Source organism: Pleurodeles waltl, chromosome 1_2 (assembly GCF_031143425.1).
Source record: "Pleurodeles waltl isolate 20211129_DDA chromosome 1_2, aPleWal1.hap1.20221129, whole genome shotgun sequence".
NCBI lineage: Eukaryota > Metazoa > Chordata > Amphibia > Caudata > Salamandridae > Pleurodeles > Pleurodeles waltl.
The window spans coordinates 536066069-536138157 of NC_090437.1; positions in this window are offsets into that span (position 1 = coordinate 536066069).

Genomic DNA, 72089 nt, shown 5'->3' on the forward strand with positions numbered 1-72089 from the left:
TTATCCCATTAACTTTAAAGCACATCAGGATTTTTCACAGTTTGTGCAGCAATCTTGGTAACTATGGTCTTAGATCTTTCTCATTGAATCTTCCAGTTCAATGTCCCTTTAGTCACTACAGTAATATAGACTTTTGCTCTACTATAACTGTAGGCTCGAGTAACAGTAAAAAGAGGGGTATATGCAAGAATTCATATGGTCCCATATGGTTTATAAAAAATGCAAAGAACATCAATAGATTTCACAAATAAAATGATTATAATTTCCATGAGAGATCAATGCTTCTAGGGCAATCTCATAAAGCTTTCTAGTTTCAAGCCTTCTATTTACAAGTATATGTGTTCACTTTCTGTACATCTTCTGTGCTCAAGGGGCATACATTTTAGAACACATCAATAAGGTTCAAAGTGTAAGAAGGAAAAATGGTCTAGACGACTACGATCTAAAGAAAGCATTCTCATAAATCCTTCCAATTCCACAACCCTCCATAACTTGCAAGTATAGGAATTCACACTCTTCCATACACCTAGGCTCAAAGCTTTTTGGATTTTAAGGTGCTATAGTATGATGAGTTTTATTTGTGCCCATACATATTTAAAACATACCAGTAGATTACGAAAGTGTGTGGAGTAATCTAGGTAGCTATGCCACTAGAACTTGCAGGATTCACTTTTACGAGGAACAGGATGAAATATCCATTTTTAATCTGAGTTTTCATGCCTGACCCAAGAATCTGGAAACTGCAAATGTAATTAATTCACATGTTTCAGTTTTCATGAGCCTAATAATCTCCCAACAGTGTCTTACAACCGTAGCTTTACATGTGGGCAGTATCCATTTTTTGTGGCGCCGCTTGTACAGTATGCACAAGAAGAACATTTTTGTTTAAGCAATAGGAGCACTGGGCAGACAAGCTTGTAGCCTTATCCCACTTTGCAGTACAGGATCTCAGTGGCAGCACCCACCTCTGAATAGAACTTAGAGCCGCTTTGCCTGGGCCGGAAATATTCTGTCCAGGTAAGGTTCAAAGTGTAGTCTAAATTTGTGCAGTAGGAAAAGAGCTGATGTACTCCCTTCCTTTTGGTTGCAACAAGACCTTATAGTTATGTATTGCCAATATTCTTCTTTCAATGTCTGGCTGGCACTTCTTCTAATTGAACCTGGGTCTTCCAACAGTTTGCCAATATTAAGAAGTTTACTAAAGTTTCTAATGTGCTTTAGCTAAGGTGTTCGCGTTTGAGAGTAAAGAGCTACTAGTTCAGCAAGCGAAGCCCTGTATGGAGAGATTTCCCCTGATGACCAAACCCTAATCCAGTATAGGAGGGGTTTCAAAGAAATTATTTGATGAATGCTATTGATACCTAGTTCATACCTCAGGGGAAGAAGTGGTGCATTTTGTGGGAGGTTAAAGAGGGCCCTAAAAAACTTGTTTTCCATTTGCTGTAAAACATTAGTGTTTAAATATCCCCATATTTCTGCCCCGTAGGTAGAGGCGGACGCAGCTATGGCTTTATATACCTTTAATGCTGGAAATACCGGGCCCCCCTTTAATGCCTTATATTTTCTAGCTATGGTGATTCATCTACAGTAGAGTGTGGTCCTACATTTCTCCAGTTGATGCTTCCATCCCATTTTTTCAGACAGCCTTACTCTTAAATATTCAAAGTTTCCAACTTGTTCCAACCTGTCCTTGCCTAATTTCATATGCCTTTAAAAGATCGATGTGGATTTATAGCCATAAACATTGATTTTGACAGATTGAGCTCTAGGCCTCTTTCTATACAGAAATCAGTAAAGGAGTCCAGCACTTGCTGGAGACCCATTGGTGTTATTGATATTAAGAGAGTATCATCTGCAAACATGAGAATTGGGATAGGTACTCCCGCAAGTTTAGGTGCATCATGCCTGCATTTTGTTAACCCCTTCACTGCTCCTTTTATATAGAGACTAAACAAGGGTGGGGTAAGGACACATCCTTGTCTAACTCTCCCATTAATGGGGATTTTAGGTGTAAGGTCATCCGCCGTTCCATCTAATTCTGGCACAGGTATCCTTATGTAATGTTCTCAATAGCCATAGTCTTTTGGTGTCCATATGATTCAAGAACCTCCTAAAGTTTCTCCCTTGGAACCAAGTCAGAGGCCGCTCCGAGATCTAGAAAGGCTATGTATAGATGATCGTGCTTCAATGTGATGTACTTCCAACATAATTTCATAAAATGGAAGATCTGGTCCACTGTACTGAAACCTGTCCTGAAGCCTGCCTGGGCATCTTTGAGGATTGCATTATTATGGAGCCTCATTAATACCTGCCTACAGAATATTTTCTGGCTTGTGTCTATGAGGCCTGTAGGTCTGTGATTAGATGGTTTGTCTCTGTTACCCTTTTTATATATGGGGATTGTGACTGCTCCTTTCCAAGATAGCAAAATCCCCTCCCCCTTCAATGTAGCGTTGCTCAAAGCATTGAGGTACGGAGCCCAGAAGTCAGATTGAGAAATATAAAGGTCACCTGGGATGTCATCTAAACCATGAACCCTTTCACTTTTAACCTGTAAGATAGCATTATGTATTTCAGCTAGAGTAAAGATCACTACGTCTCTTCCCATACCCTCCAATGTATTTCCACCTAGGGCTATGTTGTCACTGTTGTCAACGTATCACAGCAGTTTCCATTGTTCCCTTCTTCTTAGCTGTGTATGAACTCTCAACATGGGCAACCCATTTCTCAGGTGGAACAGTCAATTCCATGTGGTTGTCAATAGTGCGAGTTCCCTGCGAAACCAGCTTTCAAAAGGCTTTCTCATCCCCTTGGTATTGTGCATCTGCTATTTCTGCCCATTTCTCAATTGCCCAAGCTTTTCTAGCCTTTGGAGAACAATTTTGTAGTTTTTCCTATTATTTCTTATTTGCTCCTGCCCTTCCTCCTTAAGGATACTTAGCAAGTCTGCATTCTTTTGTATACCAGGCAGGTAGATATTTTCTCTTGCTATTGGCTATTTGGTATTGTGTATGAAGATTGGGGAAAATTCCCACATTTGCCCCCCCAGAGGTTGCCTCAGTTAGAGTATTCTCAAAAACGTTATAAATACCTGTTAACACCTTTTTATCCTTTGCTATCCCTGGGCATTTTATGTTCCTCAAGTTGTTAGAGGCCTGAAGCATATCCACTCTTATTACAAGGCTTAGGTCTGGGTTGTCAAAGGGGGTCAAACTCAACCTAAGCCTTAGAGCATGAAGATCACTGTCCATTCTTGACACAATTTCCATGTCTATTAGGAAGGGCCAAAGGAGCTGATCTAAAAAGAAGTAATCTATGTTGCTTGTTACTAGACCCCTTTGAAATGTTGAATGTTGGGGGAAGTCAGATTTGGTATTACCGTTTACTATACTCAAGACTTGAGTGGAAATCAGTTCAACCATTTGTAAATCTACATATGATGGCTTTTTCCCCTAAACCTTGGGGAGGCTAGATCTTGCAGATATATACAATGGATAATCACTCTTTGGGTATAATCAAGGAATATGGAAATGGGTTTCCCCTGATGTAATGGAGTCTCCCTTACCTGAATGCCCTGCAAGACAGCATTACAGTCACAAAATTGAACAGGTGGACAATGATAGCACATGGGGAGGCCCCCCTGACTTTGACTGAGGAGCCAGCGCACTGTGGGCTGTTTCGAGCGTAAAGAATTTGGAAAGTTACTTTGGTATAAGAACTGTAGTGAGCCACACCTCCATTAACTGTTCAGTAGACTGCCCCTCTGCTCTTTCTGGATCGCCATGAAGCGGAGGTTGTTTCTTCAGGACTAACTTTCGGATCCTTGATGCGTTCATCCAAACATGCTGGCAATTTTTGCAATCCTGGGACCTTGGTTCGCAGACAGCAGACCTCTTGTTGGAGTTTGTCTATATTCTGTTCCGCTGTGGCCAGACAGTCCGATACCTTGCGCATGACAGCTTAGAGCAAATTGACATCAACTGGAACTGCCTCAATCTTGTTGATCACTTTAGCTTTAAATCCCTGGATTGCCACCATGAGACCCGCCAGGGGCGGGGAAAAATTCTCAATTTCTGTGACATGGCTTCAATCTTGGCCTGAGCAGGGGGTTGTAGCGGGTGGGCATAGTTGATGATTTTGTTTGCCTTCACTGATTTAGAGCCTTTGTCCTTTACCATTGTAAAAGCAAAAAGAACAGATGATGGATGGAATGCTGAACAATGCAAACAATCACCCCCAGTCACAAAGATGGGCATTTGATTCATTATTTTTTTGCTCACCATGCCACCCCAGCTTGGACCCAGCCCATGGGAACAGTACAGCCTAAACTGCCAAGCCAGGTCCTCCCTGGACCGGAAACACATATCCTGGGACCAGTTTCAGGATATCACCCTTCATCAGCCAGGCAATCTTGAATCCAGGGGCGCAGTGAGCATGGCACCTATGTCTGGGCATACCCTCCTCACGTAGGGTGACAAAAGTAAAAAGAACAGACGATGGATGGAATGCTGAACAATGCAAACATTCACCCCGGTCACAAAGATCTTGGTTTAATCCAACATTTCTTTGCTCACCATGCCACCCGAGTTTGGACCTAGTCATGGTGGAAAAATTAGTGGGCGTCAGAGCACCATGGCAATGCCCGACCAGGTTTAGCAGCACTCCTGGGCATCCACACTAGTATTTTCAGTGTCTTTGGACAGTGGTGTCCACAGGTGGGTCCTCAGTGCTCAGAATGCAGGATCGTGTTGACAAAGGATGATGGATCACTTGCTCCCTGGTAGCCCAGTAGGTGTGACATCCCAGTTAAAGTTAGTGGATACACAGGGAGAAGTCCTCCAACATGCTGATAGCATCTGCAGAAGGAGAAAAAGGCTCAATAATATCTTCGCCTCCCAGCAGGCTGATGAGCAGGCTACAACATGGCTACAACCCGGCATCGCATACTTGAGCATAAGGGTCCACCCTCCACCACTGGGAAGCATCTTTCTGCCAGTGGTCCCACTTGGGTAATTGGACAGCTTTAAATAGTGTCTGATTTCCTACTTGAAGTCCCAGGTTGCAGACAGGTATATGGTGGCTGCCAGTGGGTCCCCTGCACCACACCAGACATGAGGGGCTTCATTGTGGGAGCAGCTACAGGCACGGGAGCAGGTCTCTCAGGATATATTCCATTCCTCATCTCCTAGGATCATCCAGCTTCCAGACACCTTGTCAGGCAAAGACCCCAGCCAGAAGGCCACACTGTTAGAGAAATCAGAGGTCAGGTTCCCCAGCACTGGCCCAACACCATCAGGGGCAAACAAATGTAGGGAGTAGGGCCTCTCGCCAATTCCACTCAATCATGGGGTCACTTGGGCAAGACAAGATACAGCCCCATGCAGGTCCACGGGCCTGATGCTGCAAGACCAGAGGAATAGCCTATTGCCACAATTACAATGGACACAATGTCCCAAATCCCAGGTAAGCTATTCATAGAGGGTGCATCCCAGGGGTTACACAGGGATCTCAAGGTTCCAACTCCCGGAGTTAATGCCGGTCTCGGTGTGCAGGAGGCACCCATGGACCCAGGTGCATTGATTATGTCAGGCTACATGACAAGGCTGCACCATGTGAAGCTCACCACTCATCAGTGCAAGGCAGTAATATGTGGGCCAGAGGCAGCATCCACTGTAGTCCTCACTGCAATCTTCTGGGCCCTGGGGAGTACCTTCTTGGAGGGGCACAACCAACCCTAGTACTCACACTTTGTTGCGTTGGCTCTCATTATTCTAATGAGACTACTGGATTTTGAGCAGCAAAATTGTCCACGGTGTGGGAGACTGAGTCTGACCCACTGTGGGTGACACCTGTAGCTCTAAATACGGGTTTTGGTGCGGCTAACTAGCAGTGCCTCATCTCTACCAAGAGATAGAGATGATTGGGCAGCTGAGCGCATGACATATCATACTTCTCAGGGAAGTCGTGGTCACTCAGCTCGCATCCTGTTCTCTCATTCACATTTCGGTCTCATATATAAATGACAATAAGAAGCAGTATGAGTTTTAAAGACTGATTTAATAAAACAACTGCGTTTTAGATAGCAAAGCGTGAGCTGCAATAACCAGGACGACACAACATGACGATATTAAAATAGTGATGAGGAGAGTGAAGCATAAGAATAACGCTATATTGTCACTAGAATTTATGGACTATTTCCTATCTAAGTCATAATCTGAGCACAGCATGTTAAACTCTAATTCTGCCTTTCAGACTCCCACGGGAGGACATCAACCCTCATACCTGAGCAAAGGCCTATAGTCTGCGTTAGCATCTGCAGCAAAGCATTCAGCAATCAGCATACAGTCGTGGTTCCCTGGCTGGAATCTCCCTCTTACCGCATAATGGGACGCAAAAGTGTTTTTTAATAACGCAGCTGATGTTCTAAGAAAATGTCCCTACGTAAGGATGTGTATTTTCTACGAATGTTGGAGACTAAACTTCTACCACCTTCACCGGAAATGTACCAAACTGTTTCCTTGACTAAAGCACTAAGTGATTAAGAATGTCTTGTTTGAGAACACAGTGCTGGGCTAAGCAAAAAGAGTTAGGTAGATGAAAATAAAACAAGACCGTAAAACTGGTTATTGTAAAAATAACAATGCGAAGCCGAATAAAATATAGCTAAGTCAAAGTGCAGAGCGGCCTAGTGTATTAAACTAACGTACATGGAGCTATAACTAAAATGGCTACACAACACCCTCCCCTTGTCGGTTAAAGTGGTTCAAAGCCAAAACTAAAATGTCATTGCTAAAAGCTCAACCTAAGATATATATAAAACCCAGGTCAGTTTTGACAAGTTAAAAGGACACACATGCATACTACGTGGCAATTTAAAACATGAGCATGTGACTTCTAACCAAATTCAAAGGACATGTCAATTTAGAAGAGTTCCAAATTAAGTACGAGCCATGGAGAACAGGAGATCTTCCACTTCGGCAGGTGTTAGAACTGGAAAGTCCGTGCCAAAAATAATCAAGGAGCAAGTGTGTTCCATGGCCCCAGAGCCAACCAAGGCAGCATCCTGTGGAGTACCCATTGAGTTGTTGGCAACTTCCCCCAGGAAGGGTAACTCATACTTAGCTTCACGTAGCAAACGCAATCTCAGTGCGCATGTCTGGTAATGAACCCTCAGCGAGAACATCAACAGATCAGCATCTATTGCTGGGGGGACTGCTGTGAAAGACAAACTTCCAGTGCATGTTCAAAAGAGCACCAGAGGCACCGAAACACAGGCTGCATGCAATACAGAACCGGTCTGAATGACAAAGACCAGTCACACTCCAATTGCTCCAGGAGTGTTGATCCAAAACGCGGCATCATACGCTCATGACACAGCTGCGCTGATGGGAGCGCCGTCATTTTTCCTCGTTGCGACGGGACAGCCATTGCGCATAAACAACAGCAACAGCAGGATACCAGCTAATAAAGCCAAAGTTATCGGAAATCCCCAAAAAATACTACAGAAAATTGAGTGGATAGCTGAAGGTATCAAACTGAATATGGAGGAGAAGGTGTGAACGAAACCAGAACCAACAACTTTGAAAAAATGTGCTATTCTAGTCATGCTGGATGCATTAAATATTCATCCCACGAGTTCACCAAAGTGTCTCGGAAAGTTAGTATTTAACAGGGACTGTATTTCTGCTGATGACCTTGCCACTTGAAGTACATAGGTCTCGCGCGCAGATATAAGGGACACATGCTTTTGAAACAGTAAAGCCTTGAGTCTACTCAACTTGTCAAAATTCACGTTTGAAGTAGCAATGGAAGGCCAAATATCAGCTACCTCCTTAAATTTAGTTGGGGGAAACAGTACGTTCCCGCAGCATGTAACGACCTTAGAGACCGAAACAAAGTAAACTATTCCTGTCTGCATGCCAAAACAGCTTTTACTATTGAGAAGGACATAGCTGCCATTTGAAAGCACCTGGAACATAGGTCTAATCAAAGGGACTGGGACTCCCTTAAAATAACAAGCCAAGTTTGCAGCTGAGGCGTTACACGCCCCATGCAAGGACAGCTGTTTACAAATCATCAAATGGCTGACTGAATTCACTGCTGCTAAGAAAGAGCTCTTTCATGCCATTGAAGCATTTGTACGAGAAGGGAAGCTCCCACACCTTATGGATGTAACTATCTCCCAGCTTTTCATATCTGCCTACCGGAATGTGTTTTGAGCAGGAAGTGAATAGTAGTGTAGAAATAGGCAGATTAATAACCCCATGTATTAACCACTCAGCCGATTGTATTTCGGTCACGGTAAAAGGCAACTTTTCTAATTTCTCGATGTTAAGCATGACATACGTCCCTTCCTTCTTAGCCATTAGTTGTTAATTTCGCATTAGATTAAAAGAAGACAATATCTCCCTTGCACTGACGTGCTGCCATGGAACGCGACCCGCCTTCAATGTTTGAAGCGTCCAACCCAACTGCATAATGGACCTGATCTGACTCTGTCCATGATTTAGGGAAGATATATCAGATTGTATAATGCCTATAGCAGAAGAGACAATGTTATTAATTGTATATATCCGGTCGGACAAGGTGTTAATCCCATTATCCACAACAGCTAATGCCTTTTATAGATTTTCCTTATCTATTTGCCTTAATCGGGCAGCAGCATCTTGTTGGGAAAGTTTCCAAACTTCATTGCATACTGCATTTAAAAAACGCTTCTTACGTGGTGTTCTAGGGCCTGACAAGAAATCTTGTAAGTCAGGAGATTGAGGTGTTCTCTAACCGCTTTCAGTGAAGAGGATTTTAACCACTGTTGGCATAATTTTCCCAAACTATGGCCCTCATTACAACCTTGGCTGGCAGCAGAGGCCACCCGCCAAGGTTGGACTGCCGAGCAGCCGCCTATGTGGCCGCAATCCCACCAGCCACATTACAACATCCCGCTGGGCCGTAACATTGGTGCCGGCTCCTAATGGAGCCGGCGGTGTTGCGGCTGTGCGGCAGGTGCAGCTGCACCCGTCGCACTTTTCACTGTCTACTCTGCAGACAGTGAAAAGCAGGGTGGGGCTGTGCCTGGGGTCCCCTGCACTGCCCATGCCAAGTGCATGGGCAGTGCAGGGGCCCCCTGGGGTCCTGCAACTCCCCTTCCCACCAGAGACCGCCATGGACGGGCTGGCAGGAAGGGAAGTCATAATCCCCAACCGCCGGGACAACGATGGCGGGAAACCGCCGGTCCAGGTGGTGCGACCACGGCACTACTTCCGCGGTCATAATATGGCAAGTTGTACCACCAGACTGTTGGCGGTACAATCACCAAAACAACCCTGGCGGTCTTTGACCGCCAGGGTTGTAATGAGGCCCTATTTGTTGTAATTATATCTGCATGCTCTGGTGATATACGGTGAGGGTCTGGCCTACTCGTCCTAAACCCCCCCCGAGGAGTTAATAAAATGTTGATGACACCCATTGGTATCTATTGGCCACAATAACCACCCGTCTGGACGTGTCAGTGAAGCATTAAACGTACCATTCTGGACCCACTCATCAAGCTCATCTTCAGTTGCATTCGCATATTTTTGCCATTTGTAAAACTTTGCAGGGGCAGGTATACTGGGCATGTTTAATTCCCTGATTGTTGCTAAGCCTAAACAACTCGTTTGTTGCACTGTTGCATTTAAAAAGATCATTTGAACAGGAATAAGACATGCCCTAAACAATGTTTCTTTTCCCTTAATTTGCCAATTTGTTGTTCCCCAGACACTTTTCAGATCAATTGATTTGGACCAATATTCATAGCCTTCTATCGATAACCGGGAAACAAAGGATTCTGAATATATAAATTTCGTATTGTTCAAGAACATGTGTATATCCTTAGTAGATGGTACTTTAAAATAATATGACTCAGCATTCTTTTGATTGTGCCCAAACAAATATGCAAACTTTTCAGAATATATTTTGGAACTCCCTTGTGGCGGAATCGGGCAATGTTCCCATTGCGTGTAATTAAAAACAGTTTTTGGACTGCTCGCTCTATGTATTAAATGGTGCCCATAGTAATTATCGCAAAACATATCACCATCATTTTCTTTTAATTGATAATCATCTTCGTTTTCAAAGACAGTGTTATATTGCAATTCAGTCATCATAGAATCAACAGTTTTCACATCCCAATCATCAGAAACAATGCCTGGTATCACTATATCATTCATTGATAATTTGAACACATACAGTATTTGAACAACTTCTGTGGGACCATATATATCAAACATTGCTTTGTCCCAAACAATCCCATCAGGAATTGGCACTGCGGAAATGTTCACTAAGGATAAATTTCTTCGGACTTTATGTGATGAAAAATGTGGTTTCAAAACTTCCTCCACCAGTTCAACTGTTGAATTCTCAGGAAGAAAATGACCATGTATTAATAAGAAATAGGTAATGACAAAAACCAATCCAAAGTAGAAAGGCTAGGCCATTCAAAGAGAGCCATAGATAGTTCCATGGAAAGATAAAATAAGTTTCTTTAAGCCAGTTTGTTAGCTTACGTGTTCTTGACAAATCAGCTGTCGAAGAGGCGAATGAGTCTGAGAAATCATCGTTGAAGTCGGCGAAATAACTAGAGGCAGTTCGTGCAAATGGCGGAGCCGTTGTCAGTGGTGGAGTTCGTGTTTTCTGCGGTGGTGGCACACTATAGACGGCACCATCCTTTTGGCTTGAAGTCGAATTGACTTTGTCAAATGTTTCTAAAATAGTTGACGTTAATGGAACTAATCCAAGATCACCTTACACCCTCCCCATGCTCGGAGAGGTGTCGGTGTTGTTATAAACAATTTGTAGAGGAACTTCTTCGCCAGTAGTGAGAGGGATTCGGGAACTACTGGATGTTCCTCTTGGACGGCTGTGCAGGCTCGACCACATGGTATAGTTTGACATTGTCAATAGAGACAAAACGATTTTCTTTGGCACCCGCCAACGGTGGTAGAATGACACTTCTAGTACTATGTATCCCTAGTACAGGGACTGGTGCTCGATAAGAAGGGCCAAATTCTTTTTTCACTGTAACTTCTTCAAATACAAGATCCCCAACCCCAGGAATCTAGCCGGTAGATGTTACAGGTACATCCTTAATTCCTGTGTAGGTGGCACTTTTGGAAGAATTATCATCACAGAACTGTTGCAATTCCTGTAAGACAGTGACAAGTTAATTTATGTCAAAAGGTGTTTCTGCTGCCTCCACGCCAGGACCATCAAGATCTGGAACATACATTAGAGTTCCGAACAGGCACTCATATGAAGTACGACCCCCCATGGACCTTCTAGGCAGATTATTTAGTGCTCTCTAGACACCCCACATCAAAGCCTTCATCCGCGGTCGGCCTCCATTACAGTCTTCAAACAGTCTCACACTTCTTAGTTCTCAGGGCTGCCGGCCCAGGTGAGTCACAAATCACTCTCCAGAACCTCTCTCAATTGACAGACTGGCAGGGAGTATAAGGGGAGAGAGGATGGCCAAAGAAAAGGAATGATTTCAGCAAGATTCGTTGGAAATAGACGGAAGTTTACAGAGGAACGTTTATTCATTAATCTTGCTTGGTCACACCCCCTGTTTGTTGTGAGTATAATGCCAGCTTCAAACTGGATTTTTCTGTCAGATGTTGGAAGATATTAGGATTAAACTCTTTACACACTCCCAGCACTCATAGCCCACGTTTAGTGTGGAGGAAGACTTTCACTGTCTTGAAAAGGCATGGCCTTTCAGGCCTGCTGCTTGTAAAGCAAACAGGAACTACTGCCAAGGAACATTTACTCAACTGATCATAGAGGAACTAGGAGTATCTTAGAGTGCCCCATGTTGAAGTAAGCCTCAGCAAGGCCTACTAGTGCAAGGGGTTCACCCTTCTCTGCACAAAGTCCTCAGACCATATAGGAAGAAGTTGGCACAGAAACTGAAATAAAATACAAAGTTTATTAAACCTCATGAGGTGGTACTACAGTTCAAACAGCACTCTTCGGTAATGTTTGAAGTAGCACACTGAACTGAGAGAGCATGGTCTTTTTATACCCACGCAGGGGCTAAAAGGAGGTAGTACAATTATAGAAGCAAGACTTCTATACATATAAGGTCATGTGGAAATGCACAGTTGACAGGTAGGAGGGGCTAACAGTTTTCAAGGACTAACAGCTGCAGATCTCAAAGAGCATGTGCGAAAGTGGGAGATGCTAAAAATAACTTGTCACTAGACAGATTTTCAAGAGTAGTTAACAGGAAGGTAGGACAGAGCACATGGCGAGCACATGGCAGCATGTAGCAGATAAAATGGCTACCATGAATACAGAATGAATTCCGCGAAATGTTCACAATAGTTGCTAAATACAAGATGTCTTCTGCTAATGCTTAATCTAATCGTTACTAAACTTCAACACCCCTTACCCACAGTCTGCTGATCCCGACAAACCTGGATCCTTCATGAAAATTAACCTAACACATCTGAAATTGCAAATGAATATCAGGTGGACTGAGCCTGATGCACTTGGAATCTGTGACCTGTGAGAAGGACATGAAGATTTTGGGCACACTACTAGTTGAAATGAAAGGACAGAAAGGTCTTCAATGATCATATGGCTGATTCCCTTGGTGGCTCCAGGAACATAAAAACTGAATTGGGCTTTCATTTAAAGAATCCAAGTTGACCAGTGGCAAATGGTAGGGGACTGAACTTTGTTATTGCCCTCTACTGACCCCTTGAGAGTCTCTAAGTGCTCCCCATAAAGTTCTGGGGGTCTTGATGGGTACTGCTGAGGTCGTGTGGGCACTGAAGGAAGTTGGGAGAATTTCAAAAATTTTGCTCCAGAGTTTCGAGGGGACTGACCCTAAAAAACATCCATGTCATCATATACATTTTCAGGTTTGTCCTGGGCAAAATGTTAAGATTGTACCTTATTTTTTTTTATTCTTTTATTCAAGTCACTAGTGGGCCAAACTTGTGTCTAAGTCCTTGTCTACTGCGAACATTGACTACCATTTGTGTGTTGTGCTTTTGGTGCTATTGTCACTTAAGTCCTTAATAATTTGTATCTTCTGTGTCCCTTTTTGGATTTAAGTCATTGCTGTGTCATTTTGCTTAATACTGTTCACTTTACATTCAGAAACGTGAGTTGGGGATTATTATATTGTGTTTTTGACCTGTTAACTGTTTAGGTACTTCTAAATGCTTTACATAGTTACACATGTTCATTAGGTTAAGCCTGTTAACTTTGTGCCTAAGTTCCTATAGGCTAAGTTCAGGTTTAAATTATTGAAACCTTGACTGGACCTAACAAGATAGTGACTTTATTACTTCTGGTGAACACCAATCAACCCCAACTAATTACTATGGGTGGGCATAGCTCTTGGAATTTGGCTCTGCGGAAATCCACAGAGTTACATAAAAAGTTTTCGAGATTCCGTGTAGTCATTTCAATGGGCATAAATAGACATGTCACACTGCTTGCCTGCTGATTTAGTACTGATAATGCAATATGTGCTGAAAAATCAGTGCAAACAGCACCAAGTGGTGTGCCAGAGAGGGCACAGCTACTCAAACTGACTTGCTGCTGCTCGAGTAGATTTTCTACTTAAGCCACAATCTTCTGACCACAAACGGTTGTGACCACCCCTGTTAGAAAAATCTTGCTGGATGTCCTCCTAGTGACCAGAAATCACACTAAGGGACACCAAATCTTGCTTGCACTCATCTACTAAACAATCTGGAGCTGCACACAAGAAAATATTTTACTATGCAACAATTGGCAGATTTTAGCCAGAATTTCATGTTATAATGATACCACAAAGTCACCAAATTCTGCCAATTCCATGGGCCCACTTTATAACAGAGATCATATTATGATAGTAGATGCATTGTGACATCAAGTACAAATAAGCAACAAAGCAGACAGGAATTATTAAATTGGCCAGATGCTCATGCAATGTTACCACCTATTTTTAATTGTCCTCTTACAGCTATGCTCTGCCTGAAGGCCAGTTCACATTTTCTAGAGCAGGAGTACACTTAATGTCACCAGTATCTTGGGGGGGCATTAAGAAACAGGACGAAGGGCTGATGAATGAGATGATGTTGATGATAAAAGCATGCTTGCAACATTCTGCTCTGTGGCTCAGGAACGGAGAGATCTTCTACATGTTCCATTTGGTGGGACTATTCTGTTTGTTGGGATGAGGCCATAGCTGCCATGACTGCAACACTAAGGGCCATATTTATACTTTTTGACGCAAAACTGCGCTAACGCAGTTTTGCGGCAAAAAAATTAGCGCCGGCTAACGCCATTCTGAAGCACCATGCGGGCACCGTATTTATTGAATGGCGTTAGCCGGCGTTAGCCGGCGTTAGCCGACCGGCGCTGCCTGGTGTGCGTGAAAAAAAAACACGTACACCAGGCAGCGCCGGCGTAGGGAAAAATGGCGTTTGGGCATCCAAAAATGGGGCAAGTCAGGCTGAGGCAAAAAAATCGTCTTAACCCGATTTGCGTCATTTTTTTTGGGCGCCCAGACGCCATTAACATGACTCCTGTCTTAGCAAAGACAGGAGTCATGCCCCCTTGCCCAATGGCCATGCCCAGGGGACTTCTGTCCCCTGGGCATGGTCATTGGGCATAGTGGCATGTAGGGGGGCACAAATCAGGCCCCCATATGCCACAAAAAAAAAAGTAAAAAAAATACTTACCACAACTTACCTTTTCTTCCCTGGGATGGGTCCCTCCATCCTTGGGTGTTCTCCTGGGGTGGGCAAGGGTGGCAGGGGGTGTCCCTGGGGGCAGGGGAGGGCACCTCTGGGCTCATTCTGAGCCCACAGGTCCCTTAACGCCTGCCCTGACCCAGGCGTTAAAAAGAGGCGCAAATGCGGGGTTTTTTGCCCCGCCCACTCCCGGGCGTCATTTTTGCCCGGGAGTATAAATACCACGCTCATGCCTGGGAGTCATTTTTTAAGACGGGAACGCCTACCTTGCATATCATTAACGCAAGGAAGGTGTTCACGCCAAAAAATGACGCTAACTCCATGAACTTTGGCGCTAGACGCGTCTAACGCCAAAGTATAAATATGGAGTTAGTTTTGCGTCGAATTTGCGTCGAATAAAACGACGCAAATTCGGCACAAACGGAGTATAAATATGCCCCTAAGAGTGATAGACTTTAAGCATGTGACATGTCTCATGATACTGTGTGAGCAAAACCATGCTCCAAATTTTGATACCCCTATATTTACCTCACTTGGTTAACCCATAGTTTAGTGGATTAGAGGCAGGGGCAAAACTCTTGAGGCTATATGTCCATGCACCTCCCCAAACATAAATTGTCAGAGTAAAAACAGTTAATTAAGTAACAGGTTCCACTCAATAATTGAGTTATAAATCCATGAAAAGTTAAGGGTTTTATTACGAAAATTCGAAATAAGCAGTACAGAGTCAATGCCGTAAAGACTCTCTGATGTAAAGTTATACAGAGTATGTACAAATCTGAAAATATCCTAAGTCTCAATGGGCAGCAAAATGGGCAACAGTCCGTGCAATATAGGAAAGCTCTGGCTCACTCTCTAAATTCTAGGTATTAAGATACATATTTCTTGCATAGTAAATTAGAGAAACTGCAAAACCATCATAGTGTGAGCAGAAGTATAATTTGTTTTTCAGAACACATTGTTACCTTACCACATCATTACCTTAACACTTAAGCAGCATCCCATTGATAAGAAAAACATATTCAACACCGTCTATGCTAAAGACATTTAGAAATGTTTGAATCGATATGACACATTAAGTAACAATTATTTTCAGTGAATGAATAGACTAGTGATCTCGGCGGAAGGCAGGATAAAAGACATAATGAATAGTGGAAAGTTCATTAAAAACAATCCCCTGGTCTGCAAAGCTTATGAGGTGAAGATGTGGGGGAAACAAGAGTGAGGGACAGAAAAGGCATTTATCTTGCCCAAAATGGAGATTTATACAGACCTGTGGCCTAACTAAAACACATTAACAGCTTCAATTTTATACATCATATGAAATTCATGTCAACTGTGACTATATCAATTAGTCCTCATATGTAAGAATATGTGTACAATAGCATATTATTTAAAAATGACCTCACAATATTCCACAATAATTCCCTCTGGGTATTTTATAATTGCTAAACAATTGATAACTTTATGAATCAGGAATTTATTCAGTCTGCATCATGTTCTGCATCTCTCTGTAACTCTCCTCTATCAACTTTAATTTGTTATAGACACAATCCTTGATATTCTCCATTTCATAATTTTCAGACCACTTCATCTTTAACTGTTTCTCTTTTTTCTTGTACCCCCAATTTTTAATCAAACACTCAGAGTTTTTAAGGGAAAGAAACAAAACAATTGCACTCATCATAATTATTATAGGAGTTAATATAATGTATATGGTTCACTCACTGAAATTATCAATCCATTCTCCATTCTCACTAAAAACCCTTCTATATCTCACTAAACAAGAACATATAACTTTCCAAAAGCCGTGGTCTTCCACAGGCTGAATTTCATGATAAATATTAGTCATTTTTATGCCGTAAGATTTAATGATAAGACTGCTATCTGGGCTGATAGTGCAGCACTTCTTAACTTCTACGACCTTGCAAACACTGCCTTCCTTTGTAATGAACGATCTCTAACACTAAGCATTTCTTCATCACTATAGGTCTAATTGCAATAAGTTCTGAGTTTATTTGAGTTAATGTCCAATTTGTACTTAGGCAAGTCGATCTACTAATGTGGGTAAATGTCTGATTTTCTCATTGCTTATAGCCTCAACTATAGGAGGAATAATATCCCCTAATAAATCAAATCTAGGACTGCCTGTCCAAATCCTCACTTCACCATCCTCAAACAAACTGTGTTATGCATTTTATTCATGTGATAAATTCTAGGAAACAACAAAGCAAGATAACAAGATCTAACCCAGTTAAACATTATATTAAAACTGGCAGTCTTACCGAACACATAATAAATTCCTGTCATGGTCAAACAATGACTGTAATCACTACTTAAAACATAGCTCTTTTCACACTCTTTCTCTTCCACATATCAAGTCTTGCCACTTTTAAGAAGTTCAGAGTGTACCAAACACATTTTGCTTCTTCTTTATTTCTCCAGTCTCAAACCAGGATGAAGATTTGACAGTGTGAGTTATTCCTCTTCTTTAAGTTTTAATCTTATGGCATTTTCATCTTTCCTTCCATTGTACTTCTTAATATGGTTACGCTCTTCTTCACTGAAACCATACACATACTCCTATTCAATAGTTTTAGTTTACTGTATTTTTTTAGAATTATTTTCAGAAATGTTCCATTCTTAACTCCATAATTACTAATAATTAGTATACAGGCTATCTTGAAATCTACAAACTAGACTTGCCCTCTGTTTTCATGTATTTTGTTTCACTTCATTCAACTGATGTGGAGACATTTCCCCCTGTGGATACTAAGCGAATTAATAAGCTAACTAAATGGAATACCACTGCTAATAAAATTATTAAACTGATAGGTTTACAGCATTTTCTGTACTCTAACTTCCACGAGACAACAATGGGACTGTGAGGCTTAAAATTTGAAAATTAGCACAATATTTCTTTAAAACAATAAAATATTACTTATTTTCTTCTTGTTTTCATCAAAGCAATAATAAAAAAATAAAAATAGTATACATATTTTCAAAAGTCGAGCAGTTTATTCTCTCTTTCTTTCATTTGATTCACTTGAACAAATTCATTCTTTATAGTCTTTAAAGATATTCAAGGTGTTCCCTCTTTTTCTGATTCCCTTTTGATCTCACATTTAAAACTGTATTAGCAATGGTTTATTAGACTGTTGGTCTCTGGCTGTGATTACTCAACCTCTGACGTAGAAATACCCATCAAGGTGATACATACTTTTTATTTGATTTTCTCTTTCTCATTGGTCTTTTAGCAACAGGTGACACTTTCACTATTTTCTAAATCCAGTTCAATCAATTTTTCAGAATTTTCAATGATTGGCTTTAATCTTTCTTCCCTTTCTGGTTCACAATGGTTTCCTTTATTTCCATGTGTTCTATCTTTTCCACTTGTTTTTTCATTCACTGACAGACTTAAACTTTGACCAATTTCAATTGGATGATTCACTGTGAACTAATTTCTTCTTCGGGGGGGGGGTTGTGACTTGAATATTCAACTACAGTTTTCCATAGTTTGGATGAGACTACTAGTTCTTGCTGTTACTCATTCATGCCTTTCAATTTGACATTGAAACACCTCTTCACTCCGATTCTCACTTTGGGCACCAGCACAACTGGTAGAGGTACCAGGTGCTTCACCATAACATTCACTGTTTGGACTTTTCTGACTTCACTGTCTTCACCAGTTTCAATAGTTCACCCCCTCGATGTCCATGCCATGAATTTCAGTTTGACTGTGAATCAGTGGTTGATTTCACCACTTCTTAGTCTACCACCTTCCCTCTTTTTGAGTGAGTGGAGTGGATCCATTGCTGGATTCCAGCACACTTCACTGCAGTGATTGTCATTAAGATCACCTGGTAGGATATCCACCAGCTCTCCTCTAGGGAATTCTTCCTCAAATGTTTTGGACCTCTATCCAGTCTCCATGGTTCAGTCTGTGGCAAAGTACACCCTGTGTTGCTTCTGCTGCCATATTCATCTGAGACACATTTCACCATATCAGCCAGACCTTTTGAGCCACCTAATGTAATGTCAACAGATATTGAAACTAATGCAACTACAGAAATATAATTCAGTCTCACTGCTCTGCCGCTGATCATCTCATGAGGTGAGGAACCAGTCTTTTTGTTTTGAGTACATTTGATAGTAATCAAAACATGGAAACCAGATTCTAGCCATTTTAAACCAGAAGAAGAGGAGTAAAATTTAGCCTGCTCTTGCTCTTGAGAGTTCTATTAATCCACTCGACTGAGAATATTAACTATAATGGAGCCGCTCATTTACTTGAAAAGGGGTACACATTATGTGCAAAACCTCATAATTGAAATGCAAGCCACTGCCTGCCTCAACAAAAGCTGGCAACACAAAGAATGGTATTAACTCCCTGAATAAAGGTTAAGCAACTATATGCTTATCTAATCTTAGAGTGGGATAGGCCTTGACCAATTTGGAAAACAAGAAGATAATCAATCTTGGTGGATTGAGGATATTTCTCCTCTTAATTGAAATATTTTGTTCTGCAAGAATGACTTTCTTATACAGTCTTACACAACGGTTTGTCGTATGCTGAGTACTGTTCCTTTGCTTTCCAATCTCAGGACCAATCTTTTTTTACCCTCTTTTCCAACCAGTGAGGCTACACAATGCCGCACTGATTGGTTGCCCGCGCAACACTCTTGCTGATTTTTTACTTGTTCGTTCACTGGAGTGCAGGTGCTGTGTTTGAGGTATTAGAGATATGAGGCAAAATCTAGGGAGCCTATAAACAAGCAAAGTGCCTGCTGAGAGAGTGCCTGCACAGAGTTGGAATCTTTGGGGATCCTGGAGCCACAGCACATGCATAACACATACTAATTTTTCCCCCACTGTGAAGACACCTGTGGAAGCAGGTAAGTTTAACAGATCAACAAGTTGACGGCAGTCAGTATAATCTTTGTCAGCTCCAGCCTACTAAGAGCTGTATTTGGTCACTAAAACACATCTCATAAGATTTGCAAGGTTTTTTGTGACCAAGCAGAGAAAAGGATTAAAGTGACCTTACAGTGGCCCTTCTGTGTTCTCCTTGTGTCCCACAATAACTAGTGCATTTTCAGCATATCTGAGCATTGTCAGTACTAATTAAGGCCAGAAAAGTAGCACAAAACGTATTTTATAATAACTGATTTAATGTGTGATAGAGGCTGCAGCTGATGTGAGATGAGAAGAAGTGTGTAGAGGAAACCTTTTCTCTACATCCTCTTGATTAAGCTATATCTTGGCTGACTTTTTGAACAAAAAGTGGCTCAGAACTTTAGGAAGAGTAAGGAGGATAAAAAGCCACTCTGACTAAGGAGAAAATTCAAACATTGAGCAACTTTTCAAAAGGCGAGGCCTGGGAGGTCCAACAACAGCTTAAGGAAGGGAAAAACGGAGGCAAGGGAGAGTGAAACATAAGGGCAAAATAAGAAAGCTACTGGTGATAAAGTTAAGCAGAACTCCTTTCTTGTCACTGACACTCCATCAAAGGAGTGTGCTTCCTCCCCAAATAATTATCTGGTTGTTCTTTTAACATTTTCTTAAAGGATTGTGTAGGAAAACATTTTAAAAGAAAAAGAAATCACAATCCCTTGATGTCTTCAATGCTGAAGAACTATAATGATCTATCCCCTTTGAAATAATCCCAATTAATGTAAATGAGCTCTCTTAACATGAGCAAGATCCTTTGGAGCTTCCAGAATCACTCTCTTCCTAATTCATTTGCATATCTCAGCTTCCACAGCTGAGTTTTGGTTCACTGGATAGGAGAGAACATGAGGAATGAGAAGCAAAGACAAGGGGGCGCTTACTTGGAGGAATCCTAATTTTAGGCATATTGGCAATTAATGTTTGAGGACACGTAAACATCAATTGTGTTCCACAATATGCATCTGCTCTCAAACTTGGGGAACCATACCTCTGTGTCCTCTCCAATGGTAGGTGTTCTCTTCATAATGCAAAGAACAATGCAGGGAGGTTTTCAAGCTGCTGTACTATCATATGACAATATGAAAATCAGATCAGGTTCACTTGAGGATGCTGCCCAGGAACTTAAACAAATGTATTCTTGTATGCCCTCAATAGTCAGGTCTATAGCAGACCCTGAGAGAGAGGATAGCAATGGGGTAGGACAAGAGGAGAAGGAAAGTCAGAAAGTACAACAAAATCAAAATGATGCACTGATGAAGAGAAGAAATTAACCAGTTCTATATAGAAGACATCGGTCACATTGTAGATGAAGGATGAGGATTATTAAAATATCAACTAAATGGATGCCTCACATTGTTGATAGGGAGAAAAGTCAGAAGGTTGTGCGCATTTGATCCAGAAGGACAGGGAAAAGGGCAAGTAAAAAGGCATTGTTAACTCAAGTTGTGGCCGTGAGGTCCTCGAGATGGGAGGAACCTAGAATGCAACATGGGAAGGCAGCAAGAAATTACTTATGGAAGAAAATCAGGCCATGAAATCTCTCCTATAAAAGAAAAGGATAGCTATCATGTATGTAGGGCTGAGGGCAATAATCTTTGTTTATATTTGATATATTAAGGGGAAGGAATAGAGAAAAAATTGAATTCTATGACTAGATCATATATGTTGCATGCTTTCCAGAATTGCCCGGCATTACACAATGTTTCCTCTATGGATATGAAGCAGGTGGACTTCTGCAGTAATAAGAATGGTGGAGGCAGGGTTTTATTCCCAGCTAGCTATCAAATTAATTGAAAGACTTAAGCAGGATTGGTAGAGGGATAGCCCATAGGGTGAACTTAGAGCAATCCCATGAAAATACTCTCTTAAATAATCTTGTAGGTCTGATAGATAAACTACTAAGCTCCATATTGGAAGATGATCAATGGGTTGTACAAAAAAGGTCCGTGGATTTTCATAGAGGGATTTCAAAAATAATAGTTCCTACTACAATTGTTCAATTTGAGAGACTGTAATGAACTGTTTACTAATAATTGTTTTGCTTACCTAAGCTCCTTACAAGAGGATGAGTTGTCCAACAATAACTAATGTTGATTATGGAATATGGTCTCCAGGTTACCTGGGAGCGTTTTCCTGGAACGTACATGGACTAAAAATACTATTCAATGCAGTTGATGTCATAAGAGTGTTGGCTGAGAATATGATAATCCACTTCAAGGAAACCTGGTTATCTGGCAATAAAATCGATGATTACTATTCAAATGGCTCTATTTCATTGTGTACACCAGTATCTTCTGTAGCTTCATCCTCAAGAAGATTATATAACCACCTTCCATGATATGCTTGGTAGGGGTACTTTTACATTGAATATCCCAGTAGAAGCCCCTCCGGCCGCAGCTTCTATCGAAATTAAGGCACTAAAAGCAAGGGCTTCATGAAGATTTTTCCTGTCTCTAGCTCGAAGCCTTTTGTCGCCCCAAGTGGGAAGCGTATGCCCAGACGTGGGTCCCATGCTCACTGCGCCACTGAATTCAAGCTAGCCTAGCTGATGAAGGGTGATACCCTAAAAGTGGTCCTAGGATGCCTGTTTCCGGTCCAGGGAGGACCTGGCTTGGCAGTTCGGGCTGGAGTGTTCCCATGAGGAACAGGGTCAAGACTGATTTGCATATAGCTGGTTCCAACCTGGGGTGGTGTGGTGAGCAAAAAAAAGATGGATTAAACCCAGACCTTTGTGACTGGGGGTGAATGTTTGATTTGCTCTGCATTCTGTCCATCATCTGATCTTTTTGCATCTAGCTCAAGGCCTACCAGAGATTGCAGAAGAAAATGTCCTCTTTTAAGCAGCTTCTCACATTTAAAACAAAAATGTGTAAATGAAACAGAATTCAGAGTCTTTAAGATTGGACCCAAAGCTGTGTAATAATTATTTCAGTTATCCAATGACATGCCTTTGTCACAGTGATGACTGCTCCACTGGAAAGCCTGAGCAAGTAAGTAGATGGTATGGAGAAAACAATGTGCAGTGCAGTGACCATAGCTCGGAAGAATTCCAGTACAAAACTCTACTCTGAGGATATGACAGAGAACTCTGGGAGGGGATGAAGTAATCTGTGGATGACCACCCTCACCACAGGCAGCAAGACTCTGAAGACATGGTAAAAGAAGGTTCCTTGGTTGACAACTAGTGCTGCAGTGCACTCTGCTGAGTATGAGCAAACTGACAACTGCCATAGAGTATCCTCTTGGAGATCATCATGGTTTTTACTGACTACCCACAAACTAAGTTCTCAGTTAATGATCTTACACTTATCCTTCTCAGTGCCACTTCAGCTTATGCAGTGTACAGACCCTGTACCAAAGCGAGGATACAGCCTACGTTTAAAAGAGTTGCCTTAAGCTAGGCACACAGTAGGCTTGAGCTCTATATGTTTACATTTTCTGTACACTTAGGGCCTCATTATGAGTTTGGCAGTCTCAGGACTGGCATGTTGGCGGTGGCGCTTGTACTGCCAACAGGCTGGTGGAGAAGACCTCCAAATTATGATCATGGTAGTGTTCACAACATAATATAGCCAAAGCACCGCAACAGCGGTCTGGCCACCACGGATGAAGGTAGCTACCTGCAGGCCAGCGGAGACCATGCTTATGCCGGAGAGATTACAAGATTGCACACTGCCAAGGTTTCCGCAACAGTCGCACCACCAAGAAAACCCAGGCAGAAAAGAACTGCATCAAAGGAGACACTCATCGTCAGGAAGCCATACTCATCCGAAACAACCATGAAACCAGAACTACACATCATCCCGCTGCTCCTACTCACCCAGAGACTCTGGAATCGATGCCAAAGACAACAACAGCAACAGCAAGTACACACACTTACCTGTAAGTGTTGTATATTGCCAAAGTCCGCACCATCACACAACATACCATCGGGATGGAGGCCGAGGGCGACACACACATGTAACCTGACACTGACAAACACAATCACAGACAGCCACATACACACCCACAAGTACAGAGTACACACACTATGGCCTTCGCACACGTCAAAAACACACACCAACTCCTGGAAACACAGCACAGGCCCAGTTGCACACAATTGCAGCCAACACCACAACATGTCACGACAACTTCACAACTGCATGGACAAGCACCTACAATAAACACTACCCAGTGACAGATCCTGCATACAATACAACAGACCACCAACAGTGAAGAACACACACACACAACCCTACAATGCTGCAATTGACAAATATAAAAAAACATACAGCACATTGTATCTGACATACCATGCCCCAAACACGCACACACACGCACATAGTCAAAGCACACAAAGCCACACAACACTGCAACAAACACGTCAACACAAACACCAACCAATACCATGACAACAAGATGCCCCCATCGTACACATGTCCATCATACAACACACACCCATCACTGGTGGACAAAAGCACTGTACACAACCTAACATGCTTCCCAGACAACACGGGTAGCACAAGCACCACTTACACAGATACACTCACACACCAACAATCGCAGCCATAACAAAACCTGCACTAAGAAAATAAATGCAGGACAAATATGTAACATCGAAACCAACAACTGGTTTGTCCAAATATGTGGTAACAATATAAATATTATAAAACTGTACAAGAGCACAGGACAGTCCAAAGTGAAATGTGCAACATGCTCAAAATGCACATCTGTATGCCCCTAACATCATCAAGGGGACAGGCGGGCACCGCAGGGATTACTGGGGGGGCGGAGGAGGGTGTTTGGGCATAGGCTTTGGAGGGGGTCCTCTGGGATTGGGCTCAGGAGAGGGGTTTAGGTCAACGCTTAGGGGAGGGTTTGGTTCTCTTGGGACAGGTAGACTTCTTGGCGGTGGGAGGGGCATGGGTACATTCACTGAGGGACGGGGAGGCTTAAGAGGTAGAAGGGATGGGCCTGGGGAGGGAAACAGAGCATTGAGGGGTCTCACGGGGGAGACAAGTAGGGAAAAGGTCAAAACATGAAATGGAGACATTTTTGACACACTGCGACATCATCAGAAGGGGGTTTGGGAGTGGAGGGTGAAGGAGTGGTTGTATGATGTTGATATGTGTCTGTTGTGGGTGTGTGTTGGTGGGAAGTATGCTTGTGGGTGTCTGTTGGGTGGATGAGTGAGGGTGTTTATGTATACAGGACTGAGGTGGGGTGGAGGTGCTGGGGGATGTCATAGTGGGTGGGTGAGACTGTCTGCTGTGGTGGGTTTGGGAAGAGTACGGTGGAGGGGTAATGGTAGACAATGGGTGAATGGCTGCCATCAGTGTAGAGGCCAGAGTCTGAAAGGATCTCTGTAGGCCAGCCAGTGTACCGTTAATGCTGTCCAGGAACACATTACTCTGTTGGACTTGAGTTGCTAGTCCCTGGATGCCATTCATGATGGTCAACTGACCTACAGAGATCGACCTCAGGAGGTCAATAGCCCCTTATCTTAGAGCAGCAAGGCTGACAGGGGCAGAAGTGCCTGGGGCAAAGGAGATGCCCAACCTCTTGGGTGAGTGGGCAAAGCCAACTAGTTGGGGAGCTGTAGGGATGGTGGTGGTAGTAAGGGTGTGGCAGACATAGATGGTGGTGGGGTGGTCCCAGATGGGTCCGCCACCGCCAGGGTGTGTCCACTGGAGGAGCATTCTGAAGATAAAAAACTGGATCCTGTCTCCCCCGTGGCATTCCCCTTGCCCTCTGGGCCACTGGGTCCATCCGTGTCAGTGGTATCATGACTTTAGGCCCCGTGGCCAGCAGCTTCCCTACTCGGCTGTACCCTGTCCCCTTCGCCTGTTGATGTTGATGCTGAGAAACAGAGAGAGAGGTAGGGTCATTAGATTCTTTACATACACATACATTACACCACACACAACAGTAACAGCAAATCTATGTGTAAAACATCCCCAGATAGGAACCATTTGAGCCAACATCATGTCACTGTAACATACTTTCTACAACCCTATATGACATCAATATCACACACAACGTAAGCCAACTATCTGAACACTACATCACCATCCCATCAGTTCAGCTATAACACATACTATACCTGCACAAGATGATATGTCAACATGAAAAGTGTGTCCCAATGCAGAACATCACTGTGAAACAACAATCCATTAACGGGAATTAGTCTTGGCTTTGATATCACATTCAAGCATACTCCACATATGCACTTGCTTAGACCATTACCAGATGTCAAGTCCTATGAAAGTTAGCTCATTACATTCTAACTACAACACAATATGTTGCTTAGCAATCACATTCATACGTTGTAACTTTGTTCATAACATTCACAATGTGAAAAAACACATATGAACCTACTCCATTTGGCATATCCATAGTTGGAAAATAATTGCATTCAAAACCAATTTAATGACATGTATCAATAGTATTTTTGCAAAGCTTCATACATACTTTGTGGTCCTACTCAGCTTAGTCATTCTCACATAGTAAACAAAGCCCTGTACAGCAATAGGGGTATACTCAGCACACAGGATTTACCCACAGGCAACCACAGGGACCATACAAACACCTTCTATACATTGGACACCTGTCATCTGCATAAAGGTCACATACAGTTCTAGTAATCCTGATGATTATCAACCTTAAATCAACATTTTCAAAATGCCAACATTACTATTAGCACTTCAGACATGAGTAACCCCAAATGTGCAAAGTTGCAATGACATACACAAATTCTTAAGTGGCCCTCAAACAAAGGACTGCCACACCCCCTACTGGGACCCTGGCAGAGAGGATAGAACTGAAAGGGGGCCTGGTGCACTTCTAAGCCACTCTTTGAAGTCTCCCCCACTTCAAAGGCACATTTGGGTACATAAAAAGGGCCACCGCCCCTACCAACTCAGACACTTACTGGAGAAGAAACTTGAACCAGAACCTCCATCCTGCCAAGAAGAACTGCCTGGTTGCCCAAAGGACTCACCTGTCTGCTTTCTGTGAAGGACTGCTGCCTTGCTGTTGCCCTGCTGCCTTGTTGCTCTCTGGCTGTCTTGAAGAAGTGCTCTCCAAGGGCTTGGATAGAGCTTGCCTCCTGTTCCCTGAAGTCTCAGGGCCAAAAAGACTTCATCTCTTCAAGAAGGACTCCTTGTGCGGTGAAATTCGACGCACAGCCTGCCAGAAAAGACGCACAGCCTGCACCGTGGTGAAAACTTTACCACACGCCGAACCGGAACGTCGCAGCCCGACTTTGCAATGAGAAGATCGATGCAGCGCCAGCGTAGCGACCGTAAATTCAACGCACGGCCCACCGAATCGATGCATAGCCGAGCCGGAATGACACAGCCTGACTTCCAGAGAGGAATCAAAGCAGCGCTTGCCGTGCAGTAGAAAATTCTACGAAACGCCCAACAGATCAACACAGCTACTGTGACTTCGTCCTGCCAGCGCAGGAAATCCACGCACCATCCCCGGGGCATCTGAAAACCCTGCAACCCGAAGAGGATCCACGACCGAGCACCGGAAATCAACGCACAGCCGTCCCTGCGTGAAAAGTAAATGACGCATCATCGTGTGCGGCCGAGAAGTCGATGCACACCCCTTTGTTTCCACGCTTCTCCTCCTCTGCTGTTCTTTGTGGAGATTTTTCCCACAAACCAGGTACTTTGTGCTTCAAAGAGATCGTGTTTGCTTTTAAAAGACTTAAGACACTTTATATCACTTTTCAGTGATATCTCAACATTTACTTATTGCATCTTTAATTGTTTTGACCTGCATTTATCCAGATAAATATTATATATTTTTCTAAACACTGTGTGGTGTACTTTTGTGGTACTATATGGTGTTATTGTATGGTTTATTACACACATACTTTACATATTACCTTCAAAGTTAAGCCTGACTGTTCAGTGCCAAGCTACGAGAGGGTGGGCACAGGATAATTTTGATTGTGTGTGACTTACCCTGACTAGAGTGAGGGTCCTTGCTTGGACAGGGTGTAACCTGACTGCCAACCAAAGACCCCATTTCTAACATCACAACTTCTCCTTTTTTTAAATAAGGCTCCCTACATCATAATAATAGCTAAACATATGGGAAAACTTTATCACAGCTATTAGCTGAATGATTCAGCAAAGCATTTAAGTCAAGTTTACAGAACTCTTTCATCATTGATGTGGCCAGTAAATCACCAATATAATGTACTAATTGGGGAACTTCTAATTATCTTCATCTTTCTTCAGAATTTGACTAATAATTGAAGGATTTTCAGTATACCCTTGTGGGATTCTACATGACATGAGAACTTTATTTTGAAATTGAAATGCAAATAGCAAGTGGCTCTCCTCGTGTAGAGGAACTGAGAAGAATGGTTGACATAAGTCATTGACTGCATACCATTCAGCATCTGGAGAAATTTGGAGCAAAATCATTGCTCCTTTCTGTACCAGCAGACAAATTGGGATGAACATTTTATTACAGTCCTGCAAGATGAGTGATTTTTACTAGGTTTCTTCATCTCCATCACAGGAGAATGACAAGAGCTACCAAGCACTTCCCAAATAATTCTCTGCTCAACCATTTTTTCAAAAAAAAAAATTCCGTCATTTGCTTCTTTCAAAACTTTTTATTGCTTAATTCTAGGGAAAATAGCATCAGGTATTATTTTAATTTTAACTGGTTCTACTCTTTTTATTAATCGTATAACCGTCATCTTTTCCATGACACTATGGGGGTCATTACAACCCTGGCGGTCGGTGTTAAATCGACGGTAAGACTGCCAACAGGCCGGCGGTAAAAAAAATGGAATTACGACAAGATAGACAGCCACTTTAACACTCTGACCGCCACAGAGGTACAAACAAACACAGCGGCGGTCACCGCCAACAGACAGGCGGAGGACAATGTACCGCCCACAGAATTACAACCCACCAATCCGCCACTTTTTCCGGGGTGGATTCACCGCAAAGAAAAACACAGCGGAAACAGGACTTTGAAGGGAAAATGCTCACCCACGAGGAACCAGGACGCCATAGAACCAGAGCTCCAGATTTTTCCAGCCTTTATCTTCCTGCTCCTCTACCAGGAGCACGAACGCCGGCGGCGAAGACCACGGTGAGTACTGCACCTACGACACAGGGGACGGGGAGGGAAAAAACAGTGACACACACATGCAACTCCCCCACCCTCACCCACTACAACACAGACGCTAATACATCATGATACATCACGGTTACACTCCCCAATCCCCCCTGGAAGAATGCAAAAGGAAATGAGTTGAAACATTTTAATATATTCAATTACATACATCCAAAATATTTACAAATATATACATTTATACTATATACAATGAAATACACCAAGAACACAAGTCAAAGGGAGTCCACCATCATAGTCCGTGGATCACTGGGCCCAAAAGGCATGGGCAAGGCCCACACAAGATACCCGAAACGAGACGGAGAGAAGACTGCAGGGGCATCAGATAGAAATAAAACAGGCACCTCAGGGGGAAGGGAAAGGGTGGTCACCTCAGCCGGTTGAGTGCACAACGCCAAATCCACAAGGGGACCCCATTCCCACTGTTCAATCCTGGGGAGTGCAAAGCCACAGTCTCTCAAGTCTCTACAGTGGTTGGTTTGCCCACTGCTATATCCTGGGGAGTACAAAGCCACAGTCTCTCAAGTGGATGTCAATCTCCACTGGTTCTGGAGGGGGCCTTGTGCCCAGAGTGCTTCATCCTGCCAAGAACTGAGGGAGTGGATGTCAATCTCCACTGGTTCTGGAGGGGGCCTTGTGCCCAGAGTGCTTCATCCTGCCAAGGACTGAGGTAGTGGATGTCAATCTCCACTGGTTCTGGAGGGGGCCTTGTGCCCATAGTGCTTCATCCTGCCAAGGACTGAGGTAGTGGATGTCAATCTCCACTGGTTCTAGAGGGGGCTTTGTGCCCGGAGTGCTTCATCCTGCCAAGGACAGAGGTAGAGGATAACAGTCTCCAATGGTTCTGGAGGGGGTTTTGTGCCCAGAGTGCTTCATCCTGCCAAGGACAGCGGTAGTGGATTACAGTCTCCACTGGTTCTGGAGGGGGCTTTGTGCCCAGAGTGCTTTATCCTGTTTGTGGCGGCCTCAGTAGTGTCAGAGCTTTTGGCGCTCATGGGCCTGCGGTGCTTGTGGCGGCGGTTCCCTTGGCAGCGGTGCTTGTGGCGGCGGTGTCTTGCCAGTGATGCTTGTGGCGGTGGTGTCCTTGGCAGCGGTGCTTGTGGCGGCGGTGTCCTTGGCAGCAGTGCTTGTGGCGGCGGTGTCTTTGGGCGGTGTCCTTGACAGCGGTGCTTGTGGCGGCGGTGTCCTTGGCAGCGGTTCAGCTGCTGGCGGTCCTGTCTGTGGCAGTGGGGCTGCTGGCGGTCGCTTCCTGGGCAACGGGGCTGCTGCTGGAGGTCCTGTCTGGGGCAGTGGGGCTGCTGGTGGTCGCCTCCTGGGCAACGGGGCTGCTGCTGGTGGTCCTGTCTGGGGCAGTGTGGCTGCTGGCGGTGGCCTCCTGGGCAGCTGCTGGCGGTCCTGTCTGGGGGAGTGTGGCTGCTGGCGGTCACCTCCTGGGCAACGGGGCTGCTGCTGGCGGTCCTGTCTGGGGCAGTGCGGCTGCTGGCGGTCGCCTCCTGGGCAGGGGGGCTGATGGCGGTCTTCTCCACTGTGCTGATCTTCCCAGACTTGCCGATTTTCTTGTGCCCCTTCCACCCCATGGAAGGTGTCGCAGCTGACTCCACAATCCCAACTGTGCCCTTTGGAGTGGCTTTGGTGGCTGGTGTCTTCCCCCTCTCCCGCCGGGCACTGGACAACTTTTGATGCTTGACAGGTGGGGGACTGTCCGTGCTGTGGCTCCTTGCCACACTGCCTGCCCTGCTGCCTGGTGCACTCCATAATCCGGTGACTACTGGCACCACTGGTCCCACCCCACCGCTGTTGTGGCTGAGGTGCTAGGTTGGGACCTGGAGAGTCGGGCCCTAGGAGACTAACGGGGGGGGAGAGGTGAGGGAAAGAGGTCAAGGGTGGCCAGGAAAAGTTTCTTAGGAACACTGGGACAGGTAGATGGAGGGGGTTTGGGAGTGGAGGAAGAGGTAGTGGTCGTAGGAGCTGTATGTTTGCTGACTTTGGGTGAAGGTGCATGGGCTGGAGGCTGTCGTGAGGTGGATGGCTGTTGGGTGGGTGTGTGGCTGCGTTTGTGTACCTTGGGAGGTGGCCTCACAGACACACTGGGAGAGGACACAGGGGATGTGTGAATGGTAGTGGGGGTGGTGACAGCACGTGAGCGGGGTGTGGTGGTGGGTGTGCTGGTGATGGACTGTGGCAGAAGATGTAGTGCATGCAGGTGTGAGAGGAGATGAGACAGGGAGACGAGGAGGAGGGGGACACAGTGGAGGCAGTGGATGTTGGTATGTCTGCATGTGTCTGATGCTTGTGTGAGTGCCTGTGGGATGTGTGGTGCTTATGTGTGCCAGAGCTTCCCTCGTGTGTTGAGGTTTGTGCATGCTGGTCTGATGGTATGCTTGGGATAGGCTGAGGTACAGGGGTGTGGGTCTGGGTGGAGGAAGTTGGAGGGGGAGGCTAGAGACAGGGACAATGGCTGCCATCAGTGCTGAGGCCAGAGTCTGAAAAGCTCGCTGAAGGGCTGCCTGACCAGAATGAATGCCCTCTAGGAATGCATTGGTTTGTTGCAACTGCCTCTCCACACCCTGGATGGCATTCAAAATGGTAGACTGCCCAACAGTGAGGGACCTGAGGAGGTCAATGGCCTCCTCACTGAGGGAAGCAGGGGTGACGGGGGCTGAGGTGCCTGAGGCGAAGGTGATGCCCACACTCCTGGGTGAGTGGGCATGGGGCAAAGGCTGAGGGGCTGCTGGGAGGGCGGTGCAGGAGGGGGGGGGGGTGGCGGCTGTACCTGTAGATGCAGTGGTCACAGATGGGCCCGCCACCGCATGGGAGCTCCCATCAGAGGAGGAGTCAGTATCGCTGATGTCAGCTCCTGTCCCCACCATGGAGCTCCCCTCACCCTCCGTTCCACTGGTGAATTCGGAGTCCGTAGTCTCGCCCTCCAGGGCCATGTGGGATGCAGCTCCCTCCTGCTCCGTGCCACTGCTCCTCCGCCTGATGATGCTAATGCACACAAGTACAGGGAAACCACAAAAAGGGAGGGGGAGACAGAAGAAAGAAATGTTGAGTGCATGCAATACCGCTACCGTTGGCGGACACAACAGACACAGAAGCCCCCTGCACTATGCCACGCACTTGGGGTCCACTATTCAATCACTGGGACATGGCTTACAAGGCTATGGCCGATTTCTGCACACATGGATGTCACAGGAGCCTGACTAGGTGTAGTTGGCACTGCACCCAGGTGGGGTGCCACAGGGTCTGCCTTAAAAAGGGAACTTAACTAGCAAACTCGCCCTGGCCTAGGGGAACCCACAGCCCACCTCCCCCACCCAGACACCTATAATGTGCGCTGGATCAGCTGAATGAGAGTGCACTCACCCCCTTGTTGCTGCTGTGATGCCCTCAAGCGCCCATCCAACTCCGGGTACACCACCGCCAGGATCCTGAACATCAGGGGGGTCATGGTGCGATGGGCACCCCTCCCACGCTGGGAGGCCATCCCCAGCTGGGCCTCCGCCGTCTTCTTGCTCCAGTGGCGAATGTCCTCCCATCTTTTCCGGCAGTGGGTGCTCTGTCTGTGTTAGACCCCCAGGGTCTGGACGTCCTTGGCGATGGCAGGCCAAATATCCTTCTTCTGGTGGGCGCTGACCCACCGGCATTGTACAGGGGAAAAAGAAAAGTTATTACCAACTGTACCATCACAGTCATTGGCCCCGCATCCCTAGCCTTGCAATGTGGCACATGCACTCACCATCGTTTCATGCACGCCTCATTCCCCCCCTTCATCTTTCATCCACACCACTCCACACAGGCATTGCCCATACAGCATGCTCCCAGTGTACTTACCTGTTTGTCTGGAGGACCGTAGAGTAGCGTGTACTGGGGGAGGACCCCATCCACGAGTTTCTCCAACTCCTCCGTGCTGAAGGCAGGGGCCCTTTCCCCAGATGCACGAGCAATTGTCTCTTCCAGACTGAGGTCACAGCAGCACTTGCAGTGAGGGTCCTCTCCTGTCAAAGATCAGGTATTGAGTGATTGAACAGATAGAAAATGGCGGTCACGTCTGCGGCAGTGCGTACCATCACCGCCTGCGTACATCGTCATTGGCTCCTGGGACCCATAGGGTCCAATGTTAACCAATGCAGAATTGTGCCGCAGTCTTCAACCGCCTACTGCGACGGTGTACAACGCCAGCGCAGTTACCTCATATCCCATTGTCCCACTTTACAGGTCAGGCAGCCGCCATTTCAGGGGCCCACATGGCTTTATTTTTAACTGCGTCACACATACCTAGGCCTTGGCTCAACACTCATGCAGGCAAATTTCGGTTTATGAATAGTTTTCTGAGTAAGCTGTGTTTACGTACCTCAGAGTTGGATGACTCTGTGCTCACTGTTCTCCTCCATAGGCACCGTCCGCTGGGGCATGTGAGGAGATGGCGGCATCCTCCGGTGTACAGACCACTGGTGGACCTGTCGGCAATGGAGGAGCGACATGTAATCATCACCCACAGGCTTGATCGTGCCACAATCCAGGAACTGTGTGCCCAGTTGGAGCCAGACCTTATGCTAGCTATCCACCATCCCACAGGAATCCCCCCTCAAGTGCAGGTGCTGTCAGTACTCCATTTCCTTGCAAGTGGGTAATTTCAAACAACAGTGGCCATAGCATCAGGGATGTCCCAGCCTATGTTTTCCAACGTGTTGTCCAGAGTGTTGTCTGCCCTGCTGAAACACATGCGGAGCTACATCGTTTTCCCTCAGGTGGAGGATTTGCCTACAGTGAAAGGTGACTTCTATGCCCTGGGACATATCCTCAACATCATAGATGCCATTGATGGGACACATGTGGCCTTGGTCCCCACCGCAGGAGTGAACAGGTGTACAGAAACCGGAAGAGTTACCATTCGATGAATGTGCAGATAGTGTGTTTGGCAGACCAGTACATCTCCCATGTTAATGCCAAATTCCCTGGCTCAGTGCATGACGCTTACATCCTGCGGAATAGCAGCATCCCTTATGTGATGGGGCAAATTCAGAGGCACTGTGTGTGATTATTAGGTGAGCACCTGGAACCAAATCAGTGGGAATGGTTGTCTGGGTCTGGGGATATCCCTAAGATTTAGTGTGTGTCTAACAGTTGTCCCTCGCCATTTGCAGGTGACTCTGGTTACCCCAACCTGTCATGGCTACTGACCCCAGTGAGGAATCCCAGGACAAGGGCAGAGGAACGCTACAATGAGGCCCATGGGTGAACTAGAAGGATTATAGAGCGGACCTTCGGCCTCCTGAAGGCCAGGTTCCGGTGCCTACATATGACAGGTGGTTCCCTATTCTACTCACCAAAGAAGGTGTGCCAGATCATCGTGGCCTGCTGTATCCTTCACAACTTGGCTTTGCAACGACAGGTGCCATTTCTGCAGGAGGATGGTCCAGATGGAGGTGTTGTGGCAGCTGAGGAGCCTGTGGACATTGAAGACGAGGAAGCAGAAGAAGAGGACATCGACAAAAGGAACTCGGTGATCCTGCAATAGTTCCAGTGAGACACAGGTAAGAAGACAAACCTGCCTGCTACATGTACATTAAGATCTACTGTCTGTCCTTTTCACCCAGTGTATAGTCACTGAGTTTTCAATTTCCCTTACGATTTCACAGATGTGGGTCCCACTGTGTGACATCTGCTTTGTTTCCTCATGGACTAGAGCTGTGTGACATAGGTATGTGACATTACATTTGAAAGAGCATTTTGTCACTGTAATTGCAAATACACTAATTCGAAATCACAGACAGACTCCAGATTGTTTTGTGCTTTAAGGGTGTTTATTTAAGTGCTCAATATTGGAGGGGGTTGTAAAATGGTGAGGTGTGATGGTGGAGGAATGTCCATGGCAGAGTCCAAGCTATTAGTCTCACAGGTGCATTGTCCAAAGGGGCATAGGAAGTGGAGCTGGGGAAGTTTGAGGATGGACAGGTGGGACAAAAGGATAACAATCAGCGTGGTCTAATTTTTTGGCGGGGGTCTTGGCATCGTTCTCTGTCTTTGTCCTGGAACTCAGGGACTGTTTGTGGGGTGGTTCTCCATCTGCAGGGGGTGGGGTGATGGTGTGGTGGTCCTGTGGCGGTGCCTCCTGTCCACTAGCGCCGGCGGAGGTGGTGGGCAGTTCATCGTCCAGGCTAGTGTCAGGGGCCCCATGTTGTGCCACAGTGTCCCTCCTTGTGTTGAGGACTTCCTTCAGCACTCCCACGGTGGTGCCCAGGGTGGAATTGATGGATTTGAGTTCCTCCCTGAAGCCCAAATACTGTTCCTCCTGCAGCCGCTGGGTCTCCTGAAACTTGGCCAGTACCTTTGCCATCGTCTCCTGGGAATGATGGTAGGCTCCCATGATGTTGGAGAGGGCCTCTTGGAGAGTGGGTTCCCTGGGCCTGTCCTCCCCCTGTCGCACAGCAGCCCTCCCAGTTCCCCTGTTTCCTTGGGCCTCTGTCCCCTGAACCGTGTGCCCACTGCCCCCAGGTGCCTATTGTTGTTGGGGTGGTGGGTTAGCCTGGGTTCCCTGTAGTGGTGGACACACTGCTGATTGATGTGTCCTGGGGACAGAGGTATGGGCCCGGTGGGTGCTGTGCTGGTGTTTCCAGAGGGGGGAAGCTCTGTGGTGGCCTGTGACTGTGTCAGGGGAACCGACTGTCCCGAGGTCCCAGATGGGCCGGGCTGGTCGTCTAGATCCAGTTGGACAGAGCTGCTGTCATCACTGGGGGCCTCTTCTGTTGGTGGTGTGGACATGTCTGGACCCTCCTGTCCGGTGGCGTTGGGTAGGGGTCCTGCAGGGGTGTAAAAGCATGATTATTGCATCTGTGTGTGCCATGGTGTGCAATGAGTGGGTGACGTGTAACCCAGTGCTTGCATTCCTGTGTGGGACCTTTTGTGATGATGGTTTAGGGGGGTGTATGGGTATGTGCAGTGGCCATGCTTTGGAGATGGGTGTCCATGCTTTGTTGTTGCATGCAGGGCTTGGTGTTGAGATGGGTGGTTTGTGTTATTGGGACATTTGTGAGGAGTTAGAGTGATGGGAGTGAGGGCGAGGGTAGGGGTATGTGTTGGCATGTAGGTAGGGTGGGGGATATAGTATGAAAGATTTGACTTACCAGAGTCCATTCCCCTTGCTACTCCTGCAAGGCCCTCAGGATGCAGAATAGCCAAGACTTGCTCCTTCCATGTTGTTAGTTGTGGGGGTGGAGGTGGGTGTCCGCCGCCAGTCCTCTGAACCCCGATGTGGTGTCTTGAGACCACGGAACACACCTTCCCCCGTAGGCCGTTCCACCTCTTCCTGATGTCATCCCTATTTCTTGGGTGCTGTCCCACTGCGTTGACCCTGTCCACTATTCTTCGCCATAGCTCCATCTTCCTAGCTATGGGGGTGTGCTGTACCTGTGCTCCGAATAGCTGTGGCTCTACCCAGATGATTTCCTCCACCATGACCCTGAGCTCCTCCTCAGAAAACCTGGGGTGTCTTTGCAGTGCCATGGGGTGGTGTGGGTGATGTGTGGGTTGGTGTGTGTTGTGATGTGTGGGGTGATATTTAGTGGTGTGTTGTGTGAGGTGCGTGGATGTTATGTGGGTGATGGTTTTGAGTGCCTGTGGATGCTTGTTTGTAGATTGTGGTGTCTCTCTCTGGCCTTCTTTCAGAATTTTTGGTAGCAGGGGTTTGTGGGTGATGTGGGTGTGTGTTTTATATTGTATTGGGTGTGTGGGAGTGGTGTGTATGTGTATCAGGTGTGTGTATTTCGCATTGTCCAATGTGGTAGTGTTTTGTAAATGTGTGTGCATTTTGAGCGCGGCGGTGTGTACCGCCAATGGAATACCGCAGTTGAAGGACCGCCACGTGGATTCATGGGTTGTGATAGTGTGGGTGTATTCCTGTTGGCGTGAAGGTGGAGGTTTTGTTTTCGCCAGTTTATCACTGACCTTTGGTGTGGCGGACTTGTGTGGGTGTCAAAATTTTGGCGGATTCTGAGCTGTGGGTCAGAATGACCGTGGCGGACTTCCGCGGCGATGTTTTGATGGTCTTCTGAACGGCGGTAAGCGGCTTTTACCACCAATGTTGTAATGACCCCCTATATCTTAAATCCAGAGGCATGTCATTTTTTGTTTAAGCTGGAGAGAATTGAACCCTCAAATCTTTTGATTTGATTTGAACACTGCAGCCCTCATTACGAGTTTAGCGGTTTCTTTGCAAGATCGCTGTGCAGAATACCACCACGATACCGTCAGTACTTGTGGTACAGTGACCGCCGTATTATGAGTCACAAAGTGAAAACTGCACAAAAACAGCCATAAGTGCAACACTGTGAGGCCCACCGACGGCAAAATAATGACAGTCCGACCACCAGCCCAAACAAGTGAACATCATTCCATCCACCTTTAATGTGTCATTTCCCTGCCCAGCAGTCCATGCATGGCGGAACATGATTGGTGGAGCGCACCACCTTGGTTCCAAAAGGTACCGCCCATAGTTGCCAACACCACCTTGAACAGTTTCATTACCCCATACCTGAGACACATACACAAACCACACACAGCTGCTCATGACACTATAAATAAAAACACCCACATACCCACAATCCCTTGCGAATCCTATGAACTGCACACATACCAATGACCCAGTCATTCAGACACCACAGGCACTTTCACAATGAACACTAAGCACATACCACACAACTGCACCACAACCCACCTGCACCCACATCCAAACATCCCCACCCCACCAACAACCCCACACTGCACCCTACATGCTCTACACCCCCCACCAACATGACATGTCAAAAGCACCCACCTTTCACTGACAATGAATTGAGGGTCATGGTAGATGACATCATCAGGGTAGAGCCACAACTTTTGAGAGCCCAGGTCCAACACACATAGAGGAAAATGAGCTACAGCAGAGGGTTGTTTACAGGGTCAACTCAGTGGGCACACATCCACGCACAAGGTAGTACATCAGGAAGAGGTGGAACGACCTATGGGGAAGGTGTGTTCCATGATGTCTAGGCACCAAATCACCCTGAACAAGACTGGCAGTGGGCCCCCACCTCCACCCCATGAGTTAACATCCTGGGAGGAGAAGGTCTTGAACATCATACATCCTGAGGGCCAGACTGGAATCATTGGAGAGCTCAACTCTAGCAAGTCAACAACACCCCCCAGGCATCAGCCACTCCAACACAGCATGCATCCACACCACTCATCACTCCCCAATCCATCCCATACCATCCCACACTTCTGCAACCCCCAGGCACCCTACACCCTTCCCCTGCATGCCACACCACACCACTGCCACTATCCCCACACAGTCACCTCCTAATGCACAAAGCACAATGCAAAGCACCACAGATCCCACAATGCAACACTCCCTGTACATCAGAGGATCACAGTCCCACTTCACAGTAGACCACATGCATGGAAAACCAAACCACATGCCACACCAACTGGCAGCCTTGACTGCATTCCAACACATGGCAATTACAGGAATGGTATCCACTATCCTCAACCCTCAACGGCACATGGAAACAATGGCAGAATCCGCATCCCCCAAACAATATCTGCATTACTGCAGCTGTCATTGACATCACAGGGAAGCAACTCAGGCTACACCATACATCACATGATGTCTGCAACAAAAGCATCTCCAAAATTGGAACTCAATCCCTTTCTGTCCACAGGTCCTGCTGCCACTGCCACCCACCTGCGGATGCCAGGGTGAAACAGCCCTCCCCAGGATGAATGCCCCAGTGGATGTCTGGCAGTGATGACTTGCCTTGCCCATCAGGGATGACTAGTCAGTCCATACCCAGCAGCCCCACTCTGGACACACCAGACTCCCCCTCCCATGTGGCAACCACACCGCAGTAAGCCTTTTGTTCCCAAACCAGTGCCCCAGGGATGGATCAATCAGAATTGTGGCACACAGTACAGGGGCCAGAATCAAGGGCATACACTCAAGACAATCAAGGTCCTGGTGCTACTGGGAGTGGGCACAGGCACAGGGGGCCAGGCTTAGTGGGAGGGGATCTTTGATCCACGGGAAATGGCTGCCACAACAAAAGACTGCCCAGGCCACCCTCTCCCAAGTTGTGGGTGCACAACACCAAACCTAGGACACAATAGGCCAAATACTCACTACCGTCCAGGAGAACCAGAGGCTGCAGAGGGAACACCATCAGGAGGCCTTGCAACAGTGGCAGCCCCTCAATGCCACCATGGCCTCCATTGCAGGGGTGCTCAAGGAACTGACCACCATCCCACGTGAGTCCAACATCCACCAGCAAAAACCCTTCCACTAGCTACAGCCCTCCACTACAGCAGCAGCTAGTGGAATGGAGACCCTGCCTGAGGACCCACAGACCACCAGCACCCGGCCCCCTGTAGCTGAGGGACCCCCCACACAAGCAAGGACATCCAACCAGACATCCTGCAGGAACTGAAGCCAAGACCAACACCACCACCAAGAAGTGACCCTCTCCTGAACATTCTCCCTTGTGTGCCACTGACACACCCTGTTGACTGTCCACTGTCATCTCTCCGTTCTCCCATGGCCCCCTACACTGGACCCAGACTAAACACAGTTGGCCAGTCTACACTGATGAGTTCACCTACCATGACCTCACTCATTAACCCTTGCATGTGTCAGTCACAAATAAACACTATTGAGCACAGCTACTGTTTATGTGCTTTATTGCAAGAAGTACCATTTACTGTGGCATAACATGTTTAACAGTCAGCCCATTGTCCTGACAAAATTTGTGAGAGTGATAGAAGGGGGAGCAATATGCAGCATGATTGATAGTGGAGCAGGCAGAGGCTAGACACACGTGTCAAGGGAGGCAACAGGTGATGCAGGAACCAGAGTACACCAAACTAATGCCCTGCAAGTAGAACAAGACAGCCACAACAATCACTATAGGAGTCAAAAATGCCTACACAACACACATGTACCACAATTACAAAGTCCCAAGGTAGTGTTGGCAAGTGTCACCTCTAGACATGCCCAAGTCAGACCCACATTCCCAAGACAACCATCCCCAATGGGCCTTCCAACACAGCACACAAAGCTAAACTTAAGGCATGTTCCACAGTCAATACAATAATGTTGCACTGCCTCCCAATGAGGACTCTTAGGAAAGGTATCAATACTGTTGACACAACAATGTATAGCACACATAGTGCAGTTGATATGACAGTACAGGGAACAATGGAAAAGCACAAACATGTCACATGTGAAGCAACATAACAGGAGGGAGACGATTGAACAGAAATGTGCACAGTAACAACTCCACTGATGGGAAAATGTGACCCCCCACCAAACCTACCCAGAGGCAGAACTGCACACAATTCCACCAGTGCTAACAGACACCAGGAGGATCTATGTCACAAGGCAGCCATGAGTACATGTCACAACACATATATCTGACACATTCCTGTAGCTCAGTGAAAGTATTGTCGTATCAACTCTGCTCTGGAGTCAGCTGCATCCTCATCATCTTTATAGTCTTCACTCCCTATGTCCCCTTCATCAACCGCTGGTCCAGCTGCCATCTCTTCTGCATCCAGGAATGGGATGTGACATATCAGGGTCAGATTGTGTAGCATGCAGCAGGCAACCACGATCTGGCACACTTTCAGTGGTTTATAGAGTAGGGCACCTCCGGAGATGTGTAGACACAGTAATCTGGCCTTCAGTAGCCCAAAGGTTCTTTCAATCACATGCCTTGTCCTACCGTGGGTGTTTTTCAGCATCTGTAATCAGATGTCTCACAGGTGTCAGTAGCCAGGGAAGGCTAAGATAGCCAGAGTCACCTGTGTGCACAGATGTAGGACCCGTGTCAAGACCAGGAGGGAAACAGGGCAGGGTGGGAAGAGAGTTGAGTGTACAGGGCCACACAAACAAATGTATCCATATCAATGAGCCAGGCCCAGCCCCTCTGTAGTGGTGCCATCATTTGTGGGACGTTGCTGTTCCACAGAATGTAGGAGTCATGCACAGAACCAGGGAATTTGGCTGTAACTTGTGAGATACTTTAGTCAGCGAGACACAGCACCTGCACATTAATAGAATAAAAGATATTTTGGTTCCTGAACACTTGCTCATTTCTCCTGGGTGGCACTAAGGCAACGTGTGTGCCATTTATGGCCCCTAACACATGAGGGACATGTACCAAATCGCAGAAGGCACATCTGACAGTGGTTAAATCAGCATGTTGTGGGAACCTGATTTAGCAGGGCAGATGTCTTAGCAGGGCACACAGTACATCCCTCAAAACGTTACTGAACATCGGCTTTGGCATACCTGCTGCCAAGTCCACTTTCATCTGGAACAACCCTGTGGCAAGAAAGTGGAGGACTGACAACACCTGAACTGTGGGAGGGATGGCATTGAGATGACAGATGGCAGGCAACAGATCAGGCTCCAACTGGGTCTCCAGCTCCATGATGGTCTGACGGTTCAGGTGGTCCCTCTGAATGATGTGTCGCTCTTCCAAGGTGGCAACGTTGACTAGGGGCCAGTACAAAGGAGCATGTCTCATCCTCACCGTATCTGGAAGTAGGAGAGGGAGATGTTAGAATAAGCTGCATTAACTGTGTGGACACAGTAAAGCTGTGCAATAGTTTCAAAATGTTACCCATGATGCAGATAACATTCAGCCACTATTCACTACATACACATAAAATGTCAGTCACCTGTCCTGCATGCACAGGACAGATGGAAGTGATCTCATACCTCTGGCGTTAGACGTCATGGCGGTAGGTGGTTGCAACCGCCGTGCCACTCCTCATTGGATAACCTGCTTGTCTATGGGAGACTGGAGCCAATGGTTATCTCCGGTGGCAGTGACGGTGATGTCTGCGGCGGACGTGACCGCCATTTCATGTGGCAATGCTCACTTGACTCGTGACACTCCTGCGCACAAGACCTCCACTGCGTGTCCTGCTGTGTTCTGACTCTGGTAGCCAAGATGCCACATCCTGCAGGTGATGGGGCCCCAGCCTTCTCCCAGGAGGAACTCGAGACATTTGTGGACGGGTTCCTACCCCTGTATAGACAGTTGTATGGGGTACCAGAGCAGCAGGAGAGTCTAATGTCACCATCCTGTCTGATAGTAATGTGTATGTGGATGTAGGGCATTGAGACGTGGCAGATTGAGTGGATGCAGGGAGATGGATAAGGAGCCTGAGCATGAGTGGTGGGTAGATGTGAGTGTGGGCTTGAGATGTGTGAGCTGTGTGCTGTACACTGCTGTCCCTGTGATGCCACTGTACATGACTTTCTTCCATCTGTGTCACACATGAAGGTCAGCACCCATTAGAAGAAGGGGATTTGGCAGGTCATCACCAAGCAAGTGCAGACCCTGTGGGTCCATGCCTGAGGGAGCACCCACTGCAGAAAGAGGTGGGGACGAGTGGGATGGAGGTTGAGGGGAGTGCCGGGGGGAGACAGGATCAATCACACCATATTCAGATTCCTCCTCCGATTGCAGCTCCCTGACCTTGGAAGACAAATATGGGACCTCTCCAGTTACATCTTTGTCTGCCACTCCCATTTCCAGCACTGCCCTCCCTGTAGCTTCCCACCCATTTGCCTGTACCCGCTCACCCAGGAGGGTGGGCATCTCCTTTGCCACAGGAACCTCTGGCCCCACCCCAGTCATCCCTGCTGCCCTCAATGAGGAGGCCATTGACCTCCTGAGGTCCATCTTTGTGGGATAGTCAACCATAGTGAATGTCATCCAGAGACTGGCATTGCAGATCCAGCAGACCAATGCATTCCTGAAAGGCATTCACGGTGCCCTGGCTGGCCTACAGAGATCGTTTCAGGTCCTGGCCTCCTCATTGATGGCAGCCAGTGTCCCTTCTTCTTCCACCTACCCTCCAGCTACTTGTTTTCAGTCCCACATCCCTCACCCATCCAAGGCACATTTTCTGACCCACATGCATCCACATCAACATACACAGTACACAAGGAGAAATGTAAGCACCCTGAACACCACCACCACCATGCACACACAACATTCAGATGCAGACATGGCAACATCCACTCCTTACACCAACTCAACCACCACCACCCTCTCACAGCTACTACACCACTCACACCTGCAATCACCAACTCATCAGCCCCAGATCCTGCCACAAGTTCACTCACTTCCACCACAACATCAGGCCCACATACACCACATGCGCACTCAGCACAACTGTCAACACCCCCACATGCAGCACACCCACCCTACCTACAGACATCACCACAACATTCACTCACACATCCCCCTGCCATCTCCCTGCATCTCCTGCCCTCTCCTCCCACTACATCTAAACGCCCACAGTCACCCACCCAAATGTCACACAGCACACACATGGCATCCAAGCATGCTCCTGCATGCAAATCACCTCCACATACATACCTCTCAACCACTCCCTCTACCTACACTCCCATACCTTTCTGCCATGACTGTTCCCGTGCCCCTAAGAAACGTTTCCTTAGTGAAGTTTCCCTGTTCCCCACCAGTGAACTTGTCCCTGTCCCCCAAGTGCCCTGTTACCCTCCCCACACCCCTGCCTTCCACAGCCCAAACCCAAACTCAATCCCTCAAAATCTAGGTCTAAGCCCAAACCTCCCCCATCCAAGCCTAAGGACCCCCCACCAAATGCAAACCTAAGGACCACCCCTCCAAACCAAACCCCAACCCCGCCCCTCTTCTCACCCCTGAGGTGCCTGCATGCCCATTGATGCCCCTGCCCAGTGTAGGCCAGCAGTTTGCAGTCAGGCTTCAGGTTGAGCCCTCATTCTGTGCCCAGTGAACAAGGGGCAATATGGACATTATAGACTGGGCTTTTGGCTCCTTTGTACATTGTTATTTATAATGGTTTTATATTGTACATATATATATGCAGCACTGCACTGTTGGTGTAGATGGTAACAACTTTGTCCTGGCTTTCCTTACACATTTATGTGTGGTACATTTGGATTTGGAGTGTGTGAGTGTGTGTAAGTGTCTGTGTGTTGGTACAGGTGTTTGTTTGCATATGTGTGTGGGCTTGGCTTGCCGTGTTGTGTATGTGTGTTGTGTGTATGTACAAATGTCCTTATCTCCAGTGTGTGCTAGATTGGTGTACTTACAGTTGGTGTCTTTGTTGCTGGACCTGGAGTTCAATAGCCAGCAGGGGCATTGGGAAGACTTTCAATTTGCGTGCCATGACACCTGCGGACGTGCCTATGTTCGTGAAGGTGAGTGTTCCCTTTTCGACTGATTCGCTTTTGCCACTCTTTTCATGGTGGTGCGCTCCGGAAATCCTGGCGATGTGCAGCCTCATGATAGGGTTGTGGGAAACTGCATGACCGTCGGTGGGATATGCCTGCTGTCTGCCACGGTGGTCCCTCCGCAGTGGTAGTTCGGGTGGCGACTTGGCTGTGTTCTGTTGGTTCAATCCCCGTGCTCATAATATGGTGGTTTGCTCCACCGGGGCCGTGGCAGTATGACCGCCACCTCCACCGTGGTGGTCCAAAGACCACCAGACTTGTAATGATCAGCTAAGTCTTCATCTTGTGTTTCCCTCTCAACACCACTGAGTGTAGTAAATCACACAATGCATTTTGCAAAGCAAGTCTCTGCTTAGCTAGTTCATAGGACTTGAATTACACAAAATAAACTGGTATTTACTCTCTGTCTATCTAGTTTTACCTGTACATCTAATGTAATCTGTTTAACAAGGCATTTATTTCTGATCTCTACAACCTAATCTTCTCTTCCCGAGTGAAGTAGGTTTGGAACTTCCACAGAACCCATGTCAATTAAAAATGAAACAGGGAGGCCATTGACTTCACCATCAATGTATGGGTTACTCTTGCCTACCTTTAATTCTGCTCCAATTAAACAATCTTTCTCTCTTCTCATGTCCCATCATTAGAAATACTCTCTGAAGCATGCTGAGAAGAATCAGTACTCAGAATCAGTGGATTCTGTTGGTACAATTCACACTAAGTAGACTCCTATTGAGCGGTAATTCCCCCTGGCAAATGAACCGATTGCCATGCATTTTAGTGCAGAGTACATCAACTCAGATTAGAAATGCTACACAGAAAAAGAAAAATAATTAATTCAGAAATCCCCATTCATGTGAATATGGTGCAGGAACTACACATTAGCTTCTGCAGATAAGTAAACCACAATATCTAGAGATCTTGGATTTCAACAAATCCGATAACCAAATCAAAATATTAAAGATTTTGTTGCTTAATTCTATGGAAAATACCATCAGATTGTATTTACATTCTAAAAGTTTCTGCTTGATTTATTAATTATATATCACTCACCTTTTCCATGACGTTATGTCTTAAATTCAGAGGTAGGTCATCTTTTATTTAAGATGGAAACAATTGAACACTCAAATCTTTTGATTTGATTTGAACATAGAGTCTTCATCATATGTTTCAATCACGACACCACCCGGTGTGTAGTAAATCACACAATGCATTTTGCAAAACACGTCCTTGCCCAACAAGTTCATTGGACTTGAATCAAACAAAATTAACTGGTATTTACTCTCTATCTATTGAGTTTTAACTGTACATCTTCTATAATCTGTTTAACAATGTATTTATTATTGATCCCTACAACTTAAACTTCTCTTCCTGAGAGGAATAGTTTTGGAACTTCCACAGAATTAACTATAGTATAGGTAGCACCCATATAAATTCAAAATGAAACAGGGATCCCATAGACTTCACTCTCAATGTATGGGTTACTCTGGCCTACCTCTAAGACTGCTCCAATCAAGCAATCTTCCTCCCTTCTTAGGCCCCGAAATTATAGAATACTCCCTGAAGCACGCTGAGAAGAATCATTACTCAGAATCATTGGATTTCTTTTGGTATAATTCACACTAAATTGACTCCGGTCAAGCAGTAATTCACCCTGGCAAATTAACCTGCTATGCACATTAGAGCAGAATACATCAACTCAAATTAGAAATGCAAACCAGAAAAAGAAAAATTAATTAATTCAGAAATCCCCATTGTTGTGCATATGGTGCCTTGCATTACACACAACCTTATGCAGATAAGTAAACCATAAGATCTTGGATTTCAACAAATCCAATAACCAAACCAAAATATTAATAAATAATTCTTTATAAGCATGATTCACAAATAAGAATAACACATCAGTGCAACTGTAACCAACCCACTAATTAAGTGCAAGACCAACATTGCATAACCAAACACCTCACATACAGCATAACAATCCATCTCACACCCCTGAAACTTTAGCAGCACATCACAAACATTTTAAAAACTCACAACTCCCAAAGTCAAACTGCCCTATTCACACTTACACTCCAAATTATTTAGGAACAGCATTACAAGTTAGACCTCTCTGGAGAATCCCAACACAGGGAACTCCATCTGAAAATTCACTACCTTCACGACAGGGCATAAGGGTAAAAGGGACAAAAATCTTTAAACAAAAAGGGGTGGTCTTTAATAAGAAACCATCCTCTGCTACCACAATTTGTGGGAGCAAGACCATATCCCAAAATTTGGATACCGCAAAAATTACCTCAGTTGGTTCTCCCATAGTTTCCTGGATCAGAATTGATGTTAAACCTCAATTTCATAATACAATATGTCCCTGAATTAAGGCATTTCCCCAAACATTAAATAGCAGAGTAAAAATAGTTCATTGCATCACAGGGTCTACTCAATATTTGACTTCTAAGTCAATTACAAAAATTCAATATTGGAGGTAAGAAGTCAATACCATGAAGTCTCTCAGACGCCAAAACTTAGAAATATCCAAACTCTCAATAGGCAGCAAAATCATAGGAAAATATGGCAGCATTTCTAGCAGCATAGTAAAATTTCAGGAAAAAATCAGGCTTACTCCCAAAATCTGGGCATTCTTATACACATTTCTTGCATAGTAAATTATAGAAACTGCAAAATCATCATGAAGTGAGCAAACGTCAAATTCCCTTGCAAATCAGAACACAAGAATATTGCATATATTCTTACCTTAACAATTAAGCACCATCTTGTTAAAAAAATGTATTCAGCACCTTCTATGCTAATGTCATTCGTAGCTGGTCGAACACATATTGCACAGTAAACAGTAACAACTTTCAGTGATTGAATAGACTAGTGACCCTGGTGGAAGGCTGCAGAAGAGAACTTGACAAATATGTCTTAAAGAACAGAGAAAAGTTAATTGAAAGCAATGTAATCATACCGGTGGAAATACATTTCAACTGCAACTATATTAATTCAGTCTATATATGTAAGATCATGTATAAAATAACATATTATACATCATTATTAATGCATAAAATTATGAACTCAAAAACAATTCCACAGTACCAGGAGTGCGCCTGGTGTCATCAAGCTCAGAACACATTTTGGCACACCTTAGCAAAAGATAGAAGTAAGTTTCGAACCAGACAGTATAATGCTGGTACTCTTTCCACTCGAATCAGAGCTCTTCTCTGTGGCTGCTGTCATTGCAGGAACCACTTTCCTTCTTCTTCCTGACATTTGTTACTTAGCAGAAAGGTCCAGCCTTCATAGTCAGCAAATTCTTGACAGGGGAAAGAAGGCAATATCACAAACGAACTTTCATCTTAGTATCATCTACCTGCCAGGAATAATAAAAAGATATTAGATCGTCAGTATAAGTCATTGTAGTTAATTGAATACATGTCATAACAACCAATAAAAATAATGTGACGTGTACCGGGCCCTAAATGAGGCCAAAAACCTTACCAAAAAACATGAAACCTTGATATTGTTTAACTATAATTTTTTTAAAAATCAATACTAAAATTTGCATTCAATTTTTACAACCTATTAGTCTGGCAACCTATCTCCACCACACCTACAGAGGTCTATAGTAACAGAGGAAAAATGTGATCACCCATGCAAGTACGAGGCTGAATTTGTGAGCACTGATAACACTAAAGCATTCACAACTTTTGAAAGTATTAATTGCTCCAAATGTTAGGAAACATGACCAATGTTAACACCCTAGCTCGCACACGGCCTATGTGGTCCATGTGAGAGCATCACCAAGGCTTCTAAAAATTAACGAAACTAATTCAAAATAATAGCAATGGCCTTCCACGCTCAAACATAATAGCAGAACATTTTGAAAACAAAATCAGTAAGATAACAGTAATATTTGTGGCCCAAAAGAAGTCATAATTCAAGATATCAAAAAGTGATTCATTTAATGTGAAATCAAAACCATGCCATGCACTCTACAACCAGCCCACAAATTCAAAAGCGGAAAGAGTAAACATAAACAATTGGAAAACTTAACAAAAATATTAATGGGATGCAAACGACCCTAGGATGCCAAAAGGACGCTTTAATAAGCGGTACAAACTGGATAATATTCAGTCGCCACACAAATATACACAATGCTTTCACAAACTGACGGACTAGTACATGGTTTTGCAAGTAGGAAACACACAGACACAAACAGGTACACCCACACATACAAACACACACACATGCACACACACGCTGATTTCCAAAAATTGTGTAGGAAGGTATGCTTTGCTAAAAGAAAAAGAAGACAGGGAAAACAGAAAGAAAATGACTGAATGTCACGGAGCTCCTGAATTTCCCAGTGTCAAAAAACACATGCTAGCTACACTGTTGGACAAAGTTTGCACAAAAAAATCAAATAAAAATAATACCCATGTCTTAATGACTACGAGGTTTCAGAATCCATGCACAATAGCATAAATTTTAGACAAAAACATTAGTAAATAAATATCTGTGGTCTCCAAGAATTCCTAACCCAGGGCCCATATTTAAACCTTTTTAGCACCGCGTTTGCGCCACTTTATGACGCAAAAACGGCGCAAACTTAGAAAACACAGGGGCATATTTATACTCTGTTTGCGCCGGAATTGCGTCATTTTTTTACGCAATTCCGACGCAAAACTAACTCCATATTTATACTTTGGCGTTAGACGCGTCTAGCGCCAAAGTCCATGGAGTTTGCGTCATTTTTTTGCGTGGACACCTACTTTGCGTTAATGATATGCAAGGTAGGCGTTCCCGTCTAAAAAAGTGACTCCGAGGCATGTGCACCGTATTTACACTCCCGGGCAAAATTCACGCCCGGGAGTGGGTGGGTCAAAAAAAATGACGTCCAGCCGATTTTGCGCCGTTTTTTAGCGCCTGGACAAGGCAGGCGTTAAGGGACCTGTGGGCTCGGAAGGAGCCCAGAGGTGCCCTCCCATGCCCCCAGGGACACCCCCTGCCACCCTTGCCCACCCCAGGAGGACACCCAAGGATGGAGGGACCCATCCCAGGGAACTTAAGGTAAGTTCAGGTAAGTATTTTTTTTTATTTTTGATTTGTGCCCCCCTACATGCCACTATGCCCAATGACCATGCCCAGGGGACAGAAGTCCCCTGGGCATGGCCATTGGGCAAGGGGGCATGACTCCTGTCTTTGCTAAGACAGGAGTCATTTCAATGGGGGTTGGGAGTCGAAAAAAATGGCGCAAATCGGGTTGAGGCGAAAAATTTGCCTCAGCCTGACTTGCCCCATTTTTTGGCGCCCAAGCTCCATATTCCCCTACGCCGGCGCTGCCTGGTGTACGTCATTTTTTTTCACGCACACCAGGCAGCGCCGGCGGCTAACGCCGGCTAACGTCATTGAATAAATACGGCTCCCGCATGGTGCTTCAGAATGGCGTTAGCCGGCGCTATTTTTTTTTACGCAAAACTGCGTTAGCGCAGTTTTGCGTCAAAAAGTATAAATATGGCCCACAATTGTATTTTTCAAGTTTGCGACGCTTTTGCGTCAAAAAGCGGCGCAAACGCGGCGCTAAAAAAGTATAAATATGGACCCAAATGCCTTCAAGTTTATGATTTTAAAAGAGGCAGAAAATTACTCTCATTTAAACATAACACAAAGACGCACACATTAATTTAAACAAAATAGCAGATGAGCATATTGCTTTGCAAGGAAGAAGGCAAGAAAGAAACAGTGAAAATGGCCATCGGCCTCCACTCCACGCCACTACCACCAAAAAGAAACACATTCATAACAGAAATAGGACTGACCCAAAATACCCAATATTTGGCTATTTCTTCTGCAGCTGTGAGGATGTGAAAAATCAATTACAATTGGGAATAACATCAATGCCTTTAGCACACCACAAAACGGAATCCCAAAGAGAAAAAAAAACTTTTTAAAAAGCAGAATTTCTGGACACAAACACCAAAGAAAAGGAGAAAATACATACCCGGGAATCCACCACTCTAAAACTCGTATTACCTTGCAGTGCTCCAGGCCCCTATTCCCTTTCTCCCCACTTTAGCCAGCAATTGTCTGCCATTTCTATATATTCCAGCAACGTATACGTGAATGAACAAATGAACAGACATGGAATAGGATAAATAAACAAATCAAATAATTAGAAAAGTTTAAAATAAAAGATGTTTGGTGGTGTTCTCCCAAAAAACTGAAAATGCTTACTGAAAAATACAAAGAATCATTGAGTAGAATCATTCTTTTCCTCCAGAGGCTAGATATAAATGAGCAGACTTAACAACGAAACATGGAGGAATCTGGGGCAGAGAGTGGTTGATCTGAATTCATGTTAGTGTGAACCTTTAAAGAGCTAATAAAAAAAATAAAACTAGGATTCCATGTGATAAATGTATTTGAACAGTTGTTTTGAGGCAGCAACTCAATCTGAATTTCACTCAATATATTGAAGCCCAAAGTGACAACATGATGCCTACCTCTATGGAGTTCTGAAAACTTGCGCTACTTAATCTGTAAACAAATGATTTGACACAGTCCCTGCAATATGGTTATTCTTGAGCATGCTCCCATGTAAGAGCACATAATGGTTAAACATTTTGCCCCCTATATATCATGGTGTTGCATCGCACTTGGTCCATACAAGAAGACGTGAGACCCAACACTAACGTAGCAAGACATGCAAGGCCACCATTCTGCAGCACTCATAGAAAGAAGAAAATGCCTCTCATGATTGTTTTTGTGCAGGAAGGTGTACCTTCCTGCCGTAATACAATTCTGCTTACAATGTAGGCACACTTGTACCATGGTGCATTGGTGCCTTCATTGGAGCTACGCAGCCAAAATCATGCCAGCACAAGGAAACAACAGGAATTCACCATATGATGTCAAATATGTTGCATTCCTGTCTTCCCTTTAATGCAGTGCTGCATTTGACAGTGTGAAAGTAAGATAAATATACACCATTGCATTTAGCTGCTATGTGTGCAGTGAAACTTTCATGCTTTGAGAGATTATGCCAGTTGATACAAATTACACACAAGCCCACACACCTTGTATGGCTGTGCATGGCTTGATAAATCTGGAGTAATGCAAACTGCACAATTAGCTGCTTCACGTTACTCTGCCCACAGGGAGGCATTCCATGGGTGGAAGGTGGGTGTTCCCATGCATCCACCCAAAGATTTTTTGGGCATTCCCTGATTTACCATTAGTGGTAGACCTGGGAAGGTAGCAAAATGCAATGCCTCCCCAGTTGCGGAATAACTAGAAGAAATAACTTTATTTCTCCTAGTTTTTTTCCTCTTTCTATGTAGAACAGCCCTCTCAAGATTGTTTTTGTGCAGGAGGGCCTTCCTGGACAAAAACAGTCCTTCTTACAATGCAGGCACCCTTGCATCATAGGTTAAAAGATGCCTGTGTTGGCACTAGACTGCCAAAAGTGTGTCAGAGCAGCGAAAGGACAGGATTGCCCTGTATGATGTTAAATACTTCACATTCCTGCCCTTTCCCTTTCATGCAGTACAACAGCAAGGTGGCTTGCTGTATTGTGCTGAGTGAAAGTGTGATAGATATGCTCATTTGGATTTTGCCGTTTATGTGTGCAGTGACACTTCCATGCTGTAGGAGATTACGCCAGTTTCTACATTTTACCCACAAACCTAATACATACAGCATACATAAAGACTGCAGTGTATTAGCCCAATTTGCACGCTTGAATGCACTAAAACATTTCATCGAATACCTTTCCATGTATTTCCATTGAATGAAAGTAATTAAAATAAAAGCATTTTATTTTTAAACTAGTAGTGCCGCTTAATAAACCCATTGTGTACATCATATATCCAGTTATAATATTCTTTCGGGGTCTGTGTAATTGTACACTTATGCGGAAATAAATATAGTACTAAACACACTTTCTTACTTTAGCATACCAAGAGTGGCATTCCTATATGCATGGCAGGTTTAAATTCCATTTCCTGATCACCTCAAGATAGATTACACTTTACAGTGGAAGGCAACACTTTATTTTAATTAATGAATATTATTTGTTGATGTTGCAATGATATTAAACTTCAGTGTCCTTTCTCATATATTTTAGGGCCCCTGGACAGTAATGTATTAATGAGGAACTGGTTGCTGAGTAGAAAAGGAGAGGTTTAAACTAAAAATACCTTCTCAAACTCCAAGCTGCTTAAAATTCCTTTGATGTTGGATGATTGAAGGAAGTGCAGCTCTCGCGTGCCTAAAAGATTTCCCAGATGCGCTTTCCCTTTTATAAATGAGATCCTCATATCTTTCATTAACAGCATTGTGTCAGCGTGCTTTTATTATTTGTAAGAAATTTCTGAACAGTTCTCAGGTCATTGTGATCTCATGGATGTTTAGTAATGTTCATAGGGAGATCTGTTTTCATCCTAAGGAGAGATGCTCTTGTTCTCATAAATGAAATACTTTATAACACTCTGATGTATTTTATGTATGCCTTTTTATAAATGTTACAGTATAGCAACACCAGGCTTATTCGTTTTTGATTTGTAATATAGCAATTGAAACAAAGCACATTGGTGAACTGTGAGAAAAAGCCCCTCTTTCGGGATCACCCCACTTTTTCTTCCCCACGTTTTGTTAGATTTAGTGATGGTTTACTGACTCTGAACACTGGGACACCGATGTCCAGCATGGAATGTATGTGCTTAGACCCCTAAAGTATATGTGTAATTGGCTAACCCCTGACTGGCATATTTAACTTACCTAAAAGTACCCTATACGTGGTTTTCTGAGCACCCAGAGGCTGTAAGTTGAATGTCATTAGTGAACTACAGCACTGATTGTGCCCCCACTACAGTCACAAAGTGAAAACATGATTCAATGCTTGTCACTGTAGACTAGCATGGCAGTTTTAAAATTGCAAATTTGACCAGGGCAAATACGCCCTTTGCCAGGCCTACGCCTTCTTCTTTAACATCTATAAGTCACCTCTAAGCTAGGCTCTAAGTCCCCATAGGGCAAGGTCCTCATAATTTAAAACATAGGACATATGTATTGAATGTCCTAACAGTGAAAAATCTCCATAGTTGTTTGTCAATGTGGCAAGATAGGCTCTCCCATAGAAAAGCAATGGGTTACATTATAAAACTCTAGAATGCATACATTTGGTTGAAATAACTGAAACCACGGTTCAAGGACCTAAATTAATGGTAATGTAAAACCCAAACTGATGATAAAGTTGGATTTGAACTTACTATTTTGCATATGCCACTTTCAAGAAGTTGGCTATGTGCTGCCTAGTAGCTTTTTCAGAGATAATCCACAGTTGTCGCCTGGCAGCTTTCTGAGAGGTGTACATTGCTCTCTGGAAAGGGACCAAAAGGGCCTAGACTGGAAAGAGGTGTGACCTCCTCCTAACAGGATGGCCTTGGAGGTGTGGCCTCCGACGGTACAAGCTTCAAAATGATAGTTCTGTCACAGACAGATGTAACTCACACCTAGGCCTGCTCTTGCCCTTGTCTAAATAGCCAGAGGTATCAATGCCTATGGAGGAAACCCTCTCTCAGAACTGTTTTTTCAAGGGGAGTTCCTTATTTACCTAGACACACCTCAGGGGTGTGGCCATAGCTCTGACAGAGGGAAGGAAGATTCTGACATCTTGAAGTTGGGCAGAGAACTTCACTGTGGGATTTTTGGTGCCAATCCCCAGGAAATTCTGTACGACTGGGAAGGGTTGCCCACAAGAATTTTACTGTATTGGTCAGGGAGTCTCTCGCATCCACAAGCTAGTTCCAGACATAAAAGAGGCATCCATGTCTACCTCTCTCAGAACACTCTAGATCTGTGGAAAATAGAAGGAAGGCTGCATCTGCACTGCTGGAACTCAAAAGGTGGACTGAACCCTTTTCACCTGTGGAGAGAAACCCCAAGGGCTGGACCTTCTCCAACTTGAATCCAAGTCAGTAGAGTAAACTCCAAGTGCTGGTCGGTTAGCCTCCTGTTGAACTCCAGGAATGCAAAAGCTGGAAGAACCCTGCAACCAGGAGGAACCAGCTAGCCAATTCCAACTGGACATTGATGGTGGTTTCTGGGAGATTGCATCCTAACTCACCAAGTGGTGACCAGAAAAACATCCTGGACTCTTCACTGGTGTTAGAATGTACTCCTCCCCTTCAGGAATCCAAAAGTGGACTTTTCTGAACCTTTTCTGAAAAGAACCATAGACCATCACAGGGCCACCACCAAACCACAGCTGTCCTCAGTGCATTGGTGGTCAGATTCAACTTGCTGGTTTGCCCTGGTGAAAGCAGCTCTACTTCCAGAAGAGTTTGTTTCTATGTCTTGTCATGGAGGATTTCACCAGGACCAATGCCAAGCAGCTCGCAGCCGTCATTGATCCCTCGGCAGCCCACCCTCACAACAGGAAACATCCACCAGAAAATACTTAGCACCTGATTACAACTTTGGCTGGCGGCCTCCCCACCGCCATATTGTGAGTTTCCCACCGGCTCGCCGGCACAGACAGTGCGGCAGCACTGGCTTTAGCTCTCAGGGAGCAACAAAGGCCAATGCCACCACACTGTCTATGCCAACAGGACACTCAGAATGCGCACTGTCTGTCATGGCTGGCAGTACGCATTTTGAGTTTGCTGACAGAGGTGCTTCTGCACTGCCCATGACACAGTCATGGGAGTGCAGGGGAAACCCCTGTGGCCCTCTTTCTGTCTTTCTGCCATGCTTTTCATGGCAGTGTCCCCACCATGAAAAGACTGGCGGAAAGGCAAGCATTGATCAGCATATCCGGTGCTGACATTGGCACTGCTGTGCTTAAAGATGACTTCAACCGCTGCCCACCCATCAGGATCCATGATCTTGGTGGTGGCAGCGGTCTCTTTGTGGTCCAACTGCCATGATTGTAAACTGGCGGTTGGACCGCCAAGATTGCGATGTCCGGACCACCACCATGAGTACTGTGGTATTAGGACCGCTGCACATGTAATTAGGCCCTCAGTCAGAAAGTAAACTTTTCACCAGAACAAACCTGGTCCCTCTATCTAATCTGTGCTCCATTGCAGAAAGACTTAACTCTTGATTTGCATCTGTTCTCCCATAACCTGATACCTGTGCCTAGGCTTTGCACTTTTTAGTGCTGGCAAACTCTCAAACTCTTCAAAATCATATCTCCAGTCTGTCTGATCTGCTTTAGTTTCATTTTGTTGACTTTTGCATAGTATAATGTATACTAGTTTTATAAACTGCAGTGGGATTTTTATTCTGTCATGTTTTCTACTTATTAAGTGTTTTGGTATGGGTAAATGCTTTACACTTGTATACTTTTCAGCTAAGCCTGACTGCTCATTGCCACCGCTACTGAACTAAGCCTAAAATTGAAATAACTGGACCAGAAAAGTGATAACATTACTTGATTAGGACTCACTACCACCCCAACTTTCACACATAAACTTCCTCCCAAGATAATCAAGGATTCTGCTTTTATCTTGAAAAATCTGCCCTGGTAATCACCTTAAAAGGCTACTCCTTCATACAGTGAGTCACTAACATGATTTACATCATAGTGAACAGATACAACACATGGAGCATTGATCCGTGCATTTATAGTGCTCTGCACTTAGGGCTTGATTACGACCTTTGCAGATGGGATACTCCACCCGCCGTTTTGCAGGTTCCATAGGATATTATGGAACTTTTAATACGGCAGATGGTATATCCATCATGTTTTTGATGGATTATCGCATCCGCCAAGGTCATAATCAGGCCCACAGTTTGGGAGCATTGTAAGAAAGTACTCTCCTTCTTGGCATGGTTCACCCAAATTTCTGTCTGATGTCAGTGTGTTTGACTGTGTTCACTGAGATCCTGCTAAACAGGACCCCAGTGATTCTGTGCTCTCTCCCAAAAGTCTGTATTCCACCCACAATTGGCATTCTGGTGCCACCTTATAAGTCCTCCAGTATATGGCACCTAGAAACCCAGGGCTTTGGGGTTCCAGGGGATCCCTATGGGCTGCAGCATATCTTTTGCCACCCACAGGGAGCCCATGCAAAGGGTTCTGCAGGACTACCATTGCAGCCTGCGTGAAAAGGTGCAAGCACCCTTTCACTGCCAATTTCACTGCATTAAATCACTTACAAGTCACCCCTAGAGCAGGCCTTCCAGTCCAGAGGGCAGGGTGCAAAATCCCTATGTGTGAGGGGACCCCTGTGAGTGGGGGGATGCCATTTTACGTGTGTACTAGAGATAGGTCAATACCTATGTTCAGCCACATAATGGTAATTCAGAACATAGGCATGTTTGGTATCGAACATGTTGGAATCATACCCCAAGGCTTTTGCAAGCATTGGTTGTAGGATTTCATGCCCAGGAAGGCAGAACAAAGGATTTCCTTTGGGAGAAGGTTGTTACACCATCTCCCTTTGGAAATAGGCGTTACAGGCTTGTGAGGGGTATCCTCCCCAAGCCACTGGAAATGCTTTGAAGGGCACATTTTGTGCCCTCCTTGCATAAACCAGCCTACAATGGTTCAGGGACCCCCTGTCCTTGCTCTAGTGTGAAACTGGACAAAGGAAAGGGGAGTGACCACTCCCCTTCCCATCACCACCACCATGGGTGGTGCTCAGAGCTCCTCCAGAGGGTCCCTGGGTTTTGCCATCTTGGATTCAAGGTTAGCAGGGAACTCTGGGAGCATCTGAGTGGTCAGAGCCCTCCCCTGATAGGTGCTTACCTGGTTAAGTGACCAATCCCCCCTTTCAGGGCTATTTGGGGTCTCTCCTTTGGGTTGTTCCTCAGATTCGGATTGCAAGACTCCAGCAGGAATCCTCTGCATCCTCCACTTCGACATCTGACTGAAGAAACTGCATCTGGACTCTTCATGAACCTACAAGCTGCAACAAAGAAGCAAGACGCCTCCTGCAACATTGTATCTCCAGCTTCTTCCAGGAACTGCAACATTTACCCAGTCATGTATTCTCTGAAGACAGCCCATCTTCAGCCTGCATCAGAAGGAAGAAGGAATCTCCCTTGGGGTGAAGGAGTCACTCCCCTGCTTCTGCAGGCACCAACTGCAATGACAACTGGCTGTGTAGATCCCCTCTGCTACTGAGCTGTGTGGATCCTGCATCATGGGTGGTAGACAGGTGCTTTCAACTATCCAACCTTGGTGGATGTAAGACCTTGCATCCCCACACACGACTATACCCCCGTGCACAGTATCTTTTGCAGCTGCCAAGGCTTGTTGGCATCCTTCTTCCAAGATCTTCGAGAATCTTGATGCTACAGCCCCCAGCACTCTATTCTGCGATGCACAGCTTTCTGAGTGATTCTCCAGCGGCTTGGGTGCATTTGTCATAGTGCTGTGTGGGCCTCTTCTGCAACTTTCTTGTCCCCATCCTGTGGGACTCCTGTGTGCGCTGCCTGGTGTTCTGTGGGCTCTCTGTGTTGCTGAGGGCCCTCTATGACTCCCCCTCCTGGGTACAGTCCACCGGTTCCTTCCTGGTTCCCGGCAGCACTATGTTCCGCTAACTGCGAGCTTTGCATGTGTTAAGGCTTGTTGGCAGACTCCAATGACGCAAACCCGACTGCAATCCCCCATCCGGCGTTGGGCATCACTTACATTCTCTAAGAACCCAACTTTGTCTTCTTGGGTGCAGTACTGATTTTAATTCCCCACAGGTGGTTTTCATTTTGCAACTTCATCCGGTTAGCAAGCGCTCCTGCTCTTTCTTGACTCTTCTGTGCTTCTTGGACTTGGTCCACTTCTTCCACAGGTCTTCTTGTCCAGGAATCCACTTTTGGTGTCTTACAATCTCTTCTGGGAAATCTGGGAAACACTCCTATTTTCCTGGTCACTGAGGTGGGTTGTGGTACTTACATTTGGGCTTTTCTAGTACCCCCCCTTACACACTACACTTGCCTAGGTGGGGACCGACTTTCGCACTCCACTTTTTTAGTGTATGGTTTGTGCTCCCCCTAGGCCCAATTGAACTGGTTTTTTTAACAGTTTTTATGGCTATTTCTAAATAGTAATGTATATATTTGTGTATTACTTACCTTCTAAGGGAGTATAGTCTCCATGGTATTTTTGGTATTTGTGTCACCAAAATAAGGTACCTTTATTTTTGTAACACTGAGTATTTTCTTTCATGTGTGTGAGTACTGTGTGACTACAGTGGTATTGCATGAGCTTTGCATGTCTCCTAGATAAGCCTTGCTTGATCATCCACAACTACCGCTAGAGAGCCTGGCTTCTAGACACTGCCTACACTACACTAATAAGGGATAACTGAACCTGGTATAAGGTGTAAGTTCCATAGGTACCCACTACACACCAGGCCAGCCTCCTACGAGTATGATTTTATTACTGATGCTACCATCGGCCTACTGTAGGAGGATGGCCCTCTATGTAGTGCACAGAACTAGGTTCACAGTGTAGGCGGTCCAGGCAACCAAATGTTGGTTTCCAGAGGCAAAAACTAAATCACCTAGTGCTCTAATTTGTGAGGTAGCTTGGTCGAGCAGTTAGGCTAATCTTGGAGAAGTGTTCAGCATTTGTTGTACTCAGTATCAATCATGAACCATACACACTCAAGGAATAGTTCAAGACCAATTTTATAAAAATACTTCAGATTTTTATTAAATTTTTAAGACCAAGATGGTCAAGATATGTTAAGTACTTTTTGAGTTATGATTTTTCAAAGTTTTTACAAAGTTAGTCTTTCTGTGCATAAATATGCACCATAGGAATCAAAAGACAGTCACTTTTAAAAATGCATTAAAAATCATACAATTGGGCTACCATTTTCTTCTTTTTCTTTTTCAGGATAGTCAAACCAGTGGGTTGGCACCTTGTGCCAGCTGGAGAGCCTTGGGCAGCTCCCGGTTCTGGTGGGAGTAGAGCAGAAATGTCTCTTGGCACAGACACAGGGCCACCTGGAAAAGAAGATGGTTTGCAAACTTAAAAGTGGTGCCTTGGGGTCCCCTTGGGCTGTAGAGGTTGCAAGGGGTTAGAGACCCATGGAGCACAGCATGTTCCTCGTTGCAGGGTGCAGGACAGCCGGATGCAGGGCGAGTTGGTGATCCAGGAGCTGTGTGTATTGGAGCCTTTTGGAGCTGGAGGTAAGGTTCTTTTAGGGTGGCTCACAGGACAATGGTGGCACTCTGGCAGGAGATCCAGGATGTTCCTGAAGTCCCTTCACTGGAGCTTCCTCCTGGTCCAGTTGCAGCTCCAGGGGAGCTGGTCTTCTTGAAGTCTGCTGTGCACTGGCCTGTACCTGGAAAATTGGCCCGACTCTGCCCCTGGAGGGCACAGTGCCACCAAATGCACACTTGTAGGACTTGTCCGGGCTGTTGTCGGTGTGTTGTTGAGTCTGGCTGCACCTTCCAGTTCCGGAGATAACAGCCATTCAATTAAATGACCCTCACTGGCTTGTTGGTTCTTGCTTGGTTATTGAGTGGTGCCTCCACTCAGAAGGGAGATCTGGGGTGACTTGTAATGCCTGGAGGTCCCCTGGGTTTCTTGGGGTCAGTCCAGTGTCCAGCTCATCCGCAGCAGTGATTTTCAGGTCCTGGGTGCAGCAGGCTGATTTTGGTGCCTTTTCTTGATGCAGCAGGTCCACAGTTCTCTTGCTATGAATCTTCTTTAGTTATGGACTTCTTTGTCCTCTAGAATCTGATTTATTGGTCTAGGGGTGCTCACTAAATACTGAAGTTAGTGGGCGTTTTAGGGGGAACCTGGTAGTGTCCAATGGGACACTTGCCGTTGGATGGATACACCTACTATATTGACCACTATCTGTGGGAAGGTTCACTGCCCAAAACCTAATTTCATATTTTCCTCCATTTCAAGATGTAGGAAACTGAATGTGAGGATCCACCTTGCAGGCAACCCCTTAGGGGTGGTGCATGCCAGGCGAGGCCACTCCTCCTACCCTTTGTTAGGGTTCCTGCTTTTGCTCCAGCCAAATGTGGGGGTTTGCAAAGGGGAATGCCAGCCTGCAATGGCAGTTGTGGGTGCATCTGGATGCATGGCCCTAGAGGGTGGCACACGCAGTGCTGCTGCCCTCAGGGGCCTACCCATACTACCCCATGCCCTGGGCACCTAGGTGCCCCTTTACTAGGGGCTTATAGTGGTAGCTAAGGGTGTATCTAATTGTGCCAATGCATCACAATAGATTTAGGGAAAGAGCTCTGGCCCAGGGAACCTGGTTAGCAGAGGCCCTGGGGATTACAATTTCTAGAACACATCAACATCCGGCAAAAAGAGGCTCTCTCTAACACCCACTAGTGTGAGAGAGGGGCCTCTGGGTTCTCTCTTACACTAGTGGGTGAGGGACTCTTTTTGTGCACCTCTAGTGCACTTTACTCGGGACTTACTAGTGAATCATATATGCCAATCATGGATAAACCAATCACCAATACAATTTACACAGAAAGCACATCCTTTTTATCACTGGTTAGCAGTGTTAAAGTGGCCAGAGTACTAAAGCAGACACAAACTGGTCAGAAACAATAGGAGGAAGGAGGAAAAATGTTTGGGGATGACCCTGCAAAAAGGGCCAGGTCCAACAGACATAGGGAGTCATTCTAACTCGCCGCCCGCCAAAGTTCCCCCGCCAGAACACCGCAGCGCGGTCAAATGACCGCCGCAGTGATTCTGACTTTCCCACTGGGCGGGCGGGCGACCGCCAAAAGGCCGCCCGCCCAGCGGGAAAGCACCAGCAACGAGGAAGCCGGCTCCGAATGAAGCCGGCGGGTTTGCTGGTGTGCGACGGGTGCAGTTGCACCCGTCGCGATTTTCAGTGTCTGCCACGCAGACACTGAAAATCAATGTGGGGCCCTGTTTGGCGGCCCCTGCAGTGCCCATGCCAGTGGCATGGGCACTGCAGGGGGCCACCAGGGGCCCCACAACACCCGTTCCCGCCAGCCAGGTTCTGGCGGTGAAAACCGCCAGAACCAGGCTGGCGGGAAGGGGGTCGGAATCCCTATGGCGGCGCTGCTTGCAGGGCCGCCGTGGAGGATTCCCTGGGGCAGCGGGAAGCCGGCGGGAAACCGCTGGCTTCCCTTTTCTGACCGCGGCTTTACCGCCGCGGTCAGAATGCCCCCGGAAGCACCGCCAGCATGTTGGCGGTGCTTCCTCCGTCACCTACCTTGGCGGTCTATGACCGCCAGGGTAGGAATGACCCCCATAATTTGTCCCAATGTTTAATGATATAAATTAGATCAAAATGTTTCTTCCTGCATCAAACCCTTGAAATAGGAGTAATGACATTCATCGGGATAGCAGATAATCACTGTGCCAACAAAGAGTGATAAAGAAGAAAGTATTTAGGAGAAAATGGGTGCACGTTTATATGAAAGCACTTTGTCTCTGTCCATGAAACGCAACATGAGAAAGAATATTTGCACATAATAACAGAGAGCACACACACCATCTGTTTGGTCACAGGTTTACTGGTTGAGCTAGAACAGCTGAGGTGATTCCTTTGTTCAACACATGACTAATCCCATACTATAGAGAGAGAGGAATAGGGGCACTGACGTGGGCAAAAATGTCCATGGAGGTCAAAATGTATTAAACATGCTGATTGGAAAGAAAAGTAAAAGTCAGATACTGAAATGCTGAATGCTGGGATGAAACCAAAAATAAACTATGCAGATAAAAAAGGTTCTTGTAAGCACAGCGCGTGCCGATCATAAACAAAATAAAACAATGCTGAACAAAGAAACATGCTGATCAGAAAAATAATACAACACAGGATAAATAACATGTTGCAGGAAAAAAAGTTCTCCTTGACTACAGGAGAAGAGGACGGACATTCCTCAATATTGTTGAATGTGTCTCCATGCCTAAATATAAGTATAAAATACAAACCATGAATGTAGAATGTAATATAACTGAAGCTAATGTTAAGCACTCCAATACCTTTGAGTCAAGTTTACACGAGAGGGAAAAGAAACACAACGGAGAGTCGGGGAGGGGGAAATAGAACCTTAATCATACTGCGAGCACCGGACGGCCACTAATTAAGTTTAGTTCATTTGTACTTCGTCCATGCTCCACTGAAGTGACAGAACAGACGCAATGCCATTTGATGCCCAAATAATATGCTGCATTGAAGAGTGAAGATGGAGTGAACCAATGGTAAATAATGACAGGCTCCAAGCCCTTTGCAGTAAACAATATCCCTTGCAGCAAACAGCACGAGTGCACGGTCAGGCAAGACCTAAAAACAAGATGGAGACAAGGTTAAAGAGACAGAAAGGGAAAAGGCAATAAATAAAGTAATGTATGGACCGTATGTAGCAGCAAACTACGTGCTTGAATTCATAAGGCTGGGTTAAACATGAAGGTAAACATAGGGGGTGTAAGTGACACAAATGGAATGTCATCACTGAGTTAATATAGGTATCAAGACTATATATCCAGAGCTGTTCCTTCAGTAGACAGAAACAGCTCAAGTCGTGTGTGCCAAATGCAGGTTTGGTCTACCAATTACTCAGTGGTGGCTCCTCTGCTATGGCAGAGGAGCGTCTCCCCCTACCAGCAGCAGCAGTTGCAAACCTTTTATGATAAAACTATAATAATATATGTTTAATATTATTTTATTGTAAAAGTGGCTGGATCCTGGGGCATGACAGGAAAGGAGGGAGAGTCCACAGCACTCCCCTCAGTGCACATGTATGTTTGGCTGGCCGTCACAGGCTGGCCAAACATACATGCACACTGAGCTCTCTCCAACCTGGCACTGTGTTGCCGGATTGGAGACAGTAGGCAGACACTCCCAGTCTACCTCTGAGCATCAAGCCAGGTCATTCTGGGCAATTCTAATGCCACTTTCATGCTGCCAGCAAAATGAAAGCAGCATTAGGATTGGCCGTAGGGCAGTCTTGGAGTCTGTGCCTGCAAGTGGAGCCAGAGGAGTGGAGCAGCGTGGCGCGGTAAAGTGCAGTAAGGTAAGCTATTTTATTTATTAATTTATTTTATTTAATGTTGGGATTTGTGTCCCCAACTTCCCACTCTCGCCAAGCTCCACGCTGTCCCAACCTTTACTGCAGGGTGAGCCACGACTACAATTACTGTTGTTTACTGTTGTTGGAGCGTGTGCGGAAGCAAGAACTGTGCTGCTGAGATACCATCACTATTCCCACCACTAGAGGTTGACTAGGTCTTTGAACTTAGTGATGAGTGTAGTAGTCATACTCCTTTAATCATAAATCAATCATATAAACTATAAACAATTCTGGAGACTATGAACAATTTAACACTAAATCAAGCTCCAAACTGAATATGGTTTCAAGGCTTTATTACAATCCCAAAATCAATGTCACATATATGATGCACAAAACTAAGTTATAAACATACTTGAAAACCATTGGCTGACCGGAACACCTAAAGAGAAATAGCCTACTATACATCAATACTGTTAAACACTCCAAAAGAATAACATAAATTAGCAAAACCACAATATTCACATTAATATCAGATTTTAAAACAATGACAGTGACATCACTACATCATCAGATTTCAATTAACAACTTTCAGATTTCAGAGGTGGGCCATTCCTATCATGAAATTATACTTGCATGTGTTGAAATGGGCTGACACATGCAGGCAAAAACAAAAAAGAAAGGCAAAAATAATTTTGAAATATTATCTAACTAGGACAACTTACTTAACAAATGTGATTGTGTAATTATCTAATCTGAAAATAAAATAAAAAAACACATTTAGTTCTCCCTCTCTTCATGGGACAGCAAACAGAAAGTTTCATCAGCTAGTGCATTCACCTACACCAACATCAATAGACAGCATCATCAGGGTGGTGCAGAACACAGGCTGCACATTGGACAAGTCAGCAGTTCATAACTAGTTTGGCACATTAGTATTGAGCAGCATAAAGAAATGGCGCAATTAAGACTAGAAGTAAATAAATATGGCGTGAGACTTTGAGAGGGAAAGGAGGTGGAGATGACAGCAGCCTTTGCCAGACATCAGCAGACTCTGACAGACATTAGTAGACTCAAGCCAGGAGTAGACTAACTTCAAGTTTCAAAGTTCCTCACTAATTAGAAATATCCATGGGCCTTTTGATTGGTTCTCCAGGTGGGCTCATCTGGCGCACAAAATCCAGCATCCAATGGTGGCCGCTGACACCATCAAGTTTCAACTATTCCAGATTTTCTCAGAGAAATTCATGACCATGTAGATGAGTTCATACAGTTCTGTCAAATCATTACATTTTCCAGTTAATTATTACATCAAGATCTTCTCTCATGGTACACAGAATGGACTAAACATTCCTCACATGAAAATGATAAGTTTCCTGTCTTGTGCGACAATTAGAAAAAATATTGCTGCATAGTTAACATTAAAACATGTTCTTTGTCTTCAATACAGTAGGGCATTCCACATCACATCTGCAACCTAGGAAAAGATTTCAGGTCAGAGGGAACATAATAAACAAGCAATTTTCCTCTACTGCTGCAAAATAATCTCTAGGCCTAGTCAACCTAAGAAAACCTTAATACCCATTAATATAAATAATACACTATTACATCCTAGTGCGCATTTTACAAGTTAAATCAAGTATGCAAAGCAAATTATTCAATTGCAAATATTATTTACGACATGTTACAACAATTTTAAACCTACATTCATTTTTCTGCACACATGTAAGCTATGGTAATACATCAATTTAATTCAATATAAGTATGATTAATTCATGTTCATTCAAAACCTCTCTTCTAATATTCATCTAGTAAAAATATTTTTTGCATTATTTATGTCAGTAGTTCACTCAAATAGGAATGCACAGTATCTTCATGTGTAAACATGATGTGAAAATACGAATGGTGGTCACTTGATCCACAATATTTCAAAAATGCACATTTTTAATTTCCACATTAATTTTTCTGTTAGCCCTTAAAACAGAAGGTTTGTAAGTCACCATATGCTAACTTCTATGCCACAAATGTATAATTAATATTTAGGTGGTCATTATACCAATGGGCTGGTGGTAATTACCACCAAATTAAGACCATGGCGGTGATAACTCCCGTAGACAGCCAATGTACCACACCATCTGCCAGGGCGCTAACACCACTCACCACGGCAGTAGCCATGAACAGCCAGGTGGAAGACAAGGTACCACCTGCCATATCATGACACTGCAAACCTCCAGGATTTCCGGGACGGTACCAATGCCATCAAAAGCCTGGCAGAAACAAATCACAGAAGACAAAAGACTCACCAACAGAGACAAAGAGAAGATCAATGCCACCATGGAACCGGAAATTCAAGTCTTCCTGATGCTCTTCTATGCCATGCTCCACCTGGAACACCAATGCCGATGAAGATGACGACGGTGAGTGCAGCCGCCTAGCACACATGGGAGGGAGGGAGAAAAAGGAGAGTGACACACAAGCACAGCATACACCAGACACACAAACACCATACAAACAACCAGCTGCAGACGTAAACCAATGGCACAGGACACATGGCATAATAATACGAGGACTACAGGTCGGCAGTACTGAAATTGTAATTGCATGGCAACAGCCACAATATGAACCAATTTTAGAACAATTGCCCAGAAAGAGCCAATGCCCAGTCCAAAATACATAAGGCCAACATGGCCACAGGGCACAGTCCAAGCCCCAACAAAACTGTGCAGGGACAACATCTCAGAAGTAGACAGGCACCTCAGGGGGAAGGGAGGTGGGGGGACACCTCAGTGGAAGTCAGGAACTTGCCCACTGATTCTGGAGGGGGCTCCATGCCCATTTCCCAATGCTAGGGAGTGCCAGGTCACAGTATCTGAGGTGGGGAACTTGCCCACTGCTTCTGGAAGGGGCTCCTTGCCCATTTCCCAATACTGGGGAGTGCAAGGTCACAGTCTCTGATGTGGGAAACTTGCCCACTGCTTCTGTAGGGGGCTCCATACCCATTTCCCAATGCTGGGGAGTGCAAGGTCACAGTCTCTGAGGTGGGGAACATGTCCACTGCTTCTGGAGGGGGCTCCTAGTACAACAGTCCCTCGAGGGTGGCCTACATGCCCTCTGCTGGAAGTGAGGGCTGCTTTGTCTCTCCTGGGGGAGGTGTCTCCTGGGCAGCCTCTACTGGAGGTGAGGGCTGCATTGTCTCTGCTGGGGAGGTGTCTCCTGGGCAGCCTCTCCTGGAGGTGAGGGCTGCATTGTCTCTGCTGGGGGAGGTGCATCCTGGGCAGCCTCTGCTGGAGGTGAGGGCTACATTGTCTCGGCTGGGTGAGGTGTCTCCTAAGCAGCCTCTGCTGGAGGTGAGGGCTGCTGTGTATCGTCTTGTCTTTCATTGGTGGTTAAATGGGAACCTCTTCTGTCAGTGTTGTTTGAGTGGGACCCGTTGCTGTCATTGGTGGTTGAGTGGGAACCTTTTCTGCCATTGGTGGTTGAGTGGGACCCACTGCTGTCATTGGTGTCTGAGTGGGGACCTCTTCTCTCGTTGGTGGTTGAATGGGACCCGCTGCTGTCATTGGTGGTTGAGTGGGAACCTTTTATGTCATTAGTGGTTGAGTGGGACCCGCTGCTGTCATTGGTGGTTGAGTGGGAACCTTACCCCTCTTGGCTAGTGGAGTGGGATCCTTCCCTTTCCTGGCTGGTGGAGTGGGATACTTCCCGTTCCTGGCTGGTGGAGTGGGATACTTCACTGTCTTGCCTCCACAACTAAGAGGTGCCTGCACTGTCCCCGTGGACTGTTTGGCTGAGGTGCTGGGCTGGGTTGTTGGGACCCTGCTCTTACAGGCAGGATGGGCCAAGGGGAAGGAAAGAGGTCAAGTTGGGCAAGGAAAAGCTTATTAGGGACAGTGAGGGAGGAGGGATGGGAGTAAAGGTTAAGGGAGTGGTTGTTGGAGGAATTTGTCTACTGGACTTGGGTGCAGGTGCATGGGCAGTGTGCTGATGTGAGGTGAATGGCTGTTGGGTCTCTGAGTGCCTGTGTTTGTTGTCCTTTAGGAGGGGGGACAGACAAGGTGGAGAGCACATAGGGGACACGTGGATGGATGTTGTGGAGGTATCTGCTAGTGAGGTGTAGGTGCTGCTTGGTGTGGTGATGTTGGTTTTGGCTGTTGAAGCAGTGCATGCAGGTGTGAGTGTGGATGTGACTGCGAGGGAAGTTTTCTGTGTGTATCCTCCGCCAGAATGAACAGGTGTTCAGGAATCAGAAGAGTTTACACTCACTCAATGTGCAAATGGTGTGCATGGTTGACCAGAACATCTCCCAAGTCACTGCCAAGTATCCTGGGTCAGTGCATGATGCCTTGGTTCTGGGGAATAGCAGCACCCCAAATGTAATGGCCCAACTACAGACGCACACGGTGTAGCTAATAGGTGAGCCATAGTCCCCACCCACTGCTGTCAGTGTATGCCTTAAAGTGTTATCCCCATAGCATTGTGTAAGGCTAATTTTTGTCCCTCAATACTTGCAGGTTACTCTGGCTACACAAACCTATCATGGTTCCTGACCCCTGTGAGGAATGCCAGGACAGGGGCTGAGAACTGTTATAATGATGCACATGGGCGAACCAGGAGAATAATCTAAAAGGACCTTCGGCCTCCTGAAGGCCAGGTTCAGATGCCTGCATCTGACAGGTGGCTCCCTGTTCTAATCCCGAGAAGGTCTGCGAGATAGTAGTGGCATGCTGCATGTTGCACAACCTGACTCTCAGACGTCATGTGTCTTTTCTGCAGGATGAGACTGTAGATTACCTTGTGGCAGCAGTGGACCCTGAGGACAGTGAGGATGAGGAGGCAGAGAATGAGGATGTGGACAACAGAACAATACTTCCAATGACACACAGGTGAGACACTGGAACTGACCATTACTCTGACTATTGATTTATCTGTGTGGCATTGGCATGAAGGCATTCGCTTCCTTTGCATCTCAACTTACTGTCACCTATGGCTTGTCATTTTACAGATGTTGGTGATATGATAACAGTGTCCTGATGTGTTTACTACAGACAGCTACATGTCATTATTTGTGTGCTATCACAGTGTTCAGATCATTTGCACTAGATGTGACTGTTCCCATAAATGCAAATTTTCAACATATAAAACAGTGTCACTCGAGTTGTGTTCAAGGGTGTTTATTGTAGTGCTAATTATAGACGGTAAGGTGCAATGGAATGGGATGATGGTGGAGATAAGTCCAGGGTATTGGTCCAGTCTGTTTGTAGCACAGGTCCAGTGTCCAAGGGACCATAGGAAGAGGAGCAAAAGCAGTTCACAGTGGACAAGATGACAGTGAGGGACACAAGGGGGACAATCAGGAAAGTCCAATTTCCTGGCGGTGGTGTTCATCTTGGCAAGTGTCTCTGGCTTCTGTCTGGGTCGCAGGGAAACGTTTGTGGGGTGGTTCACCTTCTGCAGGGGGAGGGGTGCTGGTGGCCTGTGGATCCTGTGACAGGGCCTCCTGCGCACTAGTGGTAGTGGCCCGCTGGTGTGCTGTCAATTCCCTCATGATGTTGGTCATGTCTGCCAGCACCACTGCTATGGAAATCATGGTGGTGCTGAGAGCCTGCAAGTCCTCCCTTATCTCCTGATGGTGTTCCTCCTGCAGCAACTTGTTCTCCTGCATGTTGGTAAGGATCTGGCCCATCGTGTCCTGGGATTGTTGGTAGGCCCCCAGGATCTTGGTGAGTGCCTCCTGGAGAGTCGGTTCCCTGGGCCGGTCCTCCGCCTGGTGCACTGCGGTTGCCCTGTGTCCCCTGAATGGTGTGTCCATTGCCACTGGGCTCAGGTCCCCGATTGTCTTGGGCGGGAGGTGTGGACTGGAGTCCCTGTACAGGTAGGCACACTGCTGATTGACATGTCCTGGGGACTGAGGTGTGGGGACACTGAGTGGGTGCTGTGGTGTTGGATTCTGATGGGGGAGGCTCTGTTGTTGACTGAGAGTGGGCTGGGGTGACCTACTGACCAGTGGTCCCTGATGGGCCAGGTAGTTCATCCAGATCCAGACATCCAGAGTTACTGTCATCACTGGGGGCATCTTCTGTTGAGGGACTGGTTTGTCATGGCACCTCCTCTCCGCTGACATTGGCTGGGGCACCTGTGGGGATGTAAGTGATGTATTATGCTTCATGTCTGTGACATATTGTACATCCCTAGCTTCCCCTCTGTCGTTGCTGTTTCACCTGCCATCTTTGTTTGGGTATGGTGAAGTATTGTGGGATTGTTAATTCCCCTATGCTGTGCATGCTTTTGTGATGGGTGTCCATGCAGGGCTGGGAGGGTTGTCCATACATTGGTATAGCATGCAGGGCTAGGCACTGGGGTTACTCATATGTGTAACTGCAGTGTGTGGGATGGAGTGGAGTGATGGGAGTGAGGGTGAGTGGGTGAAATGGCATGCAGGTATGAGGGTGATAGGTAGTAAATGTTGACTCACCAGTTTCCAGTCCTCTGGCAACTCCAGTAAGTCCCTCAGGATGCAGTATTGCCAAGACGTGTTCTTCCCATGCTGTGAGCTGTGGGGAAGGAGGTGGGGGTCCACTGCCAGTCCTCTGTATGGAGAGCTGGTGCCTTGCTGCCACGGAATGAACTTGCCCCCTAAATGCTATCCCACGGTGTTCACCCTGTCCACGATCCTCCGCCATAGCTCCATCTTCCTGGCAATGGATATTTGATGTACCTGTGCTCCAAACAGCTGTGGATCTACCCTGATTATTTCCTCCACCATGACCCGCAATTTCTCATCAGTGAAACTGGGGTGCCTTAGTGGGAACATGGGTGTTGTGTGGTGTGTGTTGGTAAGAGGGTGTTGGGTAATGTGGTGGTGTGTGAGATGTGGGGTGCATGACAGATGTGTGGGTGTTTGTGGTGTGTGTGTCTAGTTGTCGCAGAGGTATTGGTGTCAGTCTGGTGGCAATAATTTTTATTCGAAAGGGTTTGCGGGTGCTATGGGTGTGTGTTTTATAGTGCTGTGGGTCTGGTGTCTGTATTAGGGTCATGCGTGTGTTTTTGGTATTGGCCAATGTTGTGTAGTTTAGGATTTGAGGGTCCATTTTGAGCGCGCCAGTGTGTACCGCCAATGGTTTACCGCCATTGAATGTCATCCTAGATGATTCGTGGGTCATGATATGGTGGGCGTTGTTTTGTCGGTGTAACGGTATGGGTGTCCGTACTGCCACTTTAGCACTGACCTTTGGGCTGGCAGATTTGTGTATGTGGCAGTATTCTGTCGGGTTGGTGTGTGTGAGTCACAATTTGGCGAACCGATGTTCGCATCTGTGGCAGTATGTTGGCAGCCGTCACCCCGGCAGTAAGCGGGATTTACCGCCATTGTCATGATGAGGGCCTTAATCTCTCTCACTGTCCACCTAATTTCATCAGCTTGATTAGTCGTGCATTCACAAAAGTGAAGAATAAATCTTGACATTGGGTGTTTGTTAAAGAATAAGAGTTTGGAGCCAGGTCACAAAGCACTTTTAAATGGTTCTAGTGGTAGTAAGCAAGCAAATACTTTGGTGAAAAAACACCTTTTACCACTTTATTATCAAAGCAGATTGTAGAGGTGGCAATTAGTAGCCAGAATTTTTGTGTGTATCTTTTGAGCAGCATTTTGCTGTGGTGGAAATGTGATGTTGTTTCGAAAGTGGCTTTTTACAAAGAGAGGAATAACGTTTACAGATCCACTCAAAATATTGCCATATCACTCCCAACACCTAGAAATCTCGACCACCATTCCATTTAAAGAACTGCAACATGCATTAGAGAGAACCAGATGGAGGAGGCAGAAACAAAAAAAGGTTTTCAGTGAGAGGTTATGAAGATAAATTGAGGAGACAATGCTTGAAAATTATAGGCCCAATAGATTTTCCTAACTCCTCAGGATAAGGCCAGTCCTGTAACCTCTCCCTTATCTTTTCTCTTATTCCAGAAGGACTTTCTGACAAGGTAATATTTTAGTAAGAATGGGTTGGCATAGTTGGTATTACATGAAGTTGCATCTGAAGCTTACCAGCATTTTCCTGAGGTGATGACTATTGTCTTACATTGCTGTTTGCCTCTCACAGGAATGGAAGTGAAGAGAGAACTGGATGTTGGTGATATAAGTAGTAGAAGTAGAAGAAAGAGATGTTGACTAGGTGGTTTGATTAGACCTTAATGAGTACACATTAAAGTTCACAGAAACAGTGAAGAAGTGTCATGATACTTCAGAATATTGTATGCGTATTTTGATCAAGAACATAAAGAGGATCACTGAATCAAACAAACATGGCACCTTTTGATTATTTGTTCAACTTATTAGTACCTGAGCACCTTTTGGTGGTTTCCATCCAAATTTGCAAATTTGCTAATGCCAGATCTGGTGGCCATGAGCAGCAGTAGATCCATTCGAGAATCTGTGCTTGACTTCAATATCACAGCTTCAAATTCTGGCAGGTCCACTCAGCATTTAATTCTTCTTAGATCTAAAATAAATACAGTTGATTTGAGCAACAGTAAACATCTGATATTAAGCAGCACGAGGCTCCTGCACATTAATTTACACTTTACAAAGATACATGATATGTTATGATACAGTATTTGGTTACAGTACTGGACTCCTGATTTGCCGAGAATGTGAAAAAGAACTTACTGTGTGGTGGACAGGTGCAAATCTGTGCATGCTCTTCAGACCAGATCTAGACCTCCAGGGTCCAAAAGAAACAAGTCTGGGGAATGGTTTCATTCCTGGAGCTCCAAGCTGCTATGCATCCAAGCTAGTCAATAAAAATGTTGATCTTTGGGACTGAGAAGGCAGGTCCTACAGGTGGGATCATCATGGGTATTCTGTTAAGAGCTGAGGAATCTTCCATGCCAATCTTAAATTTAATCTTGATAAGGAATCTGAGGAATAGCTCTCTGAGATGAACATGGCAGAAGACTCCAAAATTATTTCACAGTTGTCTAAAGAGTCTCACTATGCC